Below are 72089 nucleotides of genomic sequence, written 5' to 3' on the forward strand. Positions count from 1 at the left end.
TCTTTCACACATTTGTTTAATTTTTAGAAGGAGAACATACCTTTGGTTGAAAGGTATTTGCAAGTAATAGTGACAGTTTTATGACTTGAAAATTGTTAGAGTGTAATGGAGGTGTATGAAAAACATGACATTTCACCACTGAAATACTATACGCCATTGTTTTAGTATTCATAGTTACTTCCTCAAAAACATCTTTCACATACACCTTTAATTCATATGAGGGGAATATACTATCAGGTGAAATGTGTTTGCAAGTAATAGTGATAGTTTCCTAATCTAAAAAAGAATGTTAGGGTATATTTGAGGTGTGTGGAAATTGTGACATATCGCTGATCTGATTCTTGTGATGCTTGAGGGTTCTAGTTCCATAACTTCTTTCTCTCTTGTTGATCTGATTATTTGACAATACTGGAAAGGGGTTTAGGACGCTAAAAATATCTCAAAGTAGATTTTTAAAAGGGACAGCTGGAGTTAACACGTGTTCTCGCGATACTTTTGCGTTGTTTTGGGAAGGAAGGCCGCTGTGTATCATATATTCTTTCATTCATTCACATATGTACTTTCTTTTATTCTTTCTTTCATTCATTCACGTTTAATTCTTGCTCTTCATTCTTACTACAATTCGTCCATTCATTGTAAAATTCCGACTGATACAATAAACTGGCTGAAGTTCTGTTAAACACAGCTGAAGGAGCGCTGGGAACGAGCAAAGTCGCTGTGTGCGTTGGTGCATGATGAGGCACGCGTTAATTAGTACAAATGGTAAAGAAAGCAAGCGAGTGACCTATCTCAGTTGTAGATTATTGTCCCGGTACAATGAGGGGCCTCTGAATTTGTTACTGTAGATCAAATCTGACCTGGATTTTCACCGTAGCAAATATATGAAGTACAAAAGTGTTAAACCAGTAAGGAAATTATCAACCCCCTGCTCATAATTTAAAATGCAGAAAATAACGATTCTTCCTTCTGGTTGTATTGGCACATTCTAGCAGATATAATAAACTAAAGCTTGAAGCAAACACCTTTCAACAACGAATAAAATGACATTTTTTGTACTCTTTTAACTCTTTTTTGGTTAGTCTTATGCGAAGCACAAAGTCATTCTTCATAAACTCGTGTTTAAGTAATACCGACCGATTTAAAGTTACCGAAAAAAGTCGTCTGCTTCGCTCTCCCCCGCCAACAATTTAAACCACAGACAAGTTACGTAAATCTGTCGCCAGAACACTGCAGTGACGTCATGTGAGGAAGGAGTTTTCAGTCTTGTTCTATATAAAATGTGTAACAAGCTCGTCATGTTGCTGATTTCTCGACGTCAACAAAGACATGCCGAATCGTTAGGTGCCGTCAAATTAATGCTCCCAGGTGTTGGGTGATGGTGTCACAATGCACAGATTTCCACTGGACCCCACAGTTCGTACTGAATGTGTTGTTTGAGAGTGCGAAGTGAGCGTTGTGGTGCCTCGTTGTAACACCTACCTCGCTAGTTTGGTTTGTTTTCATTGCCTTAGAAAATCAAAACTTACTAGTTGTAGTAATTGATTGGTGACCAAACGGATTTTGCATGGCACAACTTGTAACAACGATTTGTTCCTCGGAAGCCATCGAGGTTGTGGTGGAAGTGATAATATTACTGTAATTTAAATAGTATTATAATGACACCCACTCCACTTCCAAGAGTGAAATTGTTATGCAAAATCCAATTGTCTGTCACTTAAATGCATAGTTTATTGCCAGCAAAAAGAAGTTTAGATCTTGTAACTCGATGAAAACAATTCTAGATAGCATTTATTATCAGACTGGCGGATCAGTCTAAGAACACTTAGTCTCAGTGTAACGAAAAGTACTGGGGATAGGTAGTTACTTAGATTGACAGCCAGATGTTCGCGACAGCTAGGGCACCGCCATTTTCTTGAAACGCGATCTAAACCCAGTTTGAGAAACTGTTAGATTATGGGTTGTTTTCATCAAGATAAAAGATAAAAAAAATACTTCCTAATCGTAATTAAATATGTTTTTGAATCATGACCGAAAAGATTTTGCATGACACCCCTTTTAACAGAACAATCGATAATTAACCATATGACAACTCGCGATTTTAGGTAGAATCGTCTATGAAAACAAGTGGTATCTTGGAAAATAAGCAAAGCAGGTTAAAAAACTAAATGTGTATTGTGTGTATATTGTGTGTCCATTCGCGGGACAGAATAGTGCACTGTTGTCACAAATGTCGATTTAAGGCAATTAATGTTCGAAATGAGTGATTGTAATGACGGGTTTTCATTAATAACGATGCCAATAAATGATTTACGTTTTGTACCCCTCTCGAGTATGTTATCTTCAAATAACCTTACGCATTTTCTCGGATCATCTCGAAGTATTTCGATCACTTGAAACTTTTTTTTTAAACGGGAATGTTTACCGAAAAGATGTCACTAGTCACAGATAGTTCGTAACCGTTCACAACATTTGGATGTCTGCGGTTTAAAAGTGAAACTCCTCCACCCATGCCTGCCGCCGAATAGACGGACGTTCAACCAGCCATGGTTTATATATATGCTACTGTCAGTCTGTCTAATCAGTCATTTCGCGTAATGACTAAATGAATTAGCCATTTCGTAAAGTGCCTGTGCAAGACTTTAATTAGGCTGCTCAAACTCAAATATATGACACAACGAGACAAAAAAACAGCAATTCTTTCATTCAATAACAAGGTTAGGGATGTTTTCTATTCTCGTATGTGGAATGGGAAGTAGCATGTTTGACTTCATTTCCCCTGGTTGACAAGACAGACACACACACACGCACGCATGCATGCATGCACGCACACACATAACACTGATCGAGTCACTGACTGGCAACATATGCACAACAGAGTCGCAGTGTGAGGCCAGAGCGTTCCCTCGTCTCTCTTCTAAGTCCGGGTTCGATTCCTACACATGGATAGTGTTTACCCCCTCTTCCCAGTGGCCTACTTATTTTACTCCATAAAACAGCTTAGACTAACTGAACGTCATCAATGCATGACGTCACGCTTAGCGGGAGTCGACAGGTGTTTACAGACTATATATGCCGGTGTGAGTCATACCGAAATTGGACGCATCATACGAAATTCAGCTAGATCGATTCAGAGATCGGATCCATTCTTCAGCGTTTTGCAGTGCCTCAATTCATGTTCGTGACAGTCCTACCAAGATCTGGGGCGGTGGGGTAGCCTAGCACGTGGTTAAAGCGTTCGCTCGTCACGCCGAGGACCCGGGTTCGATTCCCCACATGGGTACCATGTGTGGGTCCATTTTCTGGTGTCCCCCGCCGTGATATGGCTGGAATATTGCGAAAAGCGGCGTAAAACCAAACTCACTCACCTACCAAGATCATTTTCAGTGCAATATACATTGTATTTGTAAGCCTTTGATACCTCCGTTGATAAAAGCCGAATCCCTGATTGGCCCGGTTATGTGTTGTGCAACAGATCACTTCACAGGATCTGTACATTGTTTGAATTTCGTTACACTTTGTATTACCACTTTAATCGTTTGGTTGCGTGTCTTTGCAACGATAACTGTTGTCAATATGGATCTAGGCTTTCATATTCTTTTAGAGATTGCTGTGAACTTTCAAATCTACTTAAGGCGAGTTCTACTACTTCGTGGGGTAGTATACGTCGAACAACGTATATTTACTTTTGTACTAAATTAATATAATTAAAGTTTATCCAATTTTATCACAGTGTAAAATACTAAACAAACCATGTATCTATATGTAGTGTTTCTGTAAGTTATAACAACCCAACCCAACGATTTGTGAAATAATATATATCTGCTAATAAAACATGAGGACCAAACTTAGAAACTAATAATTAATTGTATCAACTCAAAAATACATGAATGACTTAAGGTGTATGTAGGCTGACTAAAATCAAACATGAAACAAGACAAAAGACGTTAATTCTTTCATTCGATACCACGGATATGGAATGAGTGTTTCTACTCTAGCACGTTGAGTGGAAAGTAGTATGTTTGACACAATTTCTCTTCGGTCTGGTTGACATGGGAAATCAGTGTAGGTGACAAGGCGGATTGTGTTATCTCCCGACATCGTCAAAATGGATGGCATTGCTTCGTCGAACGAAATGTGGCCAGTGAAACATACGGGGTTGTCATATGGACTTCTAGTAATAAGCTGTTCAGCTGTTCTTTTTTATTTGATTGGCAAAGTTGCCGCCTCTTGTATTTGTGATTCCGCGAAACATGCACCTTGGAGATGGGAAAATACGATAGTATCATTTACGCACGCCTGCATCAGTGGTAGCTGGTCGGTGATGTGGTGAGCATGTTACAAATTCATCTTTGTAAGTGTAGATACCTTGAGTAATATATATACTTTAAAACACTCTGGGTTGCGTTCTTACAAACACTTACTGTTCTTGTTTCGATCTTTCAGCTTTTATGAGACGCCCAAACTTGCCGAAGACATGATCACAACTTATTCACCTTTTTCCTACACACTGATTTCATTTTCTGTCGGTAAGTTCAAACAATTCTGAGTTTGAAATGATTATTATACTATTTAGCTAGTGACCTAGATCTTGCTTATGCAACTAACAACTCACATGACCTCATCGTAAATAGGCCGGGTCAAGCACGTGACAACAATATTGTCAATCCACGTTATCGGGGCTGTCATTCGTCTTCTCTATTATAATGGGCACACATAGCAGCAGGCAGATAATTTGTTACCAGTTGATACTGAAAGTAAGTCATCTTGAAGAATTAAGCTGTGGTTTTATAAGCTAACATTCAGATAGTCCAGAGACAATACGGATATTTCCTGTATCATGCCCAGGACGTTTTTTGAAAATGAGCAAATTAATAATTCTTTCTGTATTTTATTATTTTTATATGCCTCAGTATAGCAAAACACTTTGATTTTAAGAAACGGATCCAGTGAAACAGAAAGTACTGCCATTTGTTTATGTCTAGCTGTCACACCCACTTTTCTCACTGATCCAATTTTTGAGGAAACATGTCCAAGGTCAATAGTGTTTCAATTAAGGTGAAATATGATAATATATAAACAGCACAAATGTGATACATGTTCATTCTCTTTATTACAGCATTTAAATTGCACCCAAATTGTGGACAATAATTCTAAAAGTGTCAAAATGGGGTACTAATACAACATAGTCTTTACACATTTGTGATTGTAGATCTAATAATTTTCTTTGCAATACTTGTAACTTCAAACTATATTCTTCACTTAAGTTTTATGGGGAATGAATTGAGCTGTGGAAACTATCTTTCAGCTACCATTATTATTCAAAAAACATATTTTCTTTTGAAACAAAAGCTATTTCAAAGACAAGCAACATATCAAAATAGAGTTGTTCTCTGTAGGGTAGATACCACTTGTACCTGGAATAACTGATGATACATTTAAACATCACATGCAACATAAAACACAACTTTGCTGATTCTGATACCTTTCATTATGCACTTACCGAAACAAATCATCAAAAATGCCAATTCAACCTTTAAAGTTGAAAAAAAAAAACGCCTGCGAAATCAGAGTTTGTATGGTTTACCAAATTTCCCCCAGCGCTGGGGGAAAAAGTGGTTTCAGCACCTGTGCGCAAATAATGCATGCGTAGTGAATAGATTCGCGGAGCTTGAAACTGTATGCATGCCTGGAGTATGAGGTCGTGAGCAGTTGTCTAATCTTGGTTGTGTACACAAGCAAGTAAATAATCTACTTGTAACATGAAAAAACTTGTTGATTGTGGTAAGCAGCCTCTGTTGCAGAGAAAGCTCAATGTCCGGTTTATTGACACCTATATGTCTGCCTGCCTCTCTGCTAAAGACAATATGCAATATTTAGCTTCAATCATTGACCACATGCACTTTGTACTTAACATCAGGCTATATGCCATAAACAAAATAAATTTATTTATGACTCGTGTACCCGAGTCCTGTCTCTGCCACATTATGTAATTAGGCAGGTATGATACTTGTGCACATGATGTGTTTTTATGTCTGTGGGTTGCAAACAAACTACATCCATTTTTCTCGGATGACTGGAACTGAGGGAAACGGGTTCAAACTCGTCAGTTTCAAGTCCTGCGTGGATGAATGACAGTTTCCAGCCACGCAGTAGTTCACCATCACTACTGAGATGAAGGCAAATTCAGAAAACATGTATTTACAAAACCCAGCATCTCTATATACATTCTTTATGGATAACAACTTCTTCAAGTGTATATGATTTTGTTTGACAATGGTATATGAATCCATACTGAAACGATGCATCAAGTACAATAAAAGAAGTTGTTATACAGAAATAATTTGACTTTCTTGTGACTCACCATACTTCTAAAATGCCCATAAAACAGATCATCTTTCTGTGCACACAATGAGCCCTTGGTGTATCAGCAAGTGAACCAACCAATTGGAAGCCGTCATTACACTTGAGTGCACACCCACCCGCCATGACTGGGTTCAGTCTCCTGAGGGCTTCATTTTGAGGGAAGTAAGCCCAAGTACAAAATATTGCACTTTTGAATTGCGATTGTACGCTTATAATTTCGTTTATTTTTCCTTATCGTGACTCATGCTTAATTGCTTATCTCCTCTTCCCTTGCGAAGGTAGTGGAAATACCTGAAATCACTTCAAGTTCCCTTCTGAAAGAAGCGGATGTAAAAATACACTCATCCACGAGTAGTCTCCCCTTTCCCGCGTAATTGGTGAACTGATCGACCACGCTTGTCACTCTCTCCTGTAAATCGCCCGACACAAGAATTATAGGAATTCAGTGTGCCTGTGAGGGGTGCCTGTGAGGGGTGGCTGGGAGGGCTTTCGTCATGAGTTAGGATAAGTATAAAATATCAATTTTATGAAAAAAATTACATATTTTTCCTTATCCTGACTCATGCTTAATTGCTTACAGAATCCGACAGAAACGGCGGTGTGTCAGACCACGCTAGATTCTGCTGGCTGTTCAAAATTGCATCCAGTAATTGTCACCCTTAGTGGGAACTTGTAACAGCGATAATTCGGTCCTGTTCTTCTAATATTCATTGTAGATTCTGGGGGGTCACATCCAGTCAAACTTGTCTTCCGTAGACGACTTCGTTGACTGGCACGTGATGACATCAACAGTAACTAGTGTCCTGCTAGTTTCTGATGCAACTAAATGTCAAGATATAGCAATCAAGACTAGTTGTGACCATCTTCATGTTCATGTATCTTCATTACGAGTACATGGTTATAATCACTCATGCTAGCCTGTCTAAGATGTGTGCATTGTACTCCGCTGAGCATCTGGCTTCCACAAGTCACGTGATAAAACGGGTGAGTGAACTTGATGTCTTCGAGGAACTGTTAGTTGCTCAGCAACGACAAGAGACCCAAACTGATGGATGCCAGAGACGTCCTCCGTGGTTTGTCTTGTTGGTAGTGGTTGGCAAACACCATGTTTGACTTCCAAATTCTCATGTAGCCCTACGCTAGTGAAGAGGTGAAGGCCTCCATTACAGTTGATAGCGAGCAATTCTCATGTAGCCCTACGCTAGTGAAGAGGTGAAGGCCTCCATTACAGTTGATAGCGAGCAATTCTCATGTAGCCCTACTCTAGTGAAGAGGTGAAGGCCTCCATTACAGTTGATAGCGAGCAATTCTCATGTAGCCCTACGCTAGTGAAGAGGTGAAGGCCTCCATTACAGTTGATAGCGAGCAATTCTCATGTAGCCCTACGCTAGTGAAGAGGTGAAGGCCTCCATTACAGTTGATAGCGAGCAATTCTCATGTAGCCCTACTCTAGTGAAGAGGTGAAGGCACTGATTTGATGTGTGTTGGAGGCTCGCGGAGGTTCCAATCCTGCTGCTTTATAGGTTCTCAATATAACAGTGCTGATCCACACTGAGACAGTGCTGCAGGATACTTCCGTAAGTGTCTCAGTAGATAAATAGTGACAAACAGGTGCTGAAACGTTGCCTTCTAGAGTTGGTACGTGTGATGTATATCTTCAATGCTCTGACTGGACATAATGATAAATCTTGAGTATCATGGGGTCCAAGGATTGAAGATAGTGCCAGTATGAGCAATTGTCTATCGGGTTGACCAGGCAGTTGATTTTTTCGCAATAAAATCCCATCGTAGACCCAGATGTGTTGTCGTCTGATGACTTGCATGCGGTTGAAGTCTAGAGCATGAATTTCTGACATTCGTGCAGCTGTAGCCAAGGCAAGTAAATACAGTGTCTTCCCACGGGATGCTGAGAGCGTCTGTTGCCCGGGCTAACGGATCTGGTACTGGTGATACAAAGGTTGTAGTCTGTTTGTGGAACCTTGTTGCAAATAAATCTATTTGTGGCTGGCTGATTAGTTGAAATGCCTATCGAAGCAGCATCCACTCTGATGGTGATGGATGAAGAGAACGAGATAAGGCGTTTGCCATGATGTTGCAGACTAATGGTATGTCACATTTGGAGATGCAGACTTTCGACAATGAAAACACCGCCACAGAGATGAAATATGACATTACTACCTTGAATTCTTACATGTCTTCCATGCAGAATGGAACACAGATAAAGTCATGAAATTACTCAGTCAAAGTAAACTTAGTCTCAGTGTATTCCTTTACTCTCCACCACTGAGTCTCAGTGTATTTCTTTACACTCCACCACTGAGTCTCAGTGTATTTCTTTACACTCCGCCACTGAGTCTCAGTGTATTTCTTTACACTCCACCACTGAGTCTCAGTGTATTTCTTTACACTCCACCACTGAGTCTTGCAAAACCTAGTAGAAGATCGCGTCAGGTAACCTTTGAGCGACCAATGACCGTCCAACCAAACACGAAACTGTTAAATAGATTTAACCAGTCAGACAGTGGCTACTATTTAGGGATCGGAGGGACTTTCAAAATATTCAGGTCACTGACACAGATCTCTCCACAAACAAAAATCTGCATGTAACACAATTATTTGACCAGCGGTATACACACTTTGGGGTTTCTGTTGATATGGTTACCATTAGCTAATATTTCCGCAAGATGATATCCTTGAATATTGCCCAAAGCACTATCTTCTGTGACTGTTCACTCACCGTTGTCATGGTTGTACGTATGCAGTGTGCATCACCCGGAAGCGAGCTGATATGATAACTTACAGAATAAGTCTAAGGGCCTGACGGATGATGAAGTAAACAAATTGTGGAATTCGTTGCAGTTGGGTGGTGACAATCCTGAATCCATAATAAAACATGTGGTGGCAGGTGTGGGCCAATGATATAAATCCACACATGTCCAGTTGCCATGTACAAACTGTACAAATCTCCTAGACCGTCAGATCACTGCAATTCCTACATGCCTTATTATCTTGCCACAGCTTTAAGTGTAGACAGCTTCTTGGTCACCAGTTGTTAAAACGACAGCCCATAGATAAAAAGAAAAATCCACAATAAAAAAGATGACAAGTGGAGCACGCATCACTAACGATGAAAAGTTGCAGGACAATAATGTAGCTCCCGTGCATAACATGGAAGTGTCAAGGCATAAAAATGTACTCAGTGTAAACAATTTTTGCACACTTCCTGATGCACAACACAGGGAATGGTGTTACCGTTGTGTTCATGCAAAACATGCATGCATGTTACAGAACTTGAAAATAACTTTTCTGAAATAAAAAATAATTCCGTGTTTTAATTGAATTGTTTTCACAGCCAAAGGTATCTTGTTTGGTTTACTAACTTTACTGCGTAAAGTCAGTTTCTTTCAGTTTCCAGTTCATCTAAAAACCTGTAGTTAGCTGTTAAAAAAAGTTTGGACATTGCTGACGATTTCTCAACACTGAGATATCAAATGGTGACCTTGTCTCTGCTGTTGGGACATGTTAACAATCACCTGACAAAGGCGCACCCCTTCACAATAATAGACCCAACCAGTGGTGACACGGTCACGCAATGCATTAGAAATCACTTGATTAGGTCAGGCAGAACAACCTGTAAGTTGATAAAGATTGAGTTTCAAGTTAAAATCTGTTTGTATTTTTCTTTTTTGTGCAAGAAAGGCTATTCAAAATATCCAGCTCTTTTCTTAGGTGCATTGCACAGCGAGTTTATGTTCACACTGTCGTATCACAGTATTCATACGCTATCTTCAAGTTTACGTCAAGCAACAACAGTTGATATCATTTTATGAGGACTTTGTTGTTTAGAAATGAAAAGTTCGATACAAATGGATAAGAAAGAAATCAACACACTTGCAAGTGTGTCATATTGTTTGTACAAAACCTGTGTCATATTTGGATTTTCCTGAACTTGTTTCGTAATAACAATATGATACACACGTGTATTAATCGTATATATATATAGCATGAGTAGAACCTAGATATGGAATTCTGAGAAATTTTTAAAAATAAATTCAAAAGTGGTTTGAGATGATAATTGATGTAAGCATTTGTACTCCATCATCTCATGTGTGTTCAAGCAAGTACACCTGACAAAGCACAAATTACGATAAAGCATCTAATGTAAATTCTGTATTTCATCTGATTTCACAGGTACATCACTGAGTCAATGGCCCTGAAAACCATGAAGAAGTACTTCTTTCTTCATGTCTTAAACTATTTACTTAAAGAAAGTCATATATGTCTTTTATTGCAAGCACAATTTGACAGTTGGTTCATTAGGCTAACAGAAAGTCAACAACAACATAACAAAATGTAAAACTAAACTCATTTGTTACAATATTCTTTACTTTAATACTGTTGCGGAGGATAACTGTATTTTAACATAATATATCTAATAATTATAACATTTACCCATTAGCTATGGATGATTCACAAGTTTAACAATTCTTTATTATCCACGTGGTACTTCGTAAAGGTGTTTCATAGCAAAGTGTTATGACATATGTGTCAAAACACCTTCAAGTGATTTGATTGACTAATACGTGAACTTTGACATTACTGGTACTACTTTCATCACTCATTCCATTCATGATTTTCATTCAAAAGTTTTCACACCTGAGAGCATGTAAATTTCAATTCTATAATAACTCAAGTTTCTGTAATAAAAACAAAAATAAAACAATCTATAAAATTAAGTAAACAAATACGTCTAGTAGGTCTCTCATGAGTGTAAACAAATATGGCGTCGCCTGTAAAAGTTATTAATTTCGTCAGAATTGACGGACGGTTGGAAGAGTTGTGAATATTATCAAGACATTGAATGCCTTCTGCGTGTATGCTGTCAGGACTGCACAGTAACACACAACATCAAAAGACGAGTGGTGCTCATGTATCTCTGCCACTGTCTGCCGCATCCGTGACTCAGCTTGTCGTAAGAGGCGACTAACAGGATCGAGTGGTCAGACTCGCTGACTTGGTTGACACATGTCATCAGTTCCCAATTGCGCAGATCGATGCTCATGTTGTTGATCACTGGATTGTCTGGTCCAGACTCGATTATTTACAGACCGCCACCATATAGCTGGAATATTGCTGAGTGCGGCGTAAAACTAAACTCACTCACTCACTCTGCCGCATCCATTTACGTCCTCCTGCACAAACATGTTGTCACTGCCATGCCTCCTGTGGTTTCTTATGTAGAGGTCAAAAGCATTTCCCAAAATCAGAACACAATAGGCTTGAAATCGTCTTCATTCGAGGTTGTAGGCTGTGTCTTCAGACCCAAGTTTCGGTGGAGTCTTCAACATAAACACCGAATCTCGACTAGTGGGAATTCCAAGCTGAGATGAGAAGGCGTCACTGGCATCCTGCGCAAAGCGTCGCCGAATTTACAGTAACTCGTCCTTTGATGAAGAACATTAAGCTCAACTATTTGAGACATACAGTTCCCTGTTATTCACATTCATCTTTGCTGTTGAGTTTGTCGCTCCTAATTAAATGCTCCCTATAATCTTCTTCTTTGTGAACACTTCTCAACATGACGACCAGCCCGACAGTGATGGCCGACTGATGTTCAGGCAAGATTTAGGTCATGTAGTCAAGTTCAAAATATTTACAATTCACAAGTGTTTTGATGAACTACATTAATGCTTTTGAAAACAAATCCTCAACTGAAAAGAATTAAATTTTGATTCTGACTTGATTTTGTCTTTATTTGTTTATTTTCTTGTGATGAAAGGCGCTGTATCCGAAATAATTGCCTCTACGCAGCGTACGTTTTAATTGCCAATATGATGTATCAATCCATGTTACTTGGTTCTATATAGGAAAGCAAAATATTGCATTATTTTAACAATGTTTTCATGTTTTAGAACGTGGATAATAAATAGGCTACAAAACTTGTTCCCCTTTCATATCAAGTTTATGTCCTTCATGAAATACTTTTGGTTTGTCACGAGCTTTAACGAAAGTAAAAGTATTGTTTTTACCATACTTGTTGACCAAAACATATAGTCTATATTTTAGAACTTTGCCTATTTGTTATCCTACAGGCATGTCAGTGTTACTGGAAAGACATTTCAGAACAAGTTAATAGAAGACAAAGAAGAATTAAGAAACTATGGACTTCATGGTTTAAATAAACAACAATTAAAATAGCAGTTACCATCTTGAAATTTGTTTCTTTTAGGAACTCAGAAATGACAAGTTTGACAGTATTTGTCATGAATTTATGAAACTGTCAAACAAAAGAATCCAAGTTTTGATCATCTGCCTCAAACAGTTAAAGGTCACATATACTGTAATAGGGTACAAATGCAAAATCACTTGCTGACATCGTTATAAACCCCGTCATTAAAACTGCTCATTTCGATCTTTAATTACCTTAAATCAACCTTTTTGTTAACGGTGCACAATTCTCAGCCGCAAACGAAATTTCAACCAATCAGAGCGGCACATCTCCATGACGTAATAGTGGGTATAGAAATGAGGGTCTCTGCAGTATTCATCTACATTTCAGGGGTTAAACTATTTCATTTACAGGTTTATACAAACCTAAAATCGCGAAATCTGTTGAGAAAAATGAAAGCTATATGTTCTCACAATCTACTATCATTTAGTTTTGTATCCTGCTTTGCCTAGTTTACAAGTTACAACCCTTGTTTTCATAGACGATTCTGTCAAAAGCACTTGGTGTCGCTAGGTTGTAATCCGTGTTAGGTGGTATAAATCTACACGTTATTTGTCATCATCCACTTGATGCTCAGTTAATGAATTTATAACAGGTATAATTAGTGGTAACGCCACTTAGATTACCCAACAAAGGCCCCCATTTGGCATTTATTGTGTCTGGATCGATCAAAGGATTATCCGATAACACGCTGATTGATTAATTAGCTTTATGGGGATTTAAATGGGGGATTTGTCAAAAGGTAGTGTTTATGTATGTACATTTACTAATCTATACTGAATACACTCTGTCGTGTCTGTGTCTATGTAAAACAACACCCGTCTTTCAAAGGATTAACCGCCAATACATTGATTGATTGCTCATTATTGGCTAACTAAATAACTTCTTAAAAAGAATGGCGCACATTATGCAATTAGTTGCCAGGTGTGCTAACTTGGGTAACCAATGAAACTATACAGCCATGTGAAAAACCTGAAACGATACATCACATTTTCTTTTATGAGACTGTTAAAAGACACATCACTTGGGAGATCTGCAGATGAATTATATATCACTTGTTTTTGTGGATATTGATGGATACATTCCTCGAAGAAGGTAATAGCCTCACATTGCTCCTATAGCTTTAATTTTAATATTTGCATTTTTGTTTTTAATAACTTGTCCTAGCTTTCAACAGACGTTTTCGTTTTCGTTGTTTTCGTCGTGAAGTGTAATGATGCAAACGACATACACTAGGGCGTGGGTGCGAATTATGAATCATACAGGAAAACTCTGAAATGTCTACAATTACATTCCTGTTATCCATTCGCAGATCGCTTCTTTTTATTAAGTTTCAAAATGCATACAAGTATCATTATAAAGTAATTAGGATTATGAGACCAAGTATAAAGACTTATATTGTCAAGTGTCTACATACTGGTGAGTGAACGTTACAAACCAAGTACATTTAGCAAGTGAAGAAATTTATTGCGCAGTACTTTCACTTCGACCCCGATCTCGCTTAGGTTATGTTACAGGTTGTGCCATGCAAACTCCTTTTGGTAATGATTCAAATACATATTTATGTAGTTTTGATTTTCTAACGTGATGAAAACAACGCCCTGTCTGAGGATGAATGCTATTTAAGTTTGTTTTCACGGACTTACAAAATCAAAATTACTTTCTACTGGTAGTAAAACATGTATTTTATTGATGGACAATAGGATTTTGCATGACACTGCTTATAACATAACAATTTCATTCTTGGAAGTGAGGTGGAGGCCAATATAACATTGCTTGCAATATACATGTCACTTCGACCCCCACCTTGCTTCCTTGGAAGAAGTCCTTTTGTTAAAAGTTGTGTCATGCAAAATCCTTTTGGCCATGATTCCAATGCATATTTAACTACCAGTAAAAAGTAGTTTTGATTTTCTAACTTGATGAGAACAAATCATAATCTCAATAATTATAACGGACTTTAGCCCGTGACTTCACGATTTTCAAAAATGGCGGCGCCCTGTCTGAGGATGAATGCTATTTAAGTTTGTTTTCACGGACTTACAAAATCAAAATTACTTTCTACTGGTAGTAAAATATGTATTTTATTGATGGACATTAGGATTTTACATGATATTGCTTATAACATAACAATCTCACTCTTGGAATCGGTCATATAAGGGGTCAATATAAGATTACTTACGATAATATTGTCACTTCAACCACAACCTCATTTCCGAGGAGGAAAGCGTTATATCCATGCAAAATCCTTTTGGTCAGCAATGTGTAGTAAGCAGTCTTAATTTTATAAACTCGATGAAACTTAAAGTCCATTTTCTATCCTGGAAGCGTGGTAGGGGGCGAACCATCCGATTTAGTATCCACCACAGGCTTCCACAAAGCTTACTTTGCACACACTAACAACCAATTTAAGCACAAACTACGGAGTCTGGTGGAAATCTGTGCATAGTGACACCATCACTCGACCCTAAGGAACAATTGACGGCAACGCAACATTTCGGCATGTCCTTGGTGATGTCGAGAAATCAACAAAATGACGAGCTTCCTACACATTTTCAATACATTTAACTGGAAACTGTTCCTTCTATGACGTCACTGTAGGGCTCTGGCGACAGAGTTACGTAACCTGTCTGTGGTTTCATTTGCGGGCGAGAGAGAAGCAGACGGCTTTTTAGCAACTGTTAAGCGCTTGGTATTAATTAACCATAAGTTTGTTTTTTTAAAAAAATGGTGTTTCGTTTATGACTAACCAAAAGTCTTTCATATGCAGTGATAAAAAGAGTATAAAAAAATTGAGTTTAGTGGTCCTTTAAACAGGCTTGCTATTAATAAAGTATCAAAGTTTTGATCATCTGCCTCAAGCTGTCAAAGTAACAAATAAATCAACAAAATTCATCTCTGTATTTGTCATACCCATTTTGCCAGTTCTGAAAAACACACAGAAATGAATGTTTCACGGATTTTTTGTTTTAGATTATCACCAATTAACTTCATTTAGGAAACTGGATGTTCAATGCTTTGATTGTTTTTGCAGACTGATTATTACAGTGCCATAACTAGTATGATCAGTCACACACTGTCTTTCAAATAACAGTCTTTAAGATGGATATAAGCATGCAAAGTTTCAAGAACAGACCTCTGTGTTAAGCATAAGGTAATTTTGTCTCATATCTTACGTCTGAATAAATCAGGAAAGAAAAACAAAAATGAAAGATCATTTATATTAAACTGTCTTTGCAGTAACAACAAGTCCTTTAAATAACAGGTATTTTTGAAAGGTGTGAAACTTACAAATTGTTAAGGAAAATATCAATTGTTACTTCAAATATAAACTTAATGGTCCTAATTTAAGGACATAGCAAATCTAGATAAACAAAGACCTAGATATATTGGGTATTTTCAAATTTGTATTGAATTGTCTTTTCAGTTACATAACTTCTCTCTCCAGTAACAACGTTTTACAAAAATAAGTATCTCTGCATATTGATATTGACATTAAAATAAAAAGAATATGTGACTATTCAAGATATTTTTCTTTGAAGTAACACTGATGGTCTTTCCAATAACGAAATAGCTGTTACAGAAAAGACTGTTATTTGAGAGACAAATTGCAAAAGTAAATTCAGAACAAAATGACTATTCCCTTTCCCATTTCAGACAACATCCTTGTGTTGTAATTATGGTTCCAAATGCAAAGAGAAACACATATATTTGGAAAATTGTTTGTTTCTTTTGTTAATTGATTTTACTTAAAGACACCCATACAAAATTCTTGCAAATGTTTACGTTTTCCACTTGATTTTCTTTAAAAGTTTTGTCTTGAACTTAACACCACATGTTTATCACTCTCAACCAGAAGTTGTCAGTGAGCATGATAGGGAGTTCCACTTTCACAAGATGAGAGATCACTGATTGTTTGATACATTTATGGAAGTGTTACATGAAAGACATTTTTCCTGTATACAAAAGAAAAAGATTGTTTTTGCTTCAAAATTCACCTTGAAAATCACAAACATCTGCCAGGAATGGAAAAAAGGTCTATTCTTTTCAACTACTCCAGAAACAATATTTTCTTAAATTAATTTTTGTGCACAGCAGACACCCGATGTTAGGTTTCTGCACCTGGATACATGACAAAATGCATATCCTTTGTTACAAAAAGGAATAAAATAAAAAGTATTTGGTCATTTTCTTTGTCATAAAAAATTCACAAGATAGATTAGATATTGTTAATAAAGGAGAAATCAGATTTTTAACATATTGATAAAATCTGACGGTTGTATTGAAGTTTGAATCCTGATGTGTGAAAAAGCTGCATCTTTTGAGAATGACTCGTATATATACACACCCTACAATAACTTTATATTATTGGCACCAGTCAGAAGCTGATGTTAAACTCTAAAATGATTGATTGATGTCTTGTTATTCATCATTATTCACTTCATAAATATGTCTTTAAACATACTAACATGTTTCTGTCTTCAAACAATAACAATAACCACTTATTAAACAGCATCTGTATTAAATTCCAAATCTCTGTTACTCTTTATTTATTTCATATTTTCTTCATTTTTAAATTTATCCTTTCTCACGTTATTCATCTCTCTTCCTCACTTCGACCATGTGTGAAAATGTGCTGTCAGCTAAGTTGAATCAAATCTTCCTACCTCTGACCAACCGACCTCTGACCCCCCTGCCATAGACACCTGTCAATCATCTTGCTCCTGCAGCTGTCTCAGCTGATCACGTGAGGACTTGTACTTGTCATTCTCTTTGTTGTCGCACCACAGTGTGGATGTGTGTTGTCTCTGTGAAGATATATGTTGAAATTGTGAATAAATAAACATGGGTCGATGTAAAGAGAAGGTATCCAAGAAGCATAAACATTGCTGTCAATGTAATAGAAACTTCTCAGTGACAGACCCTCACATCTTATGTGTGGATTAAGTTAGGGTTGGTCCACCCTGACATGGGTGGATGTAAAGAGAAGGTATCCAAGAAGCATAAACATTGCTGTCAATGTAATAGAAACTTCTCAGTGACAGACCCTCACATCTTATGTGTGGATTAAGTTAGGGTTGGTCCACCCTGACATGGGTCGATGTAAAGAGAAGGTATCCAAGAAGCGTAAACGTTGCTGTCAATGTAATAGAAACTTCTGAGTGACAGACCCTCACATCTTATGTGTGGATTAAGTTAGGGTTAGTCCACCCTGACATGGGTGGATGTAAAGAGAAGGTATCCAAGAAGCGTAAATGTTGCTGTCAATGTAATAGAAACTTCTCAGCGACAGACCCTCACATCTTATGTGTGGATTAGGTTAGGGTTAGTCCACCCTGACATGGGTGGATGTAAAGAGAAGGTATCTGAGAAGCGTAAATGTTGCTGTCAATGTAATAGAAACTTCTCAGCGGCAGACCCTCACAACTTATGTGTGGATTAAGTTGGGGTTAGTCCACCCTGACATGGGTGGATGTAAAGAGAAGGTATCCAAGAAGCGTAAACGTTGCTGTCAATGTAATAGAAACTTCTCAGCGACAGACCCTCACATCTTATGTGTGGATTAAGTTGGGGTTAGTCCACCCTGACATGGGTCGATGTAAAGAGAAGGTATCCAAGAAGCGTAAACGTTGCTGTCAATGTAATAGAAACTTCTCAGCGACAGACCCTCACATCTTATGTGTGGATTAAGTTAGGGTTAGTCCACCCTGACATGGGTCGAAGTAAAGAGAAGGTATCCAAGAAGCGTAAACGTTGCTGTCAATGTAATAGAAACTTCTCAGCGACAGACCCTCACATCTTATGTGTGGATTAAGTTAGGGTTAGTCCACCCTGACATGGGTGGATGTAAAGAGAAGGTATCCAAGAAGCGTAAACGTTGCTGTCAATGTAATAGAAACTTCTCCGCGGCAGACCCTCACATCTTATGTGTGGATTAAGTTAGGGTTAGTCCACCCTGACATGGGTGGATGTAAAGAGAAGGTATCCAAGAAGCGTAAACGTTGCTGTCAATGTAATAGAAACTTCTCCGCGGCAGACCCTCACATCTTATGTGTGGATTAAGTTGGGGTTAGTCCACCCTGACATGGGTGGATGTAAAGAGAAGGTATCCAAGAAGCGTAAACGTTGCTGTCAATGTAATAGAAACTTCTCAGCGACAGACCCTCACATCTTATGTGTGGATTAGGTTAGGGTTAGTCCACCCTGACATGGGTCGATGTAAAGAGAAGGTATCTGAGAAGCGTAAACGTTGCTGTCAATGTAATAGAAACTTCTCAGCGACAGACCCTCACATCTTATGTGTGGATTAAGTTAGGGTTAGTCCACCCTGACATGGGTGGATGTAAAGAGAAGGTATCCAAGAAGCGTAAACGTTGCTGTCAATGTAATAGAAACTTCTCAGCGACAGACCCTCACATCTTATGTGTGGATTAGGTTAGGGTTAGGGTTAGTCCACCCTGACATGGGTGGATGTAAAGAGAAGGTATCTGAGAAGTGTAAACGTTGCAGTCAATGTAATAGAAACTTCTCAGTGACAGACCCTCACATCTTATGTGTGGATTAAGTTAGGGTTAGTCCACCCTGACATGGGTCGATGTAAAGAGAAGGTATCCAAGAAGCGTAAATGTTGCTGTCAATGTAATAGAAACTTCTCAGTGACAGACCCTCACATCTTATGTGTGGATTAAGTTAGGGTTAGGGTTAGTCCACCCTGACATGGGTGGATGTAAAGAGAAGGTATCTGAGAAGTGTAAACGTTGCAGTCAATGTAATAGAAACTTCTCAGTGACAGACCCTCACATCTTATGTGTGGATTAAGTTAGGGTTAGTCCACCCTGACATGGGTCGATGTAAAGAGAAGGTATCCAAGAAGCGTAAATGTTGCTGTCAATGTATTAGAAACTTCTCAGTGACAGACCCTCACATCTTATGTGTGGATTAAGTTAGGGTTAGGGTTAGTCCACCCTGACATGGGTGGATGTAAAGAGAAGGTATCTGAGAAGTGTAAACGTTGCAGTCAATGTAATAGAAACTTCTCAGTGACAGACCCTCACATCTTATGTGTGGATTAAGTTAGGGTTGGTCCACCCTGACATGGGTCGATGTAAAGAGAAGGTATCCAAGAAGCGTAAACGTTGCTGTCAATGTAATAGAAACTTCTGAGTGACAGACCCTCACAACTTATGTGTGGATTAAGTTAGGGTTAGTCCACCCTGACATGGGTGGATGTAAAGAGAAGGTATCCAAGAAGCGTAAATGTTGCTGTCAATGTAATAGAAACTTCTCAGCGACAGACCCTCACATCTTATGTGTGGATTAGGTTAGGGTTAGTCCACCCTGACATGGGTTGATGTAAAGAGAAGGTATCTGAGAAGCGTAAATGTTGCTGTCAATGTAATAGAAACTTCTCAGCGGCAGACCCTCACAACTTATGTGTGGATTAAGTTGGGATTAGTCCACCCTGACATGGGTCGATGTAAAGAGAAGGTATCCAAGAAGCGTAAACGTTGCTGTCAATGTAATAGAAACTTCTCAGCGACAGACCCTCACATCTTATGTGTGGATTAAGTTAGGGTTAGTCCACCCTGACATGGGTCGATGTAAAGAGAAGGTATCCAAGAAGCGTAAACGTTGCTGTCAATGTAATAGAAACTTCTCAGCGACAGACCCTCACATCTTATGTGTGGATTAAGTTAGGGTTAGTCCACCCTGACATGGGTGGATGTAAAGAGAAGGTATCCAAGAAGCGTAAACGTTGCTGTCAATGTAATAGAAACTTCTCAGCGACAGACCCTCACATCTTATGTGTGGATTAAGTTAGGGTTAGTCCACCCTGACATGGGTCGATGTAAAGAGAAGGTATCCGAGAAGCGTAAACGTTGCTGTCAATGTAATAGAAACTTCTCAACGACAGACCCTCACATCTTATGTGTGGATTAGGTTAGGGTTAGTCCACCCTGACATGGGTCGATGTAAAGAGAAGGTATCCAAGAAGCGTAAACGTTGCTGTCAATGTAATAGAAACTTCTCAGCGACAGACCCTCACATCTTATGTGTGGATTAGGTTAGGGTTAGGGTTAGTCCACCCTGACATGGGTGGATGTAAAGAGAAGGTATCTGAGAAGTGTAAACGTTGCTGTCAATGTAATAGAAACTTCTCAGCGGCAGACCCTCACATCTTATGTGTGGATTAAGTTGGGGTTAGTCCACCCTGACATGGTTCGATGTAAAGAGAAGGTATCCAAGAAGCGTAAACGTTGCTGTCAATGTAATAGAAACTTCTCAGCGACAGACCCTCACATCTTTTGTGTGGATTAAGTTAGGGTTAGTCCACCCTGACATGGGTCGATGTAAAGAGAAGGTATCCAAGAAGCGTAAACGTTGCTGTCAATGTAATAGAAACTTCTCAGCGACAGACCCTCACATCTTATGTGTGGATTAAGTTAGGGTTAGTCCACCCTGACATGGGTGGATGTAAAGAGAAGGTATCTGAGAAGCGTAAACGTTGCTGTCAATGTAATAGAAACTTCTCAGCGACAGACCCACACATCTTATGTGTGGATTAGGTTAGGGTTAGTCCACCCTGACATGGGTCGATGTAAAGAGAAGGTATCTGAGAAGCATAAATGTTGCTGTCAATGTATTAGAAACTTCTCAGTGACAGACCCTCACATCTTATGTGTGGATTAAGTTAGGGTTAGGGTTAGTCCACCCTGACATGGGTGGATGTAAAGAGAAGGTATCTGAGAAGTGTAAACGTTGCAGTCAATGTAATAGAAACTTCTCAGTGACAGACCCTCACATCTTATGTGTGGATTAAGTTAGGGTTAGTCCACCCTGACATGGGTCGATGTAAAGAGAAGGTATCCAAGAAGCGTAAACGTTGCTGTCAATGTAATAGAAACTTCTGAGTGACAGACCCTCACAACTTATGTGTGGATTAAGTTAGGGTTAGTCCACCCTGACATGGGTGGATGTAAAGAGAAGGTATCCAAGAAGCGTAAATGTTGCTGTCAATGTAATAGAAACTTCTCAGCGACAGACCCTCACATCTTATGTGTGGATTAGGTTAGGGTTAGTCCACCCTGACATGGGTCGATGTAAAGAGAAGGTATCTGAGAAGCGTAAATGTTGCTGTCAATGTAATAGAAACTTCTCAGCGGCAGACCCTCACAACTTATGTGTGGATTAAGTTGGGGTTAGTCCACCCTGACATGGGTGGATGTAAAGAGAAGGTATCCAAGAAGCGTAAACGTTGCTGTCAATGTAATAGAAACTTCTCAGCGACAGACCCTCACATCTTATGTGTGGATTAAGTTAGGGTTAGTCCACCCTGACATGGGTCGATGTAAAGAGAAGGTATCCAAGAAGCGTAAACGTTGCTGTCAATGTAATAGAAACTTCTCAGCGACAGACCCTCACATCTTATGTGTGGATTAAGTTAGGGTTAGTCCACCCTGACATGGGTCGATGTAAAGAGAAGGTATCCAAGAAGCGTAAACGTTGCTGTCAATGTAATAGAAACTTCTCAGCGGCAGACCCTCACATCTTATGTGTGGATTAGGTTAGGGTTAGGGTTAGTCCACCCTGACATGGGTGGATGTAAAGAGAAGGTATCTGAGAAGTGTAAACGTTGCTGTCAATGTAATAGAAACTTCTCAGCGGCAGACCCTCACATCTTATGTGTGGATTAAGTTGGGGTTAGTCCACCCTGACATGGGTGGATGTAAAGAGAAGGTATCCAAGAAGCGTAAACGTTGCTGTCAATGTAATAGAAACTTCTCAGCGACAGACCCTCACATCTTTTGTGTGGATTAAGTTAGGGTTAGTCCACCCTGACATGGGTGGATGTAAAGAGAAGGTATCCAAGAAGCGTAAACGTTGCTGTCAATGTAATAGAAACTTCTCAGCGACAGACCCTCACATCTTATGTGTGGATTAAGTTAGGGTTAGTCCACCCTGACATGGGTCGATGTAAAGAGAAGGTATCCGAGAAGCGTAAACGTTGCTGTCAATGTAATAGAAACTTCTCAACGACAGACCCTCACATCTTATGTGTGGATTAGGTTAGGGTTAGTCCACCCTGACATGGGTCGATGTAAAGAGAAGGTATCCAAGAAGCGTAAACGTTGCTGTCAATGTAATAGAAACTTCTCAGCGACAGACCCTCACATCTTATGTGTGGATTAGGTTAGGGTTAGGGTTAGTCCACCCTGACATGGGTGGATGTAAAGAGAAGGTATCTGAGAAGTGTCAACGTTGCTGTCAATGTAATAGAAACTTCTCAGCGGCAGACCCTCACATCTTATGTGTGGATTAAGTTGGGGTTAGTCCACCCTGACATGGTTCGATGTAAAGAGAAGGTATCCAAGAAGCGTAAACGTTGCTGTCAATGTAATAGAAACTTCTCAGCGACAGACCCTCACATCTTTTGTGTGGATTAAGTTAGGGTTAGTCCACCCTGACATGGGTGGATGTAAAGAGAAGGTATCCAAGAAGCGTAAACGTTGCTGTCAATGTAATAGAAACTTCTCAGCGACAGACCCTCACATCTTATGTGTGGATTAAGTTAGGGTTAGTCCACCCTGACATGGGTGGATGTAAAGAGAAGGTATCTGAGAAGCGTAAACGTTGCTGTCAATGTAATAGAAACTTCTCAGCGACAGACCCACACATCTTATGTGTGGATTAAGTTAGGGTTAGTCCACCCTGACATGGGTCGATGTAAAGAGAAGGTATCTGAGAAGCATAAATGTTGCTGTCAATGTATTAGAAACTTCTCAGTGACAGACCCTCACATCTTATGTGTGGATTAAGTTAGGGTTAGGGTTAGTCCACCCTGACATGGGTGGATGTAAAGAGAAGGTATCTGAGAAGTGTAAACGTTGCAGTCAATGTAATAGAAACTTCTCAGTGACAGACCCTCACATCTTATGTGTGGATTAAGTTAGGGTTGGTCCACCCTGACATGGGTCGATGTAAAGAGAAGGTATCCAAGAAGCGTAAACGTTGCTGTCAATGTAATAGAAACTTCTGAGTGACAGACCCTCACAACTTATGTGTGGATTAAGTTAGGGTTAGTCCACCCTGACATGGGTGGATGTAAAGAGAAGGTATCCAAGAAGCGTAAATGTTGCTGTCAATGTAATAGAAACTTCTCAGCGACAGACCCTCACATCTTATGTGTGGATTAGGTTAGGGTTAGTCCACCCTGACATGGGTGGATGTAAAGAGAAGGTATCTGAGAAGCGTAAATGTTGCTGTCAATGTAATAGAAACTTCTCAGCGGCAGACCCTCACAACTTATGTGTGGATAAAGTTGGGGTTAGTCCACCCTGACATGGGTGGATGTAAAGAGAAGGTATCCAAGAAGCGTAAACGTTGCTGTCAATGTAATAGAAACTTCTCAGCGACAGACCCTCACATCTTATGTGTGGATTAAGTTAGGGTTAGTCCACCCTGACATGGGTCGATGTAAAGAGAAGGTATCCAAGAAGCGTAAACGTTGCTGTCAATGTAATAGAAACTTCTCAGCGACAGACCCTCACATCTTATGTGTGGATTAAGTTAGGGTTAGTCCACCCTGACATGGGTGGATGTAAAGAGAAGGTATCCAAGAAGCGTAAACGTTGCTGTCAATGTAATAGAAACTTCTCAGCGACAGACCCTCACATCTTATGTGTGGATTAGGTTAGGGTTAGGGTTAGTCCACCCTGACATGGGTGGATGTAAAGAGAAGGTATCTGAGAAGTGTAAACGTTGCTGTCAATGTAATAGAAACTTCTCAGCGGCAGACCCTCACATCTTATGTGTGGATTAAGTTGGGGTTAGTCCACCCTGACATGGGTGGATGTAAAGAGAAGGTATCCAAGAAGCGTAAACGTTGCTGTCAATGTAATAGAAACTTCTCAGCGACAGACCCTCACATCTTTTGTGTGGATTAAGTTAGGGTTAGTCCACCCTGACATGGGTCGATGTAAAGAGAAGGTATCCAAGAAGCGTAAACGTTGCTGTCATTGTAATAGAAACTTCTCAGCGGCAGACCCTCACATCTTATGTGTGGATTAAGTTAGGGTTAGTCCACCCTGACATGGGTGGATGTAAAGAGAAGGTATCCAAGAAGCGTAAACGTTGCTGTCAATGTAATAGAAACTTCTGAGTGACAGACCCTCACAACTTATGTGTGGATTAAGTTAGGGTTAGTCCACCCTGACATGGGTGGATGTAAAGAGAAGGTATCCAAGAAGCGTAAATGTTGCTGTCAATGTAATAGAAACTTCTCACCGACAGACCCTCACATCTTATGTGTGGATTAGGTTAGGGTTAGTCCACCCTGACATGGGTGGATGTAAAGAGAAGGTATCTGAGAAGTGTAAACGTTGCAGTCAATGTAATAGAAACTTCTCAGTGACAGACCCTAACATCTTATGTGTGGATTAAGTTAGGGTTGGTCCACCCTGACATGGGTCGATGTAAAGAGAAGGTATCCAAGAAGCGTAAACGTTGCTGTCAATGTAATAGAAACTTCTGAGTGACAGACCCTCACAACTTATGTGTGGATTAAGTTAGGGTTAGTCCACCCTGACATGGGTGGATGTAAAGAGAAGGTATCCAAGAAGCGTAAATGTTGCTGTCAATGTAATAGAAACTTCTCAGCGACAGACCCTCACATCTTATGTGTGGATTAGGTTAGGGTTAGTCCACCCTGACATGGGTGGATGTAAAGAGAAGGTATCTGAGAAGCGTAAATGTTGCTGTCAATGTAATAGAAACTTCTCAGCGGCAGACCCTCACAACTTATGTGTGGATTAAGTTGGGGTTAGTCCACCCTGACATGGGTGGATGTAAAGAGAAGGTATCCAAGAAGCGTAAACGTTGCTGTCAATGTAATAGAAACTTCTCAGCGACAGACCCTCACATCTTATGTGTGGATTAAGTTAGGGTTAGTCCACCCTGACATGGGTCGATGTAAAGAGAAGGTATCCAAGAAGCGTAAACGTTGCTGTCAATGTAATAGAAACTTCTCAGCGACAGACCCTCACATCTTATGTGTGGATTAAGTTAGGGTTAGTCCACCCTGACATGGGTGGATGTAAAGAGAAGGTATCCAAGAAGCGTAAACGTTGCTGTCAATGTAATAGAAACTTCTCAGCGACAGACCCTCACATCTTATGTGTGGATTAGGTTAGGGTTAGGGTTAGTCCACCCTGACATGGGTGGATGTAAAGAGAAGGTATCTGAGAAGTGTAAACGTTGCTGTCAATGTAATAGAAACTTCTCAGCGGCAGACCCTCACATCTTATGTGTGGATTAAGTTGGGGTTAGTCCACCCTGACATGGGTGGATGTAAAGAGAAGGTATCCAAGAAGCGTAAACGTTGCTGTCAATGTAATAGAAACTTCTCAGCGACAGACCCTCACATCTTTTGTGTGGATTAAGTTAGGGTTAGTCCACCCTGACATGGGTCGATGTAAAGAGAAGGTATCCAAGAAGCGTAAACGTTGCTGTCATTGTAATAGAAACTTCTCAGCGGCAGACCCTCACATCTTATGTGTGGATTAAGTTAGGGTTAGTCCACCCTGACATGGGTGGATGTAAAGAGAAGGTATCCAAGAAGCGTAAACGTTGCTGTCAATGTAATAGAAACTTCTGAGTGACAGACCCTCACAACTTATGTGTGGATTAAGTTAGGGTTAGTCCACCCTGACATGGGTGGATGTAAAGAGAAGGTATCCAAGAAGCGTAAATGTTGCTGTCAATGTAATAGAAACTTCTCAGCGACAGACCCTCACATCTTATGTGTGGATTAGGTTAGGGTTAGTCCACCCTGACATGGGTGGATGTAAAGAGAAGGTATCTGAGAAGTGTAAACGTTGCAGTCAATGTAATAGAAACTTCTCAGTGACAGACCCTAACATCTTATGTGTGGATTAAGTTAGGGTTGGTCCACCCTGACATGGGTCGATGTAAAGAGAAGGTATCCAAGAAGCGTAAACGTTGCTGTCAATGTAATAGAAACTTCTGAGTGACAGACCCTCACATCTTATGTGTGGATTAGGTTAGGGTTAGTCCACCCTGACATGGGTGGATGTAAAGAGAAGGTATCTGAGAAGTGTAAACGTTGCTGTCAACGTTGGAATTGTGAATAAACATGGGTGGATCTGAAGAGAAGGCATCATTACTAACCCTAACCCTCACAGACCCTCACATCTTATGTGTGGATTGCATAGGCATTTGTGATAGGTGAAACAGATGTACAAATTGCGAAGGGTTAGATGAGGAGGAGTTTTCTCTTTATCGGCAGGAAGCTATTAGACGGCCATGTGATAGAGATTGTTGGCGAGCAGAAGATGGGCAATCTGCTCCTTAAAAGCCGAGGAAAGAACGACACAAATTAGCTGCTAGACGGTCATCTTTGAAATCAGCAGATGAAGGTTTATTGAATGAGGCCTCAGACTCAAACCTGAGTGAGAATTTGAGACAGTTTTTTCCTAGTAATTCGGAGGCCTCCTGGGACGTGGGCGAATCGTCGTCGCCACCACGTATGGTGGTTTTATCACAACCACAACCTTCATTGTGTCAGGCGTCTATTGTGACAATACCACAGTATTCTTCAATTCACCTGATCGATCCATTGACTCACAAAGTCTCTAGTGCGGATTTGGTCTACCACTCAAGGCCACGATGTGGTTGCAGCTCAGCCGCTTGAGTTCGATTTGGCGATTTACTTAAGTGGTAGGAAGCCTCGGTATTTTGATGTATCATCCCTTGGGATATTAAGACATCGGTAGTTTTCAAATAGCGCTTTGCGGCTTCGCCTCGAGCAATATTTCAAAATTACCTCTGTCAGTATCTTTTTGAAATAAATATGAACACAAATATTTCAAACATTTTAATTGAAATTAACCACACAGTTTTCAATGTACATGTGTGTCGACATTTGGACATTGTACTCAGTCGCGATCTTGTTGGACTCGGCTGGCTCTGTTCTCTCCGTGCCATCAAGAATAGCAATGACTGCCTTCTGTTCCTCGTCATTCGTCCTGTAATATGTGCGCACACCTGGAGCGAAGAAAAGGATCGTAATTTTAATTGTATAATTATAGTTAAGTATTGTACATGCACAAGTTGCCATCATCAAAATGAAACCAAGATGTATCTGCACAGAGAGTTTTGATTTGGCGCCGTTTTTGCAGTATTTCAGCCATTAGCGACAAACCTTGACATTGAAGCGACATAAACTTAATGTGTATATACCGAGGGAAGATATTAAAGGGATTGCACAAAATATTGTACGTGATCATCGTTTCTTAATCACATATATATTGTGTAAAGCAGAATTCATCAGTAGCTGCTCTATCTTATTTATAAGGAAAATGGTTACCCTCATTGCTTCTATGACCAGTTCTGTCCATGATGACCTTTCCCTGCACACCAGATTTAGCTAGTCTTGTAACAGCAGTTGCATGCAGGGAGTGGTTTGTTTTATAGCCGTCGATGCCTGCTCTCTTGCACAATTCGGGGACAATTTTTTGCAGTGTATTATGTCCAAGCAGCTGGCGACTGTACCTGAAAATCATTTCAATATAATAAATTATTTGGGTCGCAACCATAGGTTTCCCTTAACAGCATTTAAAGCAAATATAACAGTATGTAACAGTATGACCTTTTGGAGAAAATGTACAGCAAATACCTCATTGGTGTATCAGCTCTGCAGGAGGCCCAAAATGCTCTGCAGTAACATAAAGTTGTAACACTAAACTACAAATGCTTCAATTACAATTAAATTACATATACGTTTGCAGAATTACAGAAAATGTGTGCAAGAATACGTACCAACACTTATCGGTACGATGCTGTAATGCCTGGAGGTAGAATGCGTCATGTCCATCTTGAAAATTCACATGACATCGCTTTCTCTTGGGATTGGTGGTTTTTTCATAATGTTTCACTTCTCTGGCTTCAACGTTCCGATGTTTCAAACCACCTTGCACTGGTTTGGAATAAACTTGAACGTAATGTATGACTTCCCGTCGGTATTGCAATTGACGGTAATTTGAGGATTTGTAAACCTGAGAGATTGTGTCCTTTCCCACTTCTCAAGGTGAAGTTATTACCATTGAGATAGAGTACTGTACTCAGTAGAACAGGTGGGTTGTGGTCACCAACTGACGACTGGACGACAGTCTTTCCTCTTGGTATTCCTCAGTTACCTCGGCTTGACGTTTAGTCATCCCCATTCCCTTGTGAGTCAGTCTTTTCGTTTCGCTGTCCAGTACCTGACGAAACCGCTCGAATACAGCATTTTGCAGAAACTTGAAAACCCGTGTAGCGAAGAACCTGATGTACAACTGTATTCCCATGACAATCTGGAAGAGCGTGGTCGGTGGGTATTCACATCCGTCTCGTTTCCTCGTTTCCACAATAAACTTCGGCATGATTAGCGATAGTTCCTCGTCTGATAAGTACTTAAGGTCCTTCATCACCTATTAAATTATTAGTCCCGTTTGAACATGAACAATGAACAGCCACATACTTGTAGGGCCTACTTTATGGAAGTGTTCGCCGCCACTTGGGCATTATTTCAGCATTAGCGACGACCTTAAAACAGGAAAATGTTTATAAAACAAGGCCAGCGTCGCAATGTCTATTTCTTACAAATAAAGTGAATTTTTGAATGTCATTTATGCAGTATTTCAGTCATTAACGACAGAATAAAAATGATAGCCAATGCTGAAGTCTTTTACTGAAATATTTTCAGACTGATTATTTTCAGAAAGGATGTACAAAATTAATTTGCTTTATATTTTCATGAGCATGAATCATTTTTAATTACGGAATGTAATAATATTAATATCACGCATAGTTGATCAAGAAATGTTGAGCGGTACTCACCTTGTCGGTATGTCGATGGTTGTTGTTGGCCGTTGCCCAAGCAGTGAACACGTTGTAAGCCCACCTGACTCTTTTACGGGTGTTTTCTGGCATTGCATACGCTGCTCTGTCGTTGATTTCAGTAACCTACGCAGTGTGAAAATGGGGATTATCGCTGTCCTCATCAAAGACTACATTTTTCAGTTGCTGCAATGCTGCAAGTTACTCGCAATGTGATCGACATATAGATGTCGAGAGACAATTTTGCACGAGCATTACATGCGCTGTTGCCAGTTTAAGTCATGTTAGCGCCGGTTAGTGCGTTCGGGCGCATTGTATGAAATGATGGGAACAATAACTGACCAAGGGCAATTATTTTAATTTTAGAAATAAGAAATTATCTGTGTTTTCCATTTTAGCGATATTTTTTTGGCTACATGCGTAATACGTAGGTATGCCCTGGTAGTGTAAGTCGTTTAATCACCCTAACTGCGGTAGTTATTTAAATAAACTCTATTAAAATAAAGCCCTCGAAGAGTTTATTTAAATAACTACCGCATTTAGGGTGATTAACCTATACATACACCCCATGTAATCCACAGATCATTGTCTGTAGCAAATCAGGGTATTATATGAAAGGCATGTGGAAAGGAGTGGGAAATCAACAGCTTAAAAACTACGAACTTAGAGGCACGTACTGGTTCGAAGGGAAGAAATCTATCAGTCGGCAACAGTTCCTTGCTTCAGCCTTCACCGCGTCTTCTCATTTGCTCTTGATTCTTTCCTTGGTAGGCATTGTGATTCATAGGGCGAATTAAACTCCTTTGACTTTGCCATGGTTTTTATGCCAGTTTCCTAATCATTATAAAAACAATATTGCGACTCCACAAGGGAGAGAACTCTGACCATGGTAAAATCCGGAAAATACACGTTAGTAGTAAACAATGGCGATTGAGGCGAAAAGGGCAGGGCACAAAATAAAAAGGGCAGGGTGCAAAAATCAAAGGGTAGGGTACTTCCGCCCCAAGTCAGGCCTCTCCAGTCTTCACCAGTAGGCAGAAGACTTGGAATTTATGCACCAGATTGGACCATTCTGGAAGACCCTTATGTGTTAACCACTCTGTCCAAAGGTTTTCAACTCCTGGTTGTGGGGAATCGTCCCTTAGCCCGGTTACGAGAACACAGAACATATCCAGTTCAGCAACTGGATGTCTTGTGAACCACAATAGGTATGTTACTCCAGAAGCTTGCGATAGAGTCCCTGGGACCGGCTCCAGTTGATCGGACAAGCTGAGGCTAATTTTCAACATTAAGGTATTCAACAAGAGCTATCTAAAGGTTCCACCTCACATCCGGATGGTGTCAGTAGTTCTGATGAACAATCATCAAGCCGAGGCATTACATGGTCAGTCTCGATCTGCAGGATGCATATCTGCGCAGCCTGATCTTCCCAGCTCATCACAAGTTTCTCCGGGGACACCCACTATTAGTGGCGGGTGCTCCCGTTTGGAATTTCTTTCACACGGGTCACGAAGCCAATCACCAGCTTTCTGCATTGGAAGGGCATAGTCTTCAAAGCATATATCGACGACTGCATTCAAGCCCAGGCCGATTCTGCTCTTCTCCTGCATCACATGGAGTTTACAATGCAGCTACTTCACCAATTAGGCTGGTTAGTGAATTGGCAGAAGTCGGAACTGCTTCGTGTATTTCCGAGTTACATGTTCTAGATGTCTCGGGTGTACGCTTCGGTGCTTCTCCTGGATCCTTGTGGATTGCATCTTCTCGTGTTTAGTGTGTCAGAGGGTAATCTGCGGCCCTCTTGCTAACTGTGGGATAATACATAACGTGAGATAGGATAAGTTTAAAAATTGGGAAATTTTAACTTTAAATTGTATATTTATATCCTCTTCCTATCTCACGCAATGGATGCCCACCCAACCTGCCCCACTTCACAGATTACGGGTAGCTCCAAGACGAGAATGACAAGTACAAGTCGTCATGTGATCATCTGAGATGGCTGCAGGAGCAAGATGATTGACATGTGTCTATGGCGGGGTCAGAGGTCGGTTGGTCAGAGGTAGGAAGATTTGATTCAACTTAGCTGACAGCACGTTTCCACACATGGTTGAAGCGAGGAAGAGAGATGCATAGCGTGAGATAGGATAAGTATATAAATATACAATTTATAGTTAAAATTTCGAATTTTTTTATTTGGCCTCCCATTTAAATTTCTCTTAACACTCCGTTTCTATTTTTTTGTGTACTAACACTACTCTTTCAAAATTTCTGGGTTTTTTGTTACCCATCATTTCTAAATAAAGTATACTACCCCGTCACTGAAATACCTTAGTTGTGTGTGCGAGGATAAATAAAGTAAATAACTAAGGTTTCACTGGCAACTAAAAGATCAAACAACAACCCTAGGAATTTAATCTGTCATAATTTGAGATTTCTTCATTTGTTATCCCCCCAGCATGTAATGGAGGGGGATATAGTCGACGCCTCGTTGTCCGTCTGTCCGTTATCATTTTGTTTCCAGATCATAACTCAGAAACCGATCAATATTTTTAGACCAAAATTGAAAGACATAATACGAGGGTTGGCTGAAAAGTTCTCAGCCTGAGTGGTTTTCTCCCACCAGGTAGAGACAGGTGTTTGCCACCAATGAGGACAATTATTTAGTGAATCATAGACACAAGAACTACAAACGTACTAATAGTTTTATCTCAACTACAGCTCTTTTGGTAAACCTACCCTCTGAAATCATCAGAAATGGACAAAACTGAATACAGGGCAGTCATCAAGTACTTGCAAAAGAAAGGGATGTCCCCAACACAGATACATGCTGACATGGTCTCCACTCTAGGGGATGATGCTCCTTCATTTTCCACAGTAAAGAAGTGGGCTGCAGAATTTACGCGTGTCAGACAAAGCCTTGATGATGACCCACGCTCAGGAAGGCCTTCAACAGCAACCACTCCAGAAAACATCACGCGAGTGCTCGATATGTTGATGGATGATCGACGATTGACTACTCGACATATTGCTAGTGTAGTGGGCATCTCTCATGAGAGGGTTGAGCATATTATCACCAACGAATTAGGAATGACTAAAGTTTCTGCAAGATGGGTGCCAAAGCTCTTGACAGCAGAACAGAAACGTGTCAGGTTCCAGACGTCCCTTGACAATTTGCGTCGTTTTGAAGCAGATCCCGATGATTTTGTGGCATGATTTGTAACCGTGTATGAGACCTGGATACATCACTTTCAACCAGAAACAAAACTACAGTCAAAATATTGGAAGCATCCTGATTCACCAGCTCCGAAGAAAGTCAAGTCTGTTCCTTCAGCTGGAAAGGTGATGGCATCAGTCTTTTGGGATTCCAGGGGTATTCTGCTCATTGATTATCTTGGAAAAGGTCAAACTATCAACGGCAGATACTATGCTGATCTACTGAACCAGTTGCGAGAAGCAATCAAAGCCAAACGATGAGGGATGATTGCTAAAGGTGTCCTCTTCCACCAAGACAATGCGCCTGTTCACAAATCGGTGGTGGCCATGTCAACAATCCGCGATTGTGGCTTTGAACTCATTGACCATCCTCCTTATTCACCTGATTTGGCTCCTTCTGACTTCCACCTGTTCCCCAAAATGAAAAAGGAACTCGTCGGTCGCCATTTTGCAAGTAATGATGACGTCATTTCCGCTGTGACTGATTTTTTTAGGGTAGCTGAAGAAGATTTCTTCCTGACCGGGATTTGGGCCTTGCAGCATCGCTGGCAAAAGTGTGTGAACTTGGAAGGGGACTATGTAGAAAAATAAATTACAAACGTGGACTTTGTAACTTTTTTTCACAGTGAGGCTTAGAACTTTTCAGCCAACCCTCGTAATATGAACCTGTGGTTCTGCCTTTAGCTGTTTACAGATTTTTAGTATTTTTATTTTTCCATGGAATGTTTTGGTCTTAGTCTAATGAGAGGTTGGCTTTTCGGAGCAGAACTCAAAAACTGATCACTATTTTTCTGCAAAACTTGGTGGATATATCAGTCAGAACCTATAGTGGTGACTTTTGCTATTTACAGGTTTTTGTGATTTATTATTGAATTATTTTCTCGGTTTCCATGGAAAAATTTTGGACATTGTCTCAAAATGGAGGGATGGGCTTTGTTTCCGGAGCATAACCTGAAAATCGTTCAATATTTTTTTGCAAAACTTGGTAGATATATCAGTTAGACCTAAAGCGGTGCCTTTTGCCATTCACAGGTTTTTGTGATTTCTTATTTTCTCGGTTTCCATGGAAACATTAAGCATTTAAAGTTTAAAAGTTTCTAGCATTGAGAGTATGAAGACACAAGCATTGAGAGTATGAAGACACAAGCTTTGAGATTATGAAGACACCAGGATTGAAAGTATGAAGACACAAGCATTGAGAGTATGAAGACACAAGCGTTGAGAGAATGTAGTTACAAGCATTGATAGGACAAAGACACCAGGATTGAGAGTATGAAGTTTCAAATTGAGAGTATGAAGTTGCAAGCATTGAGAGTATGAAGACACAAGCATTGAGAGTATGAAATTACAAGCATTGATAGGATAAAGACAGCATGATTGAGAGTATGAAGTTTCAAGCATTGAGAGTTTGAAGTTACAAGCATTGAGAGTATGAAGACACAAGCATTGAGGGTATGAAATTACAAGCATTGATAAAGACAGCATGATTGAGAGTATGAAGTTTCAAGCATTGAGAGTTTGAAGTTACAAGCATTGAGAGTATGAAGACACAAGCATTGAGGGTATGAAATTACAAGCATTGATAGGATAAAGACAGCATGATTGAGAGTATGAAGTTTCAAGCATTGAGAGTATGAAGTTACAAGCATTGAGAGTATGAAGTTATAGTATTCCCAGAAATTATTGAGAATCATGTTGCGTCATGTAACTCATTACGTTTATTAACTTCTGGCGTTTTACTTACATAAACATGTTAAAACATCATCCTTTTACAGTCTCAGTCTTGTTTTAGTACTTTGTTAGACCTCCTCGCTCAGCAATGCATGCCTGAATACGCCTAGGCACACTACCCATCAAAGTTTGTAGGTAATCGTGTGACAGGGTATCCCAATATTGGACCACCTCGGCCTTCACATCTTCAATATTTCTCAGTCCCTTTTGGTTTATTCTGTCCTTCATGACTCCCCACACATTCTCAATTGGGTTTAGGTCTGGGCTGTAACTGGGCCAGTCTAAAACTTGAACATTTTCGCCCGACAACCACTGTTTTGTGTAGCGCGCAGTGTGTTTTGGGTCATTATCATGCTGGAAAATCCAAACATCTTCATACAATGTTTGTGCTGTCGGAAGAAGGTGACCATTTAGAATGTCAACGTATCTTTCTTTTGTCAAGTTTCCCGTAAAAACACACAATGACGTCACTCCGCGAGCCGATATGCCACCCCACATGTGAAACTTCGGGCTATGTTTTGGTCGCTGGTAGATAGGTTTGACAGTATCTTTGGTCCAAATTTTCACACAATTAGGGAAAAGCCAAACAGAACTTTCATCCGAAAAGAAAACATTATCCCAATCTTGATTTTCATGAGCCCGACACCAGTTTAAACGTTTTTCCTTTTGTGCATCTTTCATCAACGGCGAGGGAATTCCACGTTTTTTCACCCAATTAAGTCTCTGTAATTCCTGCCTAACTGTTTCATTGCATACCTGAGGACTTTCTCTGCTAATCATTTAATTTCTGATGTTCTCAACACTTTTCAATTTGGCCCTACTCTCAATCTGCCCAAGTCTTCGGCAATCCACAACACTGAATTTCCTAGGCCGACCTGCCCCTGCTTTGTGCTCTATCCCGGTTCCTGTTTGAATATTCTTCAAAGTTCTGTATACTGTAGATAGAGGAATACCATGTCTACAAGCTAACACTTTAGCATCAGCCTCACCACTTTCAAAATCATCTAGAATGAGCTTTCTTTTCTCTCTTGCTGTAAATTCTGCCATGTCAACACAGGAAGCCGTCTGCTCAGACAAGGGAGATAACTCTTGACGTAATGAGCTGCCTTCTAAGCCTTCAAGAGTTGTCTCCCTTATTTAGTATGCTTAGTGCATAGTGAAAGCCCTTTTTCCAATCTTAGCATCATTAGAAAAAAAACAAAGATTTTCTCAATAATTTCTGGGAACACTGTACAAGCATTGAGAGTATGAAGAAACAAGCATTGAGAGTATGAAGACACAAGTATTGAGAGGATAAAGACACCAGGATTGAGAGTATGAAGTTACAAGCATCGAGAGTATGAGGTTACAAGCATTTAGAGCATGAAGTTACAAGCACTGAGAGGATAAAGACAACAGGATTGAGAGGATTATGACAGAAGCAATAAGACTTAGACCCAGAATTTGACTTCTGTAATTGTCCAGCATGTATTGAAGTTCATTCATCAAGGTTTCAGGCTATATAAGGATTCATCAGGCTACCTTATGTGTGATGTAGTGGACATGTTCAGGCTACCTTATGTGTGATGTAGTGGACATGTTGTTTGTTTTTTCAGGCTACCTTATGTGTGATGTAGTGGACACGTTGTTTGTGTTTCAGGCTACTTTCTGTATGATGTAGTGGACATGTTGTTTGTGTTTCAGGCTACTTTTTTATGTACGATGTAGTTGACATGTTGTTTGTGTTTCAGGCTACTTTCTGTACGATGTAGTGGACATGTTGTTTGTGTTTCAGGCTACTTTATGTACGATGTAGTGGACATGTTGCTATATCAGCGTACCAGACAAAGCTTGGAGCTCCTCGGCCATCACGTGGTGGTAAGATACCTGTACTTCAATCTATCTGTATCAGATGTCATTTCTAGAGCAGATGCTGAAAATTGATTAATAGATAAATGTACAGATATAGATAATTTTTAAGTGAATACTGTCTCACATATTTTCTACTCTCTCAGTCTGTCTATTTGTCTCAATTTTTCTTTCTCTCTCAACTTGATGGCACACTTCACAGTATCCTGGATATCTCCTGGGGATGCCTTCCAATGGATCTTCACTGTACCCTGAATACATCTACGGCTCAGCCCCATAAATTTATTACCTCCCTTGGCTGGGTTTTTATCCAAACAGGTGTCTACGCTGGGAAGTTGAGCAGACCAATCATAACTCACTTTCGCTTTGATTAAGTTATATATCCCATTAAACTTGACAAACAAACCATGCAGAGCTTTCCTGAAAGAGGTAGGAGGAATTCTTGTATATAGTTTTTAACGTTTCGGACCTATCAATTCGTTTGTATCATTTCCCCCAAATTTGAGTAGCACTGTGAACAAAACCTCCGTGGGTGCGACTGCTATCTTTGTTGACACTGACAAATTCTGTTGTAACGGAAGCTCTGCTGATTGGCTACAGTGAGAATGCAGAGTCAGCAAAGGGAGGTAATAACATCACTGGGTCGACCTGCAGATGCATCCAGGGTAGAGTGGAGACTTATCTGACCGTATACCCTGAAGATATCGAGGATGGCTTCACAGAGGCTGAGTCTGTGCTGAAATGGGATCAGTGGGGAGTGTAAGGGCAAATAGTATGCAGTTTGTTTACTCCCATCTGTCAAATCATGAGAGAGAGAGAGTGCAATACAAGAGATAGGATAAGTATTATAAATATACAATTTATTGTTAAAATTTTCAAAATGAAGACTTCAAGAGTTTGTTCTTGGTGTTAGTGGACATTGAATTTGAACATTGATAGGTCCCTGCCAAAACAGTCTCATAACCAACCTAGTTTCACTCTCTCCTTCATCGCCCTAGCAGATGGTCTGGTGAACACAGGAGTCCTCAATATGGCGCTATATCCTTTGATATTAGATCGTTTTATCCAATTTACACTATGTATAGGGTCTTGGCTATAGTTAGACTAATTTCACTGTCAAATATGGAGGAATTCTTTCCTTTTTTTATGACATAATTTCATCATTGTATAGTTTGTCTGTGTTGATGAAATCTTGCAGCCTTTTCAGGTACCGATTATCCGCAGCTGATTTTCACCTCCAGAGCCCCTCATGCATTACTCCATGTTGTCCAGTCCTTGTTGCAGACATTGTATTCATTTTTCAAATTAATTCTTATTTGTTTAGTGTCTATTGATGTAACATGGGTTGAGTGAGTTGTTACCTATCGCTGATACTCATCTTTCAAGTGCAGGCAGGCCTTCATCCGGGATCACCACTTAGTCAAGATGAAGTAGAGGCGTGTCATTACAAAGTTGCTGTTGCAGATGAAGAAGTCGTTGGCGTCCAGAACCTCGTTGAAATCGTCTCACTCCAATAAGACGATGTACCAGAGGTCATTTTATAAAGACATTGTGCCTGCTACCGAAGCTGACAGTTTTACTGTTCAGCTGTTTTGACTACCTGAGGTTCCAGTTACCACTAAGTTGACGCAGCACACCTTCACGGTGAGATCGGCATGTCCACCTACCACAACAAATCTACAGGGGTTGAAACTCAGTCTCCAGCATCATAGAGGTCAGGTACCAGAGTCAACACTAGCATAGCTTCATGGCATTTGCAGGACGTTACAGATGAAGTCTCAGCATTCTACTTCAGCTTCGTCTACAGTGCATCAATTGATTCAGGCGCCTTCATGAAGCAGTGTACAGCACAGAAGAAGGCGATATTGGAGCCGTGTACAGCACAGATGAAGGCAATATTGAAGCAGTGTACGGCACAGATGAAGGCGATATTGGAGCAGTGTACAGCACAAATGAAGGCGATATTGGAGCAGTCTACAACACAGATGAAGGCGATATTGGAGCAGTGTTCAACACAGATGAAGGCAATGATGGAGAGTCGGTTTGCTGAGGAAAGGACAGCATTGCAAAACTCTACAATAACAGACGGCATTCATGAACCTGTTCCTGTGAGATCTGCAACCTCCTCCCACTACATTACAGGTAAAGATGTTGTGCACGAACGTTTGCATTTGAGAAGATGTTCACAGCGAACGTCCATGAACATTCCTAATACTTCAAAAGTCTGCAAAGCTACGCCCATGAACCTTTCGTTCAACCCTTTAGTCTATTGTTCAATGACGCCAAGCAATAGAGTCCTTGTCGAGATAAAGCTACCTGGCTTCACCTCGCAACATAAATGTTTGTCATTAGAAACAGTATCAACACATCCTTTTTGCAGCTTCAGGAAGATGTAGACAGCACCTTAGCATTCTAGGATGCTTTGATTACATCCAGTCCACATTGCAGAAATTCATTCCAGGCATGTTCATGAAGCTAGTTGGCCATAGTAGATCAATGTGTGGGTGAAGAAGAGGCGTACACCCAACTCTAACGATGTCAGAAAATGTCAAAAAAAGCACAGAAGATGAAACTCCATCACAGTTACAGTCTGAATTCCTAGGAATAAAATTCATCACAACACAGAATCATATTGTGTTCCCACAAGATTGTTGGATCAGAATCCAAGCCATGTTTCCAGAAACAGTCATCTCTCCATTAACACTATGAACATGGCAATGTTTCCTTGGTCTACTCTCTGCAACACCGAATATAACCCCCAGAAGGAGACTGCTCTTATGCTCAGCCTGGTTCCTGAATATTAGGGTTAGGGTTAGGGTTAGGGTTAGGGTTAGGGTTAGGGTTAGGGTTACCCTAACACCTGTACAGGGTTAGGGTTAGGGTTAGGGTTACCCTAACACCTGTACAGGGTTATGGTTAGGGTTACCCTAACACCTGTACAGGGTTAGGGTTAGGGTTAGGGTTACCCTAACACCTGTACAGTACAGAGCTGATAACCCTTCCAGAAAGTCTACAGCCGTACCGTCTACAGTTGACTCACAAGTCGATTGTTTTTGGAGGAACCCTACTTAAAAGAGCTGACCTGCAGCACACATCTCTTTGTAGTTATGCTGCTACAAGGTTCGGGAGTGAATTTTAGACATAGAGTAGCTGCAGGAATGTTGTCGAGATAAGAATAATATCTTCACATCAACGAAAAACAGAGATAAAAGCAGTGATCAACGCCTTTCATCACTGGTTTAGCTTATTTATCAACAGAAGGCTAACGGTTCACACAGACAACTCCACAGTGGCATTCTACATTAACCACAGGGATCAACATTATCACCAAGCCTGTTAAAGCTCACATTCCAACTGTTCAATATGGTAGACATCCTGAACATCAAAATAAAGGCGTGTCACATCCCTGGAGTAAAGAATGTCATGGCAGGTGCTCTTTCTTGTCCACTGCAGGGATCTTCAGCAGAATGGATGCTCCATCCAGAGGCATTTCAGTACATCATACAGATGCTAGTGTCTCCTCTCACAGACCTGTTTGCCGCAAGGTTCAACAGTCTGTTACATACACTCGTCTCAATAATAGAAGTATCAGATCTGCAAGTGCGGTCAACAGACGCACTGAACATGTCTTGGGAAGGACTAAACACTTACGTGTTCCCACCTCTGGTTCTACTACCTCATTCAAGAACTTGGAAGTCCAATCCTGAAACTACCAAAGTGGCCAAAGCTACTTGTCCGTCCGCACACCAAGCAAGCTCATGGGAACCTGTCAACGTTCCAGCATCATGCGTGGACAATATCAATACTTGCTTGAGGAAGAGAAGATACCCGCCAGAGTGGCAAGAGGCAGAGATTGGAGCTCTATACATGGTGGAAGGGCTTCAGGGCAATGAAAGCATCTCATCCTCTTATCTGTGTCACCTGCAGCAGGCAAGATCACAGAAAGGTTTGACCCTATCTACAAATCTGGCAGCGATCAGTACATTTGTCACAATGAAGACAGGCATCAAACTGACAAAAGTGCCAGAACTACTTGTTCTACTATGCTCCCTTTAAGCTGGAAAGTCAGGTACCTGCTTGGGATCTCAGCATAGTCTTACAATGTCTCACCAGTGATCTTTACAGGCCTTTAGAGCAAGCTACGTTTGAGCTACTTACACAGAAAATTCTGTTCCTACTTGCCTTAGCCGCAGCAGCTTGCATGTCAGAGAGACATGCACTGGACTTTGGAAGAACTTGAATCGACACAGGGCACCATGCTGCAGTACATACAGAACTTAGATTTGACTTTATTGCAGACAGGCAGTTCAACGTCCCAGCACTCTCAACGATTCTCTGCCTTGAAGGATTTACAAGACTTACCCTTGTGTCCAGTCAGAGCATTGAAAATGCACCTGCAAAGGACACAAAAACAACAAGACAAAATCCAAGTGCCTATTTATCCCCTTGTCTACAAAGATGTCTGCAGAAGTCTCAGGAATGACAACATCATTTTGGATGAGGGCCGTTATACTGATGATCAACAAAGCAGCAGGACTACAACCTCCATGAGTATACAACCCACGCGAAGCCAGAGCTCTGTCATCTACACTTGCTTTGCATGGAAACTGCTCAATCACATAATGGAGGGCTGCCTCTGGAAGTCAGATACAGCGTTTACCACTACCAGTGAGACATCGCCTCTAAAGTCTCCGACATTCCCCAGTTTGGGCCACTTGTTGTAGCACAACAGTTCCACAAAGGTGCAGTTGACTTGTTGATAGCTGATGAGCAAATGGTTGAGCATCCATGCACATACGTATGACCGGCAAGTATGATTAAGACTCTGTACTTGTAAGATGAACGCTCAAATATGAGCAACTCTAAGATGAGGACATGGTAAGACAGAATTGCTATAGATAACAAGTTAGGAGAAGACACTAGTATATCTAAAATCCACATGAATCTAAGAGATTCATTTGTCTTAAAGTAGTCTGACAAGATATGGTTTCGTGAGATGAAAGATGAAAGTTGGAAGAACAGGATCATCAGAGTGCTGTAGTACAGTTTCCATGGGGCGAGATATGGGATCTACCTAAGGACAGCAGATGAAGTACAATGACCCAGCACCGATTCCACTGGATCCTGGAAGCATAATGAACATGAGTCAGCATAAGGAAAGATACATAATTTGTTTGGAGTAAAATTGATATTTTTTTCTTTATCCTGGCTCATCATGTCCTAACCCTCTCACTAGGAGGCACTTTGGATTTCACAGCAGACCCAAGTGTCTGGCATTTAACAGAGAGAGTGACAGGCATGATAGTTGGTCATATGACTGTTTGGAAAGTATACAAGGGAGGCAACTCGTGGGCGAGTGTACTTTACGTCCTTTTCAAAGGGAACTACAAGGGATTCAAGTGTTCCACTATCATTCACATAGAAGGAGACAAGCATAATAAGCATGAGTCAGGATCAGAATAAAATATCTTTTTTCTTTTTGTTTAGTTTCCTTGGCAACCAGGATCATTTATCTATTGAAGACAAGTATTTACCATTATAAGTTAAACTATTGACTACATAGTGTGGAACTTATGAGAGAGCTGTTGGAAGTTGCCCCTCCCTCTTCCTTACTTGATTGACTATCACTGTTTGTATTCATGCAGATCCTTCTGTGTTATATGGTTGCCATAACAACACACATGTATGTGGGCTACGCAGTGGTTGGGCTCATCGTCGAGGTGAACAGCATCTTCCTCCATTTCCGGCAGATACTTCAGATTATAGGATTTCAGAAAGATAACAATTTCTACAGGATGAACAGCCTGATAAATCTGGGTAAGTTTCATGACCAACCTCATGAATCTGTTACACTTCCATCTGAATGATGGTAGTCTTGGTAAGCAATAAAACTACCCTGATTTATCCTTGAAAGCTTAACAATCCCATCGATTAATCTTGGGAAGTTGTGCAAGCACCCTGAATAGTCTTTGAAAGTCATACAACCACCCAGAATAGACTTGGTAGTCCATACAACCACCCTAAATAGTCTAGGTAGCTATACAACCATTCTTGATAGTTTTTGTAAGCTATGTATCCACCCTGAGTAGTCTATATGAGCTATACAACCACCTTGAACAGTCTGGGTAAGGTATCCATCCACCCTGAACAGTCTTAATAAGCTATACAACCAGCTTGAACAGTCTGGGTATGGTATACATCCACCCTGAACAGTCTTAATAAGCTATACAACCAGCTTGAACAGTCTGGGTAAGGTATACATCCACCCTGAACAGTCTTAATAAGCTATACAACCAGCTTGAACAGTCTGGGTAAGGTATCCATCCACCCTGAACAGTCTTAATAAGCTGTACAACCAGCTTGAACAGTCTGGGTAAGGTATACATCCAAGCCTGAACAGTCTTAATAAGCTATACAACCAGCTTGAACAGTCTGGGTAAGGTATACATCCAAGCCTGAACAGTCTTAATAAGCTATACAACCAGCTTGAACAGTCTGGGTAAGGTATACATCCAAGCCTGAACAGTTTTAATAAGCTATACAACCAGCTTGAACAGTCTGGGTAAGGTATACATCCACCCTGAACAGTCTTAATAAGCTATACAACCAGCTTGAACAGTCTGGGTAAGGTATACATCCACCCTGAACAGTCTTAATAAGCTATACAACCATCCTGAATAGTCTGGGTAAGGTATCCATCCACACTGAACAGTCTTAATAAGCTATACAACCACCTTGAACAGTCTGGGTAAGGTGTACATCCACCCTGAACAGTCTTAATAAGCTATACAACCATCCTGAATAGTCTGGGTAAGGTATCCATCCACCCTGAACAGTCTTAATAAGCTATACAACCATCCTGAATAGTCTGGGTAAGGTATACATCCACCCTGAATAGTCTTTGTAAACAGTACAACTACCCAATTATAGTCCTTTTGGCTCAAAAGCTAATAATAAGCTAAAAAACTAATAAGCATAACATACTGAATGAAACGCTGATTGTAATCAAAACATCATATCAACTCTGTGAGGTTGTGAGATTTTTTTGTCGTAATAATAAAAAGTTTTTTTAACAAACTGTCATTAAAGTATTGACACAGTTCACTGTTTATTATGAAAAAGGACTGCAGAGAAAGGCACAGAAGCATGTGCTCAAGTGCCGAGAAAATTATTTATTCATTAACCTGTACTGTGCTGTCCTATTTTACTTTTCGAGTGACACTGCAATTCATTGGTCTGCTTTTTGAGCCAAACGAACGAAAGTCTTTGTAAGTTTTACAACTGCAGCAGTAAATCTTGGTGAGTTCCACATCTGGTTTGGTCGGAGTTGTAGAGTCGGGGACATGCATGATGCCACTTTTAGCAATATTCCAGCAATAGCATGGCAGGGTCTTCGGTCCTTGTCTTCGGCGTGACAAGCCAACACTTTAACCATTAGGCTACCCCACCATCCGTCCTTGATAGCAAGTGATGGTGATTCTGTTTGACCTGTTTGCAGGCACCTTTATCGTGTGTCGCATCACCCTGCTGGCCTGGATGACTCGGTGGATCGTCATCAACAAGGACTCTGTGCCTCTATTATTCTACACCATGGGGAGTGTGGGATTGGCCGTCTTGACGCTGATGAACATAATCCTGTTTTATCGTTTGTTGAGGAGTGACTTCATCAAGAAGAAGGAAACATGTTCAAAGAATGAATAAACACCAGAGAACTGACCACATGCCAGAGGACAGTGAAGCTTGCCATTCCAGTCTTCTTCGTGTTGTACATAATTGTCCAGTGACAACTTGGTCCAGTGGCTGTTTGGGACATGTGACACCATAGCAGCATTGATTCTTCTCTATCATTCCTAGTGGAAGCTTGTACTGAGTTTTGAAGGGACATTAAATTGATTTGGTTTTAAGAAGCAGAGGAACTAATGATACTGTACTGTGAAACTGACTGATTGTCTGTAGTGTCATATTCTCTAACTTCCAGGGTGCTTTGTGACTCATCTGAAATCCAGTTGATTGTAAACATCAAGCAGGAAATGGAAGGGATGCAGTGATTCCTACTTTAGACATTAATTGCTATGCTGGTATCGCCCAGTGGTGATGTGTTTCCCCTTGTGTGCATCCTCCTTAGCTGCTTGCTGGTAAATACCCTTGCCCCATCTGTTCGCATTGTATTGACATTGTGTGATAGAAGTGGTAGCAATCGGATATGGTGGACTTCAGACCCAAGCAACCTTGGTAGTCTTCAGGATATACATTCTGATAAATCTCCACTAGTACCCTTGATACATCTACAATCTGGCCTGATACTTGTAGTATTACCTCCCTTTGCTGACTTTGTATGCTATCAGGTGTCTGTGCTGGGAAATTGACTGGAGCAATCACAAGGCTTAAATCAAGTAACCTCTGTGGAAAGAGAATGGACTCATGTCTGCTTCCATTATATAACCGATTAACCTTAACAACAGAATTGTTGCAGAGGGAGGCTGAAAGAGGTAGAAGTTATTGCATATATTTTGCATATGATTTCAGACTTGTCAGCATTTTCCCTAAATCTAAGTCACATAGCAGCAAACTATTGCAGCTCAAGATGCAATCTTTGTTGACACTGGCAAGTTTGGTTGTAACGGCTTATCTGATTGGCCTCTGTGAGAAGGTGGACTTAGCAAAGAGATCTAGGGTCCTTGTGGAGATTTATTGGAACATATACCTTGGATAGTATGGAGTCAACAGGTGGTAACAACAAAACTGTGAGTGTGAAATGTATATACTGGCCTGGCTGACTTTCGAAGGTTTTTTACAGTAAGCTGCCATGATATCAGGTTTAATACTGGTTTCATTATCTACCTCAGGGAACAAGGTAGCCATGTCTGTGTCCTGCAAAGGTTTAGTCAAGCTATATTATACATATCACCGAACAGTCACAGTGTACAGGCAGGAGCGACTAGGTACTGAAAACATTCATTGTAACTTCCTATAAGAAACATCATTTTGATCAGATTGAAACATGTGAATATCATACAATTTGGGGAGAATGTCACACTGTGCGAGGTGAGTGTCACACAGCATTGGGTGAATGTTGGGTGAATGTCACATAGTGTTGGGTGAATGCCATACACTGTTGGGTGATTGGCACAGTGTTTGGTGAGTGTCACACAGCATTGGGTGAATGTTGGGTGAATGTCACATAGTGTTGGGTGAATGCCATACACTGTTGGGTGATTGGCACAGTGTTTGGTGAGTGTCACACAGCATTGGGTGAATCAGTGTCTATTCTAGAACTGAAAATCTAGGTGGGGGTTGTCGCCCCCTCACAAAAAAAGGAGGGAGGGATTTGGAAAATGTAGGGGGGAATACCAGTTTTACAATCTTTCAAAATAGTGTGAATGTACAAAAGTTATAGCAACCACCACCAGTGAAACGATTGCTCATTTTATTTTGGCTACAGTAGTCACATATCATAGCACAAAGCTCATTTTGAGAGAGCCATGGCCATTCTTTCGACCATTTTTTCTGAAAAACACTTGGTTGGAGGGACCGGGATCAGTGTCGGTATTTTGCTCGTCTTTCAATTCACACGTCTCCTTAACAGACGTATTGGTCTGGGACGACATGGGTGACACTGTTGCTTTCTCAGTGGTATTTTGTGAACAAAAGTCAGTTATTTTAATTCTTTTGCATGACATTATTCATTATTCAAATTACCACAAACCGTTGTAAATAAGAATTTCATATTCATTTGTCGTCTGCAACTTCAAGTGATAATATTGTCTGATTTTGAAATGAGGCTAAAATGAACTGATGTTCTAAAAAAGATTGATAAAACTGTGTTTTGCAAGCACTGTGCACATGCACTATGTTTAGAGTTCATAGTCTAACATTGTCAATTAATTAGTTAGTCAAATCATAACTACATCAAAATGTGATCTGCTTTCATACTGATATGAATGGAATTTTGTTTCCCCAGTGCCGATTGTGGTTTTAACCAAGGGAGGTTACTTTGTTATGTTTTCATGTCGTCACTTGAACTTGACTGTGGATTTAAAAAGTCATTCCTTGTCAATATAAAGCTTTTTTCGTATGTTCTTTGAAAGTTAGGTGGGGAGCAAATTGCTATGCCCGACAGTTTGTGCTCTGTTGTTTTTATGAGGGGTGATTTGATAATTATTAGTGCGAATCGCGCATCCTAGAATAGACACAGCGTGAATGTCATTAGGTGTTGAGTGAATGCCATACAGCATTGGGTGAGTGTCTCAGCAATGGGTGAAAGTCATGCAGTGTTGGGTGAATGTCATAGCATTGCGTGAATGGCATACAGTGTTGGGTGAATGTTATATAGTTTTGAATATATCTGTTTGAATCACTCAAGTTATTTGGAACAGTCAGTGTCTGTCAGTAGGTTAGTTCTTGAGAAATGTCAAAATTTGTTATTGGTTATATTTGTATGTAATTTATTTTTTCTGTAACCGTAACTCTCCTACCAGGAAAGAATTTCAACACCCACGGTTAATCCACATGGGATTACTCCATTGTGCTATCAGGTAATATGTGCCTATCAGAGTTGATTCAAGACAGTCATCACACAGTCAGTGTTCGTTTTAGAATCTGCGATTGTTTTGTGCTGATATTGAGGATATTCAATGTATCATATAACAGCTTAGTCAGCATGTTTAGCCAGGTTGATGACCTCTGTGTTGTCAGGAGATACAACACATGGAACTATCAATAACTACATGAGAATGCTGCAGTTCATGCACATTACTCAGTGTGCTCAGTCAGATTGACAATTTGTGTGCCTGTTTACATGTGTGTCTGGAGATCTGACACCTCTTTCTCAGAAGTCCTTTATGCTGATTGAAGTGGATGCGCAGAGCATGTCCAAATAGAGTGAAACTTGAGCTGATTGAAGTACCTAACTCAGGAGTCATGTGAGTCCGGCAGCCGTTAGACACGCTGCCCTGACAGGTTCAGGGCTCTGCTAGATATGATGAATTGTACATTTGTGAAAGTTATTCAGGTGCGTAGCAAGCCAGTGTTTTTGTGTAAGCTTGATAGGTTTATATTTAGAGAGTATTGAGGGCTTGCCAAATCTTTTTATCAACAATCATATGTAATCCTGGCCTGTTATTTTATGAAGATGTACTTTAGCGAGTGTCATTGTCTACTTATATTATTGCTTTGTCTTACAGTTAGAAATGTTTTAGAAAAGATTTTTATCTACTTCAGGCATGATTTACTATCTTGTATGAGATTTGTTTTGCTGATTGTTTATTGACTGTTATCACATGAACTAATGTACCCCTGTGAACACCATATGAATCTTGATGATGTTTTGTGACTATGTGTAAATTTGTCTTGACACAGATGTAATTTGTAACTACCTCATATCTGACAGGTGGTATTGCTGAGGTACTTAAGTTACTGAACAAGGCTCATAGGTGCAACATTTGTCATATTTGGGATTTCACTTTCATAGTAAAGTACAAATTCTAGTACTTTTTTGGTTGAGTCCCATCCGTGATTCGAACCCGCACCCTCAGAGTCTGGCACCTAATCGCCAGCACACAAAGTCAGCCACCTAGCCCGCTCAGCCACTGCGACTTCCACTCATAGGTGAGTGAAAAGTGAGCATGTAGTGAGAAGGTGAGGCATCCAGATGTGAGGGTTAGGTGTAAAGGCCTGCATGCTTGATTGTCTATAGGGTATACATTCTGATAAATCTCCACTATACTCTGGATGCATAATGATCTCCTTTGACTGGCTTTTTGTCCCGTCAGGTGTCTACGCTGGGAAGTTGAGCAAACCAATCACAACTCACTTTTGCTTCTTAAATTATCTTATGGAGTAAAACATGCCAACACAAATGATGCAGAGGTACTCTAAAAGAGGTAGAAGTTCTTCTATATATTTGTCACTTATGTGACCTTTACCTCATTTTCAAGGTCACCACAGCTCTTTGACCTTTGACTTTTCCAACTCTTGATGATGCTGTATCTCATGAACTGTTGTACCCAATGTCTTCAAGTTTACTGACAGCCTCCATTTGGGGATTATGCAGACACTATTGGATTAGGGTGACTTTGTCCTTATCAACAAGATCACCATCTCTTTGACTACTTTCCAAACTTATGTAAACACAATATCTCATGAAACATTACACCCAATGTCTTCCGTTTTGTTGACATTCGATATCGGGTGGTTATTCAGACATGTCATATCAGGCATCTCTTGTGTGATCAGAGAGTTAACAGTAGAGGATATGTTATAAATGTTTCATTCTCCTTTGACCGGGGACATTTCCATATCAGTGGCAAACAAGTGTTTAACTTTTTATACCCCCCAACATGTTGTGCGGGTAGTATTTAAATGCGCTGTGTCTTTCCGTGCATCTGTCTGTCCATCCATCTGTGCACATTTATCTTTTTCAGAGCAGAGCTTCAAAACTGTTCAGTATTTCTTCACCAAATCTGGCACATAGATTGATTTTGGTGGTGTACTTGTGTCTTTTGGTGGCTTTGGATTTCTGAATAAAATACTTTTGGTGTTTCCATGACAACAAGTTAGACATTGACTGAAATTAGTGGTAGTGCTCTTTTTCAAAGCAGAAGTCTAAGACTGTTCCCCATTTGTTCACCAGACTTGGTACATAGCTTTGTCTACTGGTGTACAGGTGCCTTTTGGTAGTTTTGGAATTCTACATTAATTATTTTTTAGGTTTCCATGGCAACAAGTTTGATTTAGGCAGAAATTGGGGGTAGTGCTCTTTTCTGGAGCAGAACTTTCAAAACCTTTTGTTACTCGCATTCCACTTTTCTATGTACACATCAAAACATTGAGCAATAAACATTACTTGTAGGCGTATTCATGCAGGATATTTTGCCATTGCAGGGGATATTGATGACTTTGGCCTGTTTTTAAGGTTTTGGACCTGTCAGTTGTGTGTATGATTTCCCTGAAACTCATTGAACTGCTAACAAATCTTTACGGATGTGACCACTTTCTTTGTTGACACTAACAGGCTTGCTTGCATTAGTGGTTCGGCTGATTGGTTACTGTAAGAATGTGGATCCAGCAAAGGGAGGTAATAAAATTATTGAGCCGAGGCGTAGATGCACCCAGGGTATAGTGGAGATTTTTTGGAACTTGTACCCTGGAGATTATTGAGGATGAAACGTCTGAACCTCTGAAATGAAGGATAAGGCATGTAAATGAGAAGATGAGGTAGGTAGGTTAGGGGGTGTGGCACCTAGTTTAAGGGCTGAGAGAGTTAAGGTAACTTGGTGAGGTTTTACCTCAAACATTTCTGTTGTTTGAACAGAATTAAGATTTTCTTGGGTATCCCAGGAGCAACTGGTTTTTGAGGCCCTGCAGAATCCAAACAGGTAAGCCCATGAAAAGAGTTTCTATGTATTCCAAACACCTGTTAGAGAGAACGTCCTAAGATATATCTGTACATCTTAGTGTCACAAGATCAAACTACTACTGTTGTCATGGTTACACGTGTTTATATATGACCTAGAAGAAAATTATGTACATGAATTGGTTGTTATATGTTCATTCACGAGAGATATACATGATAAAAGGGCTGACAGTTTATTGCTCTTCAACACAACTAATATTTATTTAAACCTATAGACATATGTACATATATATAATAATTATAGCTTTGTACCACTTGTCCATATCAGTGGGGCTAAGAATTGGCCTTAACAGGCCAACTACAAGCTGGATGACATATGGCAGTCCTAAGTTAGAGTGTAGAAACTCATAATGGTTGCAATTTGGTGATATTTAAATGGACTTGCATAATAATTCTTGCCTGATAAAAGACTGGATTGCTGGCAGGGGGGAGAGGAGCAACCTCATGTAAATATAGCAGATATTTCTACCCAAGTGTGTAGCCGGTTGGATGTCCACCAGTGTAATGGTGATTGTGTGGATGATTATTTAAGTAGACAAACAATGATAAAGAAAGAAAAACTTTTTGTATAATTGGGTTCTTTCTGGTTGTTCAGTTCTTTCAATACAAAGTCATCACTGAAACTTGACACTTCTTAGTGACCATTTCTTCCTTGTGCTGTTATGTCTGAGTAAGAGTTCCCCACTGCTTGTGTTAGCTGTGGTGACACTATCAGGAGGCTTAACACAGCCATTGCTTGACGCATCCTCAGCCTGACCAATTTGTGGCATGAAACAGCATCAGTCTGACCCAGTCATTGCTTAGTACAGCCTCAGTCTGTGCCAGTCAGAATAGTGATGATGTGTCCGTCAAAGTGGGGTTGATGTGTCCATCAAAATGGGGTTGATGCATCAAAGTGGTTTTGATGTTTCGGTCAAAGTGGGGTTAATATGTCAGGTAGAGATGTATCACTTACAATGTGGTAGACATTTGTGACAGACCATTGAAACTTTATATTTGGGCTTCCCATTAAATAGGATAAAAAAAATACAGAAACATGAGTAATCTTTCATAACCTACATCTACAGTGAATACATGAAACAATATCTGAATGTTCAACTATTGTTGAGCTCACTGTAGACAAATTTTATGCATAGGAACTTGTAAATTCTGAAATATAGGTACCTACGCTGTAGGTGTAGGCTTGGTGCTGTTGGGATGGGTTCAACACTCTTGGTGTAGTTTTTGTTTTGTGACTACAATTATCAGTAAAACTTCACTGAAACTGGATGTAGTACATGTTTGTGTTTTGCATTCCGTGTTGTGTGCAAGGCTCTGGATCAGAGGCAGTATCAATGGACCATTTTTTAATCATTGTTAGTAGTGGGCACTAGAGATGGACCGTACATAAGTGAGGTCTTCAGCAACAAACACACCTGTTTACGAGTGGGGTATTCAGAACAAACACACCTGGTAAGACACCATGACAAGTGCCTTGACGGATCACATTGAACCAAGATCGTTCAGTTATATTAGTGTGTTGTGAGGTGTTCATTGTAAACATAAACAAACAAAACCACAACATCTCTACAGCAGGTTCTCTTCATAATAATAACTTTATAACAGAATTGTTTTTGAACTTCCTGTTTGATATGATGAGTAAGACTATCATACAGTTGTGATGATGCCTGACCTCTCCCCTCTCACCGACAGGAGAGACCTTCACATTGTTCCATTTGCCAACATATTGATAATATGCCTGTCTTTGTGCCTGTTTTTCTGGTATTGTTCTAATTGATGATTTTTATTCTTGACTCAGGTATATATTTATGCTATGTATTGTGGAATAAATATTAAGAATATTGTATTGACTGTGTCACATTGTCATGTATTCCTATGTCATAAGGCAAGAGTAATCAGTGGTATAAACACAAGCTTACCCACCATCTCCACATCTAAACACAAGCTTACCCACCGTCTCCACATCTAAACACAAGCTTACCCACCGTCTCCACATCTAAACACAAGCTTACCCACCGTCTCCACATCTAAACACAAGCTTACCCACCGTCTCCACATCTAAACACAAGCTTACCCACCGTCTCCACATCTAAACACAAGCTTACCCACCGTTTCCACATCTAAACACAAGCTTACCCACCGTCTCCACATCTAAACACAAGCTTACTCACCGTCTCCACATCTAAACACAAGCTTACCCACCGTCTCCACATCTAAACACAAGCTTACCCACCGTCTCCACATCTAAACACAAGCTTACCCACCGTCTCCACATCTAAACACAAGCTTACCCACCGTCTCCACATCTAAACACAAGCTTACTCACCGTCTCCACATCTAAACACAAGCTTACCCACCGTCTCCACATCTAAACACGTTTACTCCAGTCTACACATCTAAACACAAGCTTACTCACCGTCTCCATATCTTAACACAAGCTTACCCACCGTCTACATATCTCATAAAAGGTGACTATGCTTGTCGTAAGAGGCGACTAAAGGGATCGGGTGGTCAGACTAGCTGACTTGGTTGACACATGTCATCGGTTCCCCACTGCGCAGATCGATGCTCATGTTGTTGATCACTGGATTGTCTGGTCCAGACTCGATTATTTACAGACCGTCGCCATATAGCTGGAATATTGCTAAGTGCGACGTAAAACTAAACTCACTCCCTCACTCCGTCTACATATCTAAACACAAGCTTACTCACCGTCTACATATCTAAACACAAGCTTACCCACCGTCTACATATCTAAACACAAGCTTACTCACCGTCTACGTATCTAAACACAGGCGTACTGTCACAACATGTAAATTGAAACATTCTTAATGACGGCTTCATCTAAGTAAAAACACAAGCATACTGTCACAAGATGTAAATTGAAACAAATTCTTAATGACCGCTTCATCTAAGTAAAAACACAAGCATACTGTCACAAGATGTAAATTGAAACATATTCTTAATGGCCGCTTCATCTAAGTAAAAACACAAGCATACTGTCACAAGATGTAAATTGAAAAAAAAAATTCTTAATGACCGCTTCATCTAAGTAAAAACACAGCCGTACTGTCACAACATGTAAATTGAAACAAATTCTTAATGACGGCTTCATCTAAGTAAAAACACTAGCATACTGTCACAAGATGTAAATTGAAACAAATTCTTAATGACCGCTTCATCTAAGTAAAAACACAAGCATACTGGAATGAAGTTACTCCAAATATACTGAACATCATTGAAAACGCACCACCCCTAAAACTGTGGATTTCTAAGAGCAGAAGTGAGCAATCTATGTAAATTTTACATATTTGTGTAGACCAATGTTTGATAAAGAAAAGAAGCAAAAAACAATCAAGCAAAACAGTGAAGATTTAATGCAGCTGACAATGAAATAAAGATGGGGTCAAAATGGAAAGTCAGTAGCGTGTATGACCCCCGTTAGCAGCAACACAAGCTGTGCAACGTCTCCTCATTGAACGGATAAGTCTCTGAATAAAGTCCTGAGGCACTGCATTCCACTCTTGCTGCAAGGCATTGTCGAGTTCCCCAAGGATGTTGATCTTCGGACGACGTGCGAGGCGTTGGCCGATGTAATCCCACAAGTGTTCGATGGGTGACAAATCTGGTGACAATGCATGCCAATGAAGTAGAGGAATGTTGTTGTTAGCCAGATACTGTATCGAAACACGTGCAGTGTGGGCTCGTGCATTGTCATGTTGAAATGTGTGCAGTTCTTGATGCTGGTGAAAGAAGGGAACGACGTTGTTCTGAAGAATGTTGTCACGGTAGTAAACGGCATTCACTCCGCCACGACAAACAATCAGAGCGGTTCTGTGGTGATAACTTATCCCTCCCCACACCATAATGCTGCCTCCACCCCACCGATCGGTTTGCACAACACAATCCTGATGATAACGTTCACCCCGTCGACGCCATACCCGTAGACGCCCGTCAGCATTTCGCAAGTGAAAACGCGACTCGTCGGAGAACACCACACCATGCCAACGTCGTAACAACCACACACGATGCTGTTCAGCCCATTGTCGGCGTTCACGGCGATGCCTGTCAGTCAGGATGGGTCCAACGTAAGGGCGTCGACAACGTAACCCTGCCGCACGGAGACGGCGTCGGACGGTGGAAGCGCTGATCAAACCACGTCGACCCTGGACAGCGTTGGCGGTTCTGGCAGTGGGCAAGGTTCGATCCCGAATATGGCGCCGTACAATGTCTCGATCTTGACGAGGGGTGGTAACACGTGCCTGACCTGGGCGTTGCCGGTCCCTGCTGGTTCCTGTTTGTTGGTATCTGTTAGCAAGCCTCAGAATGGTCGAATGATGACACCCAAATCGTCGTGCAATGTTTCTGCTTGAAGCGCCGACCTGCAACATACCCAAGGCCTGTTCTCGTTCCTCTGGTGACAATCTTGGCATGGCGAAAAAACTTTACTTACGAAAGTACTGCGAAAATGAGAACGGTTTTGTGCCGAAGGTCATTTATACCCCTGAACAGCATGCTTTCTGCATGCAATTTGTGCCCTTCGTGTGTGATGTGCATGAATTTTGTTGTTTTCATGTGATGTGTTCGATGATGTGTTCGAACGATCCGTTTTTTACTGTAGAGCGTTATTTACGATCTAATGTGTTATTATCAAAATTCCCACCATTAATTTTCCATTTCCAAAAGATTCTATTGCCTTATTTCAAAATTTACAGGTGGTGCGTTTTCAATGATGTTCAGTATATCACAAACACAATTAGCTCTAAATCAAATTCACATTTTATTAAATCTATTGAACTATACAGTTTACTCTTACTATTTTTATTCACATACTTTGAAGTTCACTTTAAGTAGTAACTATTATGTTGCTTTTTACGCAACGTTTCTATTACAAATCCCCCTATTGTAATTACCTGTTGCTACCTTGCGATACAAGTCCCAACTAACGCCAAACATACAAGAACTGACGTATTCCGTCCCTTATGCACGTGAAAAGCAAAGTGTGACGTCACCATGGCTGTCGGACGTGTCCCGGAGAGCTCCCGCGAAGGCATGTGAGTTTTTCTCCAATGGTGGAAAATAAAAGTTTACCAGCTGTTTTAAAAGTCATGATTGTAAACATCACGGCCATATTAGTCGACTAGTGTACTTTTCATGAAAGGATGAACAATGTTTCAGTCGATTTTGGACAGATTGTCCGCAAGCTAGGACTGATATCATTTTCCTTGTTCAGCGGCCATGCCTATCATATCATGACAGGACAACATGATTTGAGCTGTGACAACGTTTCGTGAGCTACATGCCGTCTGTCAGTTACGGTGAGAAGCAACCACCATACTGAGTAAATAATCTATATCCCCATATATGTATCGCTCTACACCAAAAACGACAACGAGACGAAGTGTCAACATCGCCCGAACAGATTGACGCCGACTATAAACGCCAGTGTCAAGTGAACTCTGTATCAGATATATCTGATCCATCCTTTTACATGTCAGATTCCGAGACATCGAACACTTCCACGAATATGGATAATTTTGCAGAGAAACTTGTTCAGGCCTTTCAAAATGACAATGTATTGAAAGTCATAGGTTCAGTAGTAGCCGAGGGGCTGCGCCCGATGATCCGGGAAGAAATGGAACAGATATCAGCTAAAAATCTGGAACTTGAGGGAAAGATTGATGACCTAAATTATAAACTTAAAGAGAGAGACGCTGTTATTGAGTCATTAACTGAGAAGTTAGACCGAAGTGAACAGTACTCTCGCAGAAATAGCCTACGGTGTAGTGGTATCACTGAGACAGAGGGGGAAAATACCGATAGGATTATAGTTTCACTGGCAAAAACAATTGGGGTTAATATCAGAGAATGTGACATTGACATCAGTCATAGGGTACCAAGACGCCCCACCGCCCCACCGCCCCACAAGAAAGTCCACGCCCAGTGCTTGTGCGATTTGTAAGCAACGCCACTAAGCGTCTGCTATTACATATACAATCCCGGTCAAAACTGAAGAACGTAAAGAAACCGGGAAAACCAACAGTCTTCATCAATGAAGATTTAACTAAAACACGTGCTACTATAGCTCGTGGCGCACGCCAAATGGTTAATGATCACAAGTTTGAATCCTCCTGGGTCACAGGTGGGGTCATCTTGATAAAGCTCAAAGATAGCAAGGTCAAAAAGGTCGCAAATCCTACGCAGTACAAAGAAGCTTGCGACTCCACAAAACTTCTGACAACTATTAGCCTCAGTCAAGAAAAGGTCGTAAAATCATAATTATGTGTTCACTGTCTCGATCTAGAGACTACATGATACTATGCATGGCTAACATATATGTATTGCGTTGCTTCAGCATGCATCTGGTGTCTTAATGCATGCAACGTTGACATAATCTAAGCAGTCGTCATGATCATATCATGATCTGAAACATTATGCGTGTAAAAACATGTCTTGTTTTGTTTTCAACACAAGAAGTCTAACGTCTTCGCCTATGCTCAGACAAGATGCTTTGGATTATTCCCACGTGCTATAACCAATGTTTTCATTCGCTAAGCAAGCATTTTTATACGGTATATGAATGACTCCAGCTACGGCACGTTTATTCCGTGCTGAAAATGTGTCCACGTGCAGTGTTTGTTGTTTTTGGGACCCCTCCCGACCGGTGTCATGATATCATGTGTTACGTCACCACAATAGCCTAATGGCCTCCCCGAGTAAGTCAAGACTCTTCCATGTCTTTCACGTGCAGCGTTCGATGTCAAGAGATATCAGTGTTCACGCCCACTGACAAAGTATTACTATATCTTAGTGTCCTGTGCATCTACGACACGTCTAGTTTATGTCATGAATGTTCTTCATGCGTGTGTGTGAATGTGCATGCGTAATTATATATGTGTATTCTTGCATGCATGTGTGCATGTGCACGTGAATGTGTTTGAGTATGTTTATGTGTATATAAGTGTTATACATATGTGGGTATAGCTATGCTTATGTATATGTGTATATGTCTATGTATAGGTACATGTATATGCCTGCGTATGTGTGTGCATGTGTACATGTGTGTGCATGTGTATTCGTGCATATGCACGTGTTTGTATATCTACATATGTTTGTGCAGGCAGCATGTGGAACACAAGTGCAACTTACGTTGAGTAAACGCTGTCAAACCCCCCAGGGATTACCTTTGTATTGCGTATTCAGTCCTTTCATAATTCATAAAGAGTAACTGTATAGATATCTTGCTAATATTTGTGACATACCGCTGAAAAAATGTTTGTCAGGCTCAGTCCGCCCAACACATTCTTATTACATAAGACGCTCGCGCATCCTGAGCAGCATGCAGAGGCGAGATTACGACGAATCACCATGCTGGTTTAGTAGATGATATTCTATGTTGTTTTGTTTTCCACTGTTGCCTTTCTTGTTGCAGATGAAAGATTCCATCTGTAACATGATTTTAATTTTTGTTCATTCCTGTTTTCTCATCTTTGTGAGATTATCTACTTGCACTTCTGTCAGAGAGATACATTGTTCACGTTATCTACCCATTAGCATACAGATATATTTGCCTTTTTCTCTTAACATATCAATAGCTTTACATACACAGTTATATTGCATTTCAGTCGCATGTCGGAAATTAAATACGATTTGTTTTCTCACAAGTGAACCCACCCAAGTTATGATGATTAAACTATTCGATGATGATTGATATTGTACAGTATAGACACGTGTTGGGTTCCTTTGTTTGTCACATTCAAAACAAATCTGCCAACAAGCTTAAACATACTTCTTATTCTTTACTACTCCTTTGCCTATACAATGCCAAAGTCTCCCTGGTAGTGTCTCTTATTCTCTTGGTCTGCGGCGATATTCATCCTAACCCAGGTCCAACTAGTAGTCGTGAACTAAACATTATTCATTTAAATGTGCGTAGCCTTAAAGATAAAATTGACATACTTGAGGCAGAGTTTGGCTCATACGACGTCATATTTCTTACTGAAACATGGTTACATGATGGTATCAGTAGTAATGATATCCTAATTCCTGGCTTTCATTCACCTCTCAGAAATGATAGAGTAGAGGCGGGGGAGTTGCAGTGTACGTTAAAAGTAAAATAAATGCCGAACATATGGAGAATGTAACTATACCCGGGCTTGAGGCGATATGGATAAAAATAAGATGTAGAAAAAGGAACTACCTACTAGGAACGTTTTATCGCGCAGACAAAACAGAAGCTTATTGGGATTTAATCGAAGATTCTATCAATAACGCTACTGATCTTAATATGGATACAATTGTAGTTGGCGATTTTAATATTGATCTTTTTACAGATACAAGTTATAAAATCAACCAATTACAACTGCTATTTGGACTGACACAACTCATAACCGAACCTACTAGGATTACACCCAGTTCTAGTACATTAATCGATCTCATCTTCGTCTCAAGCGTTAGCACTCTACTAAAATCGGGTGTTTTAGATCCTGTGTGTAGCGATCATTGCCCTGTATATGTTACTATTAACGAGTCGATTGCACAATCGATCAATTACAAGAGAAAAATATATAATTATACGTATAGCTATTTGATTTGGACGGGATTAAAAATGCCCTATGTACTCTTGACTGGCATGCTATCTTCGCCTCTGAAAATATTAACCGTATCGCAGACGACTTTACAGGTACAATTCTTGACGTATGCGATAGTTATATTCCAAATAAAGTCGTTACGATAAGGCCCCAGGATGCCCCCTGGATGAGTAGTGAGGTACGTAAATTGATTCGTAGACGCAATCGCCATCATAAAATCGCAAAAAGGCGTAACTCATCATCTGACTGGGCACTTTTTAGATCGAGTAGAAATAAAGTTATATCCGCGGTAAGAAAAGAGGAAGTACACGAATAAAATTGATGAAAAGATAAACAATGAACACAGTACAAAACTTGGTGGCGTCTAGTTAAGAATTATGTAAAAAGTAAACATATCACTAATGTTAACACTTTTCCTTCGATAATCCACAACGACAAACTATACGATGACAGTGCTGAAACAGCAAACATTATGAATGATTTCTTTGCAGATCAGGCAAGAGAAGATGCTCCAAATAGGGATATTCCCGAAATTCACTCAGCGGTAGATAATCCATTATGTGACCTAACACTTAGTTCGCAAGAAATCTACGATATTCTCTTCTCTATTGACACCACTAAAGCAACAGGCCCAGATGGTATTGGCAACAAATTCCTGAAAATGAATGCAAGAGAATTAGCAGTTCCCTTATCTGAAGTTTTTAATATATCAGTAAAGAACAAAGTGTTTCCTGATATTTGGAAGGAGGCATTAGTTGTCCCTATTCAAAAAAAGGCAGTATAAATGAATGCTGTAACTATCGACCAGTCGCACTAACAAGCTGTGTAGCAAAGACTTTTGAACGATGCATTTTCAAACACGTATTCAATCATTTTAGGGATAATGAAATACTTACAAACTTACAATCCGGTTTCGTGCCAGGTAATTCAACAGTAAATCAATTAACGTTCCTGTATGACTTTATAGCGAGTGCAGTCGATAGAGGTAAGGAAATTAGGGCTGTATTTTGTGACGTGAGGAAGGCTTTTGACAAGGTCTGGCATACAAGTATTACACACAAGCTAAGACGTTATAGTATCGGGGGTAACTTGTTGAAATGGTTTGAAAGTTATCTAGACAACAGAGTTCAAAGAGTTGTTATAAATGGTTATACGTCTGACCAAAGATCGCTCTTAGCCGGCGTTCCACAAGGCTCTGTCCTAGGACCCTTGCTGTTTACAGTTTGTCAACGACATTGTTGAAGGAATTAACAGCAATATCCGTCTCTTCGCAGATGACACATCACTTTATGCTATAATAGACGATCCTGCCGAAACTGCTCTGTGTCTTAATAATGATCTTCGTAAAATTTCTGATTGGGCCGACAAATGGCAAGTTACATTTAATCCCAATAAAACAGATTCTATACAATTCTCTCGTAAAGTGCGGCCAAGCCCAAAACTAAATTTAACAATGAAGGGTTATAACATTAATGGTGTTGATAGCCATAAACATTTGGGACTTACTTTACAGCATGACTGCTCCTGGACAGGCCATGTTAACTGCATCGCTAAAAAGGTCGCACCCATGGTAAACTGTCTTAGAGGTTTTAAATATCGTCTTTCACGGAAAACTTTGCAAACAATGTACATACAATTTATTTTGCCTATTTTCGACTACTGTTGTCACATCTGGGACAACTGTACCAAACAGCAAGCATTAACACTTGAAAAACTCAATCTTGATGCACTCAGAACTATTTGCGGTGCTGTTCGCGGTACGAGTCATAATTTCCAACCACTATGTACTCGTAGACACATCCAAAACCTAACATTTTTCTATAAGATGGTTAATAATTTCTCTCCAAAATATTTGAGCAATCTCGTCCCTCCTAAGGTATCTGACACAGCAAACTACAGTTTTCGAGATCGTTTGAAGCTCCAAACTATCGATAGCAAAAGTGCAGTTTATGCTAAGTCATTTCTCCCAGATACTGTAAGATTGTGGAATTCTTTGTCCACTGATCATAGAGAATCGGCTACTCTGGGTAGTTTTAAGAACAAAATTAGTGTGTCATATAATAATCAAACCTACTTTAATTTAAACTCAGGGTCAAGATTCTGTCAAGATTATTCATTCGCGGCTCAGGCTCGCTTGCAGTGATTTAAACGCACACAAATATGAACGATTTTTATCTTCAAATCCGTCTTGTTCTTCTGGCTACTCTTACGAAGATCCAATTCACTATTTTCTTTCGTGCATAAATTACTCTGACATAAGACACAAAATGCACTTCTATACCAAAGGATATGATATCAAATCAATACTATACGGCCACTCTAGTGGATCTGCTAACGATAATCACGAACTATTAGAATCTATCCATTCTTTCATTGTACTCTCAGGCAGATTTGTGTTGTAATAGTAAAATGAAACTGCACTTCCGACATTAATGATCTTAATGTTATAAGTGGCTATGTTATCACTTTTTGATTGTTACATTCACAGAAAGCTATTGTTTATTGTTTGATTTTTGCATGCTTTTTGTCAAGATCACAGATGATTTCGTTTATATAATTAGTTTATGGTACTGTAAATAGATGTAGTATGGTATTGTTAGAGTGTGTTATATATTGTTGGGAGTTGTTGTTAGATTATGTTCGGTAATACTATGGGAACAGGGTTATGTTCAGGGAAGCGTGACCAGGTATGGCCAGAGAGCTGGGGTGTTAATTTGTAAACAATAGAGAGGTGTTGAGTAGCTTGGGTATGGGAGGTCAATATAAATAGTGAGGAAGGGTAGTAATCTGCACAGTCAGCCAGAATCACCACTGTGTTCACCTGTATGGGTTCAACTTTTGTATGGGATTGCATCTCACGCTGGCTGGCTGTCCCGGAACTGGCCGGTTATCCTTAAAGTAAGGAGAGGGGTATTATCTCCGCCTGTAAGGAGACAGACAAGAGTCTTCCCTGTTGTACAAGGAGCATGTATCTCCTAGTAATGTGAGATGTGGATGGCACAGCCATCAACCATTACACAGGCCCCTTAAACTCCGTGAGGGAAACCATCGCCTGGGTGTGAGGGATACCACACAAATACCATGACGTCACCAAGTGGAACCAAAGTGCACTGACATTCTGATTACATTGTAAAGAGAAAGTGTTCTCTCTGAGTGGCAAATTCCTTTATTGTTATTTAGTTCAATTGTTTAGTTTCTGATTGGGATTATATGTAATCATTATCTATATTAGTGAGGGTATTAGGATTTTAGTGTAGTTAGTAGTAGTAGTAGTATTATTAGAACTTTAGCAATTTAAGTGGTAGACAGAACTGTATATGTAGCTAGGTTAGGTAATTAGATTAGTTAGTTGTATTTGCACCTGTAGAATTAGTTTAGTATAGGTATTGGGGTTACTTATATCTTAAGGGGAGGAATAAAGTTTTGCAAAACAAACTATTCTTCTGTTGTGGTTACTTTGGTATGTGACATTTTGGTGGCAGCGGTGGGATAATTAGATTATTTGTCACTATCAAAGGGAACCCTAGTTGTGTTCTGTAGCGCATTTGATGTAGCGTTGTTGATTGTATATCGCTGCAGAATCTTTGTGTCCATAAAGAAGGGTTAGAACATACGGCACCACTTCTGCGTCCTTGAGTGTATGATTTGGAATTCAAGGGTGGAGGGTGTATTGTGGTTATTGGTCAGTTAAGGCCATTGGTTCGTCGTGAACATTTTGAACATTGGGATATATGGGAAATCACCTCCGGTTTTATTCTTGGTAGGATCCCTATTTATTCCAGACAGTTTGACTTTTTGTGTACCCTGCTTTGCCCTCATACAGACAATTATGGACATTGACAAACTTATCAAACTGGGTCAGAGTTTAGGGTATGAGAAAGATGATTTGAGAGTGTTTGTGAAAGAGCAAATGGAGTTGGAGAATGAGAAAGAAAAGGACAGGCTCGAACGGGAGGAAAGAGCTAGGGAGCGGGAGATTAAAAAGTTAGAACTGGAGGAAAGAAAGGAGAAAGAAAGGTTAGAATGGGAACGAGAGAGAGAACGATTAGAATTGGAGAAAGAAAAGTGTAAAATACAGTCAAATGAAAGAATAGAACTAGCCAAGTTAGAAAAGAGTGCGGCAGGAAATCAAGAAGGGCAGGTAGGAGAGAATAGATCGGCAGCCATTCCCAAGATGCCTAAAATGCCTCCATTTGACGACCACAATGACAATATTGATGCATATCTGCAAAGGTTTGAACGTGTAGCTACAGCGCAAGGCTGGGACCCGTCCCATTGGGCAGCTTACCTGTGTACTCTGCTGAAAGGTAAGGCTTTAGAAGTATACTCCCGGTTAAATGCCTTTGAGGCTGAAAATTACAATGCAGTTAAAACTGCATTACTTAAACGCTATGAAATGACTGAGGATGGATTCCATCAGAAATTTAGGACTGCTAAAACTGAAACAGGTGAGATTTTCACACAATTTGTAGTTAGAATTGAGAACTATTTCAACAGATGGATTGAACTAAGTGGTACACAAAAGACGTTCGAAGGTGTGAGAGATTTGCTGCTGCGTGAACAGATTTTGAATGTGACTGGAAGGGATCTGGGTATATTCTTGAGAGAGAGAAAGCCAAAAGACGCGATGGAAATGGCTAGACTAGCAGAGCAATTTATAGAAGCTAGAGGTACGAGTCATGGAAGATACAATAGACCAGTTATTCCAGGTCAAACTGACAAGCAGGTTTCCAAAGGGAAAATAGTCGAGGGTAGCGCATCAGGTAAACATGGTACTTGTTCCAAACAATTTGTTCCTATTAAGGAAAGGACATGTTACAACTGCAATCAAACTGGGCATTTGGCAGCACAGTGCAAGAAACCCAAGTTTAAAGTGGCAAGTATCCAGGTGAGTGAAGACAACACAAACATGTCTCTAATACATCCAGATAACACAAAAGTAGAGCCCTGCATACATGAAGTTCTAGATGGTGATGCAGCAACTTCAGAGGAGGTTACTAAAGCAGATGTAGCCTCAGGGAGTGTGCTTACCAAAGATCACCGCATGCCATTTTATCAGGGAAAGGTAAACGACACTCCAGTAGATGTGCTTAGAGACACGGGATGTAACGGTGTAATAGTGAGGAGGTCAATGGTAAAAGATGCATGTTTGACTTCAGAAACACAATCTTGTAAATTAGCAGATAGCAGGATCTTGACACTTCCGGTAGCATGGATTACTGTAAATACGCCCTTTTACACGGGTATGGTGAGAGCAGCATGTATGGACACACCAATCTGTGACTTAATATTAGGCAATATTCCCGGAGTTAGAGAGCCAGGAGATCCAGACTTGATGTGGGATAAGCAGGACATTAAAACAGTAGGTGCTGTAGAGACAAGGAGCCAGAGAAGAGTACGCCAAGTAGGCATGGAACCCTTGAAGACATTGGAACCTGTTGGGTTGAGACTGAGTCGAGGTGAGTTCGTATCCCTACAACATCAGGATTCAAGTCTGAACAAAATAAGAAAATTAGTGGAAGAAGGTAAGATTAGGGAGACCCGACATAGTACTTCCTCTTACTTTGTGGAGAATGATATGCTGTATAGGAAGCATACTTCCAATAAAATGGACAATGGTAAACAAGTTGTACAGACAGTAGTACCGGTTGGATTGCGCACACAGGTAATGAAGGTATGTCATGAAGCACTGATGGGTGGACATCTTGGAATCAAGAAGACTCTAGATAGGGTAATCTCACAGTTTTATTGGCCAGGAGTAATTGGTGATGTCAGAAGACATGTTCAGTCTTGTGATATTTGTCAACGTACCATGCCGAAGGGAAAGGTAAGGAAAATACCACTGGGACAAATGCCATTAATTGAAGTGCCATTTGAGAGGGTAGCTGTTGATTTGATTGGTCCATTGTATCCTGTCACAGACAAGGGTAATAGGTATATACTGACGGTGGTTGATTATGCAACACGATACCCAGAAGCAGTAGCTTTACCCAGAGTAGAGACGGAATATGTTGCCGAAGCTCTGTTCGAGATATTCAGTAGGGTTGGTATCCCCAAGGAGATATTAACAGACATGGGAGCCCAGTTCACGTCAGGCGTGATGAAGGAGGTAAGTAGACTATTGTCCATACATCAGCTTACTACTTCCCCTTATCATCCAATGTGCAATGGCCTAGTGGAGAAGTTCAATGGAACCTTGAAGACGATGCTGAAACGGATGTGTGCAGAACGACCAAATGACTGGGACAGGTATGTACCTGCTTTGTTATTTGCTTACCGAGAGGTACCTCAAGAGAGTTTGGGTTTTGCCCCATTTGAACTCTTATATGGACGCACTGTGAGAGGACCAGTACAGATTCTGAGGGAAATCTGGACAAGAGATATACCAAATCCAGAGGTAAGAACCACATATGAGTATGTGCTAGATCTTCAAAACCGTCTTGAGGAGACTATTCACGTAGCACAGCAAGAACTTCAAAAGAAAGCATGTAAATACAAAAAGTTCTTTGATGTGAAGTCCAAGCCAAGAAAAATGAAGGTTGGTGATAAAGTATTAATTCTGTTGCCCACTGATTCAAACAAACTGTTGCTGCAGTGGAAAGGGCCATATGAAATACTGGATACCTTTGGCATTGGCAATTACAGAATACAGGTTGGTAACAAGATTAAAACCTATCATGCCAATCTACTGAAAAGGTACATTGAGAGAGAGGAGGTCAAGGACACAGCTGTATGTGACGTCAGCATAGCTCAACTTGTGCATGTCAGTGCTGGTCTGGTGGATGTCAAGGCTGAAGAGGTGAGTATGTTAGACATAGCTTCACCTTCTTTAGTTTCTAAGGAAACGTATCAGGATGTAGACATTTCTGAAGATTTGACAGAGGAGCAACAAAATGAGGTGAAGGAGCTCATAAGTGAATTCAAAGATGTACTGAGTGATTTACCAGGGAAGGTAGATTGTATGGAATATAAGATCAAGCTGACATGTAATGAGCCTATACGATCCAAGCCCTATCCACTTCCTCATCATATGAGAGATGTTGTAGCTAAGGAGATACAGCTAATGTTAGACATGGGGGTGATAGAACCTTCTCAGTCACCATATGCATCCCCCATTGTACTTGTGAAGAAGCCTGACTCGACTTACAGATTTTGTACCGATTTTCGCAAACTGAATCAGGTGACCGTATTTGATGCCGAACCAATTCCATTAGCTGATTCCATCTTTGCACGGTTACGGAACTGTAAATATCTTACCAAAATTGATGTAAGCAAAGCATATTGGCAGATTCCAATGGAAGAGAGTAGCAAAGAAGTGACAGCATTTATAACTCCTGATGGATTATACCAATGGAAGGTGATGCCATTTGGAGTAGTTAATGCACCTGCAGTATTTTCCCGACTGATGAGACAAGTATTGCACAACATACCAAATACAGACAACTTCATAGACGACATCATAGAAGGAACTGAGAACTGGTCACACCACATGGTAAGTCTGAGAGCAATATTTACGAAGTTAAGACAATTCCATCTTACAGCTCGACCTTCAAAGGTAAAAGTGGGATATAAACATCTGGACTTTTTAGGGCACAAGGTGGGTAGTGGTCTAATTCGACCAGAAGGTAAGAATGTAGAAAAGATCCTAAATGTGGAGCGACCTCAAACCAAGAAACAAGTGAGAGCGTTGTTGGGACTGACCGGGTACTACCGGAAATTTATCCCAAACTATGCAGCCATAGCAGTTCCGCTAACTGATCTCACAAAGAAAGGAAAGCCAAACAAGGTAATATGGACAGAAAGCCAGGAATTAGCTTTCACTACGTTAAGAACCCATATGTCAAGTTTTCCTATCTTGAAACTACCCGACTTGAAGAAACCATTCTTGGTAAGAACAGACGCTTCTGACGTTGGAATCGGAGCTGTACTGCTACAAGAACAGGAAGGTGAGCGATTTCCAATATTGTTTGTGAGTCGGAAGTTAGTAGATCGTGAGAGAGCGTATTCTACAATAGAAAAAGAGTGTTTGGCTATTGTGTGGGCAATACAGAAGTTAGAAAGATATCTGTATGGGAGAGAATTTATTTTGGAGACTGACCATCAGCCCTTAATATGGATGACCAAGGCAAAAATGACCAATGGACGAGTGATGAGGTGGGCCCTGACTTTGCAACCCTACAGATTTCTAATTCGTGCAGTCAAAGGAAGTGAGAATGTTGGGGCTGATCTCTTGAGCCGGTGTTCACCCTAGTCATACTATGTGTATGGCAGTGTGTAAATAATGTACTCTCTGCATATCCAGATTATTTGTCAGCAGTTATTTCTTATGTATTACTGTGCTATTGTACATTTAGACAATTGTGTTTTATGATATTTATGCATTAAAACAAACTTAAATGTGATCTTGAGTGTAATATATAATTGCACTTGTGTACAATTACTTGAAGAGGGGAGTGATGTCAAGATCACAGATGATTTCGTTTATATAATTAGTTTATGGTACTGTAAATAGATGTAGTATGGTATTGTTAGAGTGTGTTATATATTGTTGGGAGTTGTTGTTAGATTATGTTCGGTAATACTATGGGAACAGGGTTATGTTCAGGGAAGCGTGACCAGGTATGGCCAGAGAGCTGGGGTGTTAATTTGTAAACAATAGAGAGGTGTTGAGTAGCTTGGGTATGGGAGGTCAATATAAATAGTGAGGAAGGGTAGTAATCTGCACAGTCAGCCAGAATCACCACTGTGTTCACCTGTATGGGTTCAACTTTTGTATGGGATTGCATCTCACGCTGGCTGGCTGTCCCGGAACTGGCCGGTTATCCTTAAAGTAAGGAGAGGGGTATTATCTCCGCCTGTAAGGAGACAGACAAGAGTCTTCCCTGTTGTACAAGGAGCATGTATCTCCTAGTAATGTGAGATGTGGATGGCACAGCCATCAACCATTACACAGGCCCCTTAAACTCCGTGAGGGAAACCATCGCCTGGGTGTGAGGGATACCACACAAATACCATGACGTCACCAAGTGGAACCAAAGTGCACTGACATTCTGATTACATTGTAAAGAGAAAGTGTTCTCTCTGAGTGGCAAATTCCTTTATTGTTATTTAGTTCAATTGTTTAGTTTCTGATTGGGATTATATGTAATCATTATCTATATTAGTGAGGGTATTAGGATTTTAGTGTAGTTAGTAGTAGTAGTAGTATTATTAGAACTTTAGCAATTTAAGTGGTAGACAGAACTGTATATGTAGCTAGGTTAGGTAATTAGATTAGTTAGTTGTATTTGCACCTGTAGAATTAGTTTAGTATAGGTATTGGGGTTACTTATATCTTAAGGGGAGGAATAAAGTTTTGCAAAACAAACTATTCTTCTGTTGTGGTTACTTTGGTATGTGACACTTTTCTCCTCACGACTGCTGTATATAAGTTACTTGTATCCTGGAGCGGTATTAACATAAGCAATATATTGCTTGTTTACCAATCCAAATCCCCTTCTGGAAATAAATATGTTTAAACCAAAAGCAAAGTTTGTCTCTGGGTGCGTTTTTGCGCAGTGTTCTCCCTGCTGCGCTTGTTCAACAGCTCTCCTGTCCATTTCCCCCCTCCTTGATAGACTATAGTCTATCAATGGATGAGTTTAGTTTTACGCCGCACTCAGCAATATTCCAGCTATATGGCGTCAAATACCGTTAGTCACCTCTTACGACAAGCATAGTCACCATTTATGGTAAGCATGGGTTGCTGAAGGCCTATTCTACCCCGGAACCTTCACGGGTGAGTCTATAAGTGAAGTAATAATTTTAATCACTTTCAAACATGTCTTGTGCTTTGATCCTCTTGATATAAATCCATGAACACAGTTCTTGTCACAATACTTGATAGTTCATCACACCGTTCTTGATTATTCCTGACACAGTTCTTGATCCCAGAATGCTTGATTCCTGAATGCTTGACCCCTGAATTCCGATGTGTAATCCTTCGTGTCTTCATCTGTGTCATTCCATTCCAATGGACATATGTTGTTTATTGACCTAGTTATTACATTTTGGCCAACCCTGACATCAACTACTCTGACATATCCATCAGCTCCTGGGTAGGACTTTACTATTGTCCCAAATTTCCACTGTCCTCTAGGAGTATTTGTTGAAATGACCAGTACAACATCCTTTTCTTGCAAGTTTCGACCTCGATTATTCCACTTCATGTGCGTGTTGAGGCTCGGCAATCACTCCCGCATCCATCTTTTCCAGAAATGTCGCACAAGTTCTTGAATCCCCCGCCAGCGTCTTCTTGGATTGAAGTCGGTTGTATCCACAGATTCAGGGGCAAATATTCCCCCAGCTTGTCCATGAATGAAGTGGTTTGGTGTCAGTGGTTTTTCACCTTGAGGGTGAGCTGACTGGTATGAGAGAGGCCTGGAGTTTATGAGAGCTTCTGCTCCTGCCAATGCTGTTATCAAATCCTCATCTGTTACATCACTCTTACTGAGGATGGCATAGATGGCCCGTTTGGCTGCTTTTATCATTGTTTCAAATATCCCCCCAAAATGAGGTGAGTGTGGAGGATTAAAGAACCATTTTACTCCTCTATTTGCAAGAGATCTCAATACAACATCTTGATCCATTTGTTGAACAAGCTCTTTCAGTTCTTTTACTGCTCCAACAAAGTTCGTACCATTGTCAGAAACCATGACTTGAGGAAGGCCTCTTCTGCTTACCATGCGATAGAAAGCATTCAAGAACGAGTCTGTATCTAGGCCAAAGGCAATTTCGAGGTGGACAGCCCTCGTCTTGAGACATGTAAAGAGGCATAGTAACGCTTTTGTCTCTTCTTTGCTCGTCCTTGAGTGATCAGGAATGGTCCAGCAAAATCCACACCTACGTCAGTAAATGCTCGAAGTGAAGGCTGCACGCTAAACGCAGGTAATGGTGCCATCAGTGTGCAAGCTGGCTTAGCTTTATTCCGTTTGCATTTAGCACATTCCCGTTCCCATTTCCTGATTTCTTCTCTTCCAGATATGATCCAGAATTTTGACAATAGTGCTGATAGTGTTTGGTTTGTGCCCATAACATGATTTCCAGCTTCATGGTAGTGCTTTACAATTAACTTGGTTACCCAATTATTTCGTGGCAGGATAATTGGGAATCTTGATCCAATGGAGAGACACTTTGCTTGACTTAACCGCCCATTTACTCTCATTAGACCTTGATCATCAAGAACTGGTTGAAGGCTAAGAAGTTTGGAATTGGTTGATAATGGTTGTCCTCCTTTTGACAATTTTGTATACTCATCACAGAATTCATCTTTCTGAACCTGGGTAAGTATTCTAATTTCTGCATCTTCAATTTCCTCTAGAGATAATTCACCTGTTGTTCTGTCATGCTTTGTGATGAACAATTGTCTGGAAATCTATATACCCATGCATTTACTCTCCTGAGTGTTTGCCAACTTGAGTATCTACTTGGTTCAAGTCTCCATGATTGTTCATTGCTCACGGCAAGTACGGCAGACGTTTTTGTCACTTTTTCTTTGTCACTTTTTTGTTTGTCATTCTGCCATGTTACTTTTTGTTCTGGCCATTCTGTTTCTTCTTTTTGAAGAAATTCAGGGCCTGACCACCATAACTTCTTGTTATGCACCTGAGATGCATGAACTCCTCGTGACAACCATCCTCGATATCTCCAGGGTATGCGTTCCGAAAAGTCTCCACTATACCCTGGATGCATCTACGGCTCATCCCGATAAATTTATTACCTCCCTTGGCTGGCTTTTTATCCAATCAGGTGTCTACGCTGGGAAGTTGAGCGAACCAATCACAACTCACTTTCGCTTTTTAAATTCTCTAACCGATTAAACTTGGCAAACAAACCATGCGTAGGTTCTCTGAAAGAGGTAGATGAATTTCTTGCATATGTTTTAAAAAAGGTTTCGGACCTATAAAGTTGCATGTATGATTTCCCCAAATTGTGAGTCGCACGGCGAGCAAACATTCGCAGTTGCAACTGCTACCTTTGTTGACACTGGCAAGTTCGGTTATAACGGCGACCACTCTGACTGGCTAATGTGAGAAAGCAGAGACAGCAAAGGAAGGTAATAAATTGATCGGGATGAGCCGTAGATGCATCCAGGGTATAGTGGAGACTTTTCGGAACGTATACGCTGGAGATATCGAGGATGCGTGACAACAGGTCAGCAGGATTTTCTTCTGAGGGAACATGCCCCCATTGTGAGGGATTGGTAACTGACTGTATTTCTCCAATTCTATTGGCAACAAATACTTTGAAAGATCTGCTGTTGCTCCTTATCCAGCATAGTACATTTAAACTGTCTGACCAAAATCTAACCTTTTGAATTTCAACATTCAGTGCTTTTGTCACTCTCAAGGCTAACCCCAGACCAACTACGGCAGCCATCAGTTCTAATCGTGGAATGCTGACTGCCTTCAGCGGCGCTACACGACTTTTAGCGAACACTAAACGACTTGATTTCCTTGACAGAAAAGGATGAACTGCATACACAACCGCGCCATAAGCATTTTGCGATGCATCTACAAACACATGATATGAAACGAGATAAGTATTATCCGAGCACAAACACCTAGGTACTTTAAAAGCATGCATTTCCTTTACTTCTTCTACCCATTTCCACAGCTTGTCTTTCAGATCTCCGGTTATTTCAACATCCCAGTCAACACCAGATGTCCACAGCTCCTGTAGCAGTATTTTAGCTGTGATGGTAAATGGAGCAACAAACCCCAATGGATCAAACAGTTTTGCAATATTGCTCAAGAATGTTCTTTTTGTGATTTTTACATCAGCTGCTGGAAGTTCAGATTTGAACCTGAACACATCTGTTTCAGCAATCCATAATAATCCTAGGGTTTTCATTGAAGGCAAGTAACCTTTGCTCAGATCAACTTCAGATCCTCTATCTTCTGGTGGTATTTTTTCAAGCACCTTACACGAATCCGATAACCACTTCCGAGCGTGCATTCCAGCTTTGGACCATAACTCTGACAACTGTCTGTAGAGTTCTACACCTTTGTCTTCATTCTCGACAGATTCCATACTATCATCCATATAGGTTGACTTTGTCACTGTTTCTGCTGCTAAAGGTAAGTCTTCAGCATGTTTCTTTACATGTTCTTGCGTGACTTATTGAGCTAAGAAAACAGACGACGTGACCCCAAATACTACACGATTAAATTCGTATATTTCAGGTGGTTCGTTCATTTTTTAGGATCGCCACAGGAACCTGTGGTATGGCCTATCACTTTCTGGTATTTTGATTTGCAAGTACATGGCCTCAATATCACAAATAAGTGAAACTGGATGCATTCTAAAGCGAAGCAAGACATCAAGTAAATCACGCTGTAATTTTGGACCAGGTTAGATTGCAACATTTAAAGATATGCCTTCATACTTTGCTGATGCATCAAACACTAATCTGACTTTAGTAGCCAGTCTATCAGGGCGTATGACTGGAAAATGAGGTAGGTACCACTTCCCGCTCTCAGTATTCTCATCAGAAGGAACTTTGCGAATGTATCCTTTTTGCAAATATTGCTGTATAATGTCATCATATGCCATAGCTTTACACAGTTTCTTTTCTATGCTTATCAACCGTCGAAGAGCCATGTCATAATTATCAGGCAAATGTTGAACATTATCTTTCCATGGAATGCCAACTTCATAACGTTCATGTTCAAACAACAACGTCTCCTGCACATTTGCGATAGCATTCCTGTCATCAGGCGACAGCATGATCTCTGATGTATAGTTCTCAACATCCCAAAAGCTA

The 72089-nt window shown here is 40.4% G+C and overlaps 1 protein-coding gene across 1 annotated transcript; it reads left to right on the forward strand.

Moving 5' to 3' along the window:
• The first annotated feature begins 4037 nt into the window (after positions 1-4037).
• On the forward strand, positions 4038-47609 carry LOC137257887 (TLC domain-containing protein 2-like). Its single transcript, XM_067795383.1, has 5 exons — positions 4038-4326; positions 4444-4526; positions 36207-36289; positions 41926-42097; positions 43779-47609. The coding sequence occupies exons 1-5, from the start codon at positions 4106-4108 to the stop codon at positions 43979-43981; spliced, it is 762 nt and encodes a 253-aa protein (XP_067651484.1). The 5' UTR covers positions 4038-4105; the 3' UTR covers positions 43982-47609.
• Positions 47610-72089: the final 24480 nt, after the last annotated feature.

Source organism: Haliotis asinina, chromosome 1 (genome assembly GCF_037392515.1).
Source record: "Haliotis asinina isolate JCU_RB_2024 chromosome 1, JCU_Hal_asi_v2, whole genome shotgun sequence".
Taxonomy (NCBI): Eukaryota; Metazoa; Mollusca; class Gastropoda; order Lepetellida; family Haliotidae; genus Haliotis; species Haliotis asinina.

Excerpts from the sequence above, each read along its gene's own strand:
- LOC137257887 (XM_067795383.1), top strand. The coding sequence starts at position 4,106 with ATGGATGGCATTGCTTCGTCGAACGAAATGTGGCCAGTGAAACATACG. Across the intron at positions 4,327-4,443 it reads GGTAGCTGGTCGGTGATGTG|CTTTTATGAGACGCCCAAAC; the intron begins GTGAGCATGTTA and ends TCGATCTTTCAG. Across the intron at positions 42,098-43,778 it reads GAACAGCCTGATAAATCTGG|GCACCTTTATCGTGTGTCGC; the intron begins GTAAGTTTCATG and ends ACCTGTTTGCAG.